Below are 57,179 nucleotides of genomic sequence, written 5' to 3' on the forward strand. Positions count from 1 at the left end.
AGTATTTAACCTTTCCTCACATATATATAAACTACTTATTTGTTTTATGTACTTTCTGTCTCCTCTCCCCACTTGCACTCCCCTCAACATACACCAGAAAGTAAACACCAAGACAGCGGAACATTTTGTCTCTTTTGTTCACTGAGGAGAATAAAGTAGGGCTCAATAATTATTTGTTGAAGGAGTAAATGAATGCATGATCAATTAATCTCTTCTACCTGAAAACCCTTATGACATGTAACACTAAAACTCACTTTTGATTCTTCTAAGTTAAAAACTAAAATGACCAAGTGGAGAAAGCAAATGAATGTCTAATAACATGAAATTAACCAGTTTTCCAGATTTACCAGGCAGATATTTATTCAAATGTATGAAATAATGTATGTGGAAAGCTATTTATCTCAGTTTTATTTGAAGTGGCAAAGCATGAATATAATGTTACTATCAGTAGGAACAGGCTAAATAAGTCCTAGAATATTACACAATAAAATATTATTAAGCCATAAAAAAAGAGGAAGCTCTCGTCTATTAATAAGAAATGATTGCAAAGACATATTGTTAAGTAAAAAACCAAGATGGAGACAGTGTCTATGGTACACTACTGCTCGATTAAATGGGAGACAAAAAATGTTTAAACGTATTTGATATATGTGCATAAAATATTTCAAAATAAACACAAAATAACTGGAACATTGGTTGATGGGGAGAATTGGGTACCCAAGGGACACTTTTTAAATTTTTAAAATTTTGAACCAAGTGAATGTCTTACCTATTTTAATTAACTAATTAATTATAATGAAATTAATTAACTTTTAAAAAATACATCTTCTAAACATTATGCAATGCTAATCTAACAGTCATTTAAAAATAAAATAAAACTGACACCCTGAAATAGTGTTTTAATTTTTCCTTTTTATTGTTTATTCTAGATCATGATTGTATAGTTAATCTCATTAACAATTAATGACCTTTTGAATTTGGGGTACCGTATGCATATATTAATTTCTTTTTCAAAACAGATTACTTTTATAATATGGAATCTATTAGAGTTAATACTGTCTGTCTAAGTCGTTCCCTACCACCAGTGAAATGACTATACTCAAAATCTAGACTGGCTTATTTTTGTTTTTTTAGTATATTTAGTTTATTGGGCCTTTCATGGAATCTACAAAAGGCCAAGAAGTTGTTTTATGTTGTTTTTATTTTTGTTTTTAATTTTTTATTGGCGTATAATATACATACCAAAAAATACATATGTTGTAGATGTATAGCTTGGTGAATACTCATAAACTGAACACACTCGTGTACAGCACTTAGATCAAGAAACTGAACATTACCAGTACCCCAGAAGCGTGCCATTCCTTCCTTGTCATTCTCCCCTCCCCCTAGAGTAACCAATATTGTGACTTCCGAGAGCATAGCTTAGTCTTGCCTGTTTTTGTACATTATATAAATGTAATCTTATAGTATTGTCTTTTGTGATCTGGCTTCTTTTACTCAACATTGTAAGACTCATCCATATTGTTACAGGTGAATCATTTCTATAGCATTCCATTGTGTAAATATGTCACAATTCATTTATCCATTCTATTGCTGATGGGTATTTGGATAGCTTCTAGTTTGGGCCATTTATGAATGGGCTGCTATGAACATTCTTGTGCATGCCTTTTAAGAAACATTTACATACGTTTTCACCTGGGAGTGGAATTGCTTGATACAGATATATACAGCTTTAAAAGATATGACCAAACTTTTTTTTCTAAACAGTGTACCAATTTACATTCTTACAGCAGTGATGAGAGTTCCAGTTGCTCCCTATCCTCCCCAACATTTCATATTTTTCATTTTAGCTATTCTGGTAGATGTATAATAGTATCACAAGAAGCTGGTTTCTGAAAGTACCAACTTCTTTCAGAAATTCTTTAAGCTGAGTAGGTTTAGATACCAAAAAAGTTGAGGAAGTGGAAGTTAGAGAGAATCTTATTTTTTATATATCCCCTCTTTTACTCCGTGGGATTCTTATTATATGCATATATTAACTTGAAAAATATATATGTTCCTATATTCTTGAGATTCAGAAGTTGGTAGGTGATTTTGCTATTTAGAATGTGTTATTACTGTTCCAAGTCATCTGAGGGCTGTGTACTGGCAATAAATCTTAAGTAGACCTCTGTATTGGGCCAAGTGAGTGGGAGAGGCCATGTTGGATGAGTTGATAAAGAGTTTGGAAAGGTTTTTAAAGAAAAATAGTTCACTGAAAAGAAAGTACAGAGTAGTTCTAAAGAGCATGAACTCTGGCGTCATTCTGCCTGGGCTAAAGTCTTCCTCCCAGCTCCATGATTGACATTATCTTGAAAAAGTTCTCATTTAATCTGCGTGGCCCAGTGCTGTCATCCGTAAAACAGGGATGGTAAAGTCCCTACTTCCTAAGCATACAGTGAAAATTACATAATGCCTATGAAGCACATAGTATAGCTAACTCTATATAGTAAGTGCTATAAAGTTAGAGTTTTCTGTTTGTTTGTTTGTTTGTTTGTTTGTTTGATGTTCAATGATCTCTGAACTTTTTATTGGCTTCCTGACCCTCCAAAGGGGTGGGTGTCCCACTTCTGCTGCCTTAACGCCTCAGAATTTTGGTATCATTGACCTCAGACACAACTTTGCCATCCACAATCTTGCGGGTGGTGGTCTTTTGTATGGATTGCATGGAGTTACTGTCCAGGGCATCACCAAGATCGAAGTCCTCCCCCTCTTCCAACAGGTGGCAGTAGGTAGCAATCTCAGCCTCCAGCTTGACCTTGATGTTCAGAAGGGCCTTGTCCTCCTGAGTCTGGCGCTGCCCCTCTACCCAGGTCTGGGCCAGCTCTGACTCCAGGTGCGGCAGGATCCCGTTGAGCTGTTCCATCTACATGGTATAGCGTGCCTTCACCTCTGTCAGGCTGTTTTCCAAGCTGGCCTTCAGATTTTTCACTGAATTCAGATAGATCTCCAAGGACTGGACTGCATGTCTCAGCTCTGAGTGTCATCTCAGTAGCTCCTATCTCAGCGGCTGCAAGGTGACTACTGTAGTGCTCTCCTCAATCTGTTGGGACCAGTACTGGTCTAGGTCTTCTCTATTCTTCCAAGCCATCTTGTCATACTAGGCCCAGATGTCCGCCATGATCTTGCTGAGGTCCTGAGATTTGGAAGCATCCAATTCCACGGTCAACCCAGAGCTGGCAATCTGGTTTTGTAGACCATTTACTTCCTCTTCATAGTTCTTCTTCATGCTGCAGTTGAGTGAGATTGGTGTCATTAATGACTTTTTTGAGCCCATTGATGTCACTCTCCACAGACTGGTGCATGGCCAGCTCTGTCTCGTACTTGACTCTGAAGCCATCAGCAGTAAGGTGGGCATTGTCAATCTGTAGAGTGATGCGGGCATTGTCCACAGAACTTGCAAAGATCGGAGCCCTCAGGTCCTCAATGGTCTTAAAGTAATGTCTCCAGTCTCTGACCTGGGTCCCTTCTTCTTCGGTTGTTCCCAGATTTTACTCTCCAGTCTCCGATTATCAGTCTCCAGGCTTCTCACCCTCTCCAGGTAGGCCAGGTGGTCATTCAGGCATTGCATAGTTTCCTTCTCAGTCTGGATGCCCCCTATGCCCGCTAGGCCCCTGGCCATCCCCACAGCCAGATCCCCAGACCTCCAGCCACCGCGGACGCTGGTGAAGTGGGATACAGAGATCCGGGAGCCCGAGCCCCCTGTACCTGCATACACGTTGGCCACGCTGCTGGCCAGCTGGACCCGGTGGTTGGGCGTCTGCACGGAGCCCAGGGTCCAGTAGCTGATGGAGAAGCTACAGCAGGTGCTGAAGCTCATGTTGCCCAGGGAGGAAGGTCTCTGGTTCGAGTCACGGTGTTTGTTTTTTTAAGAACAGAAGCAAAAGGACACATGATTGCAGAAGGCAGGCTAATTACCCTGTTAGAAAACATTAAAAGAAAGGTGGAAGATAAGAAAGAATATTTCAGAGATAGAAAGAGAAATTGGGATGAAATTGCCATGCTGGGAGGATAGTTTGAGAAACTGGAGGTGTCCGGAATTCACAGAAACATTGGCTAGCAGACTGTCCTGTGGAATTCAGGTGATTGTATACAGGCTGGCAAATCTGCCAGTTCTGAGAGAAGCATTTTTACCTGTAGTGGAAGGAAGTCCTAAACTGTCCAACAAAAACAAAAAACTCTCCTGTTTCTTCAGGAATCAGGAATGGGCAAAAGATGGAGGCACAAACAGGAGCCAGAAGCACCCTCCAAGCCAGCCTAAGGAAGTACTTGACCAAAAGGGGAAGGCATAGAAAGAACCCTGAGAAAAGACTATTTATTTTATAAAGGCTCTGGTGTATCCTAGGCCAACTTTATGTGAAGCCAACTGAAAAAAAAAATCTGAAATATCAACTAGCTTCAACTTGGATTTTATATGTGAAGAAAACAAGGCTCTTAAAAGGGGAGTTATTGTGTGAGGGTTTAAAATTCCTGGTGTGTTGGGATAAATGTTGAATGCGGCCATTGCAACAAACAGAGGGAATGAAGCACTACCCGAAAAGATAAAGTGAGAAAAGGCTGTGTACCCAGGGAAAAGGATTTTAGATGAAAAGCCCACCGCATCACCCCTGGGCAGTGGCAGCAAAAAAATAACTGGGGTTAGTGGCAAGAGGAAAATATAAGGAAAGTGAAACCTTCAACTTAGGGTCTATCTGGCAGAACTCAGACCAAAGGACACTTCACATGTATCAGATAACCCCAAGTTCACATTCTATTTACAGCAGAATTTGAAAACTCAAATGCCTTCAAGTTAAGGCAAATATGTGAACCAAGAGAGTGTAGGACAACAGGGTGTGGGGTAGACTGGCAAACAGGAAGGCTCCACCTAAAGTAATACATATTCAATTTTTTAAAAACACTGGCCTTGCCAAAGGAAGCATGGAGGTTAGCCCCATTTCCCTGTTATCCGTTTGCAAACACTTTTATATGGTATTAAAATATAAACCATTTTCAATGATTTAAAGGCTAAATGAAGCATTTTCAATGTCAAGAGATCTGTGAAAAGCCATTTTCATTTTTAAAGATGATCTCAATTTAATGGAAAATGAAAAGTCCTGATGTTTTCCCATCTACATATTGAAAAGGGGGACATTTTAACTTGTATATGAGATAGTGTACACCTTGTCCTTGGAAAAAAAAGAGGAGCTATCCTTTACTTCCAGCAACAAGCAAATGTTTGAAACATTGTATGAATGGTACTTAAATGTTTGTTGAATGAATAAATTGGGTTACAAGTAGAGCAAAGCACTAGTGAAAGACCTCTCTTTTGAGGTTATAAAACTGAGGGAGTTGATCTCCAGCTCTAACCCTTTTCTTTCTATTCAAGGTTTATCTCTACTCCCAAACATCTCTTAGTTAGGAGGCCAAAGACTTCGGTGTTCTGACCTTCCTCATCTCATTGCTCTAGCAGAGAACAAAAAACATGGGCAGCCTCCCAAGAACAGTTATGACAGAAGTCAGTCCCCAGGTGATATCTAAGCAGACTTAGCCCTTTGGGAATGGGGCGAAGAAACTTTGGAGCTCACACTGACAACTCTTCTAACATCTCGAGTTCATGGTTCTTGAGTACAAAGAGGGGGTGCCTACCTCACAATGTTGTGAGGAGTAAATAATAATGTATATGTAAAAGGCCTAATGTAGTGCCTGACATATAGTAATTGAACTGTGACCTCAGTGAATGAACTCAATGAACTATAGATATTATTATTTATTATGGGAAAAGTAGGTGAATTTTTTAATGGCCCTTATTGGGCTGGGGATGGGGAGGCAAGCTAAACTGAGAAGCTGAGGAAAAACAAAACTGTTTCAACAGCTGCCTATAAGTTGTTTTTGGAAAATGTGGAAGTGGATAAGTGTTTAAATAACTAAAATTCCCTACATTTAAATACAAATCCTTATCTATACATGTATAGTTAGATATGCATAGAGCTACTCTGGAAGAATGATTAACAGGTAATGGTGGTTATCTCTAGGGAGGACTTGTACTGGGAACAGTAGCTGGGGAAAATCTTTTTTTAATTCGTCATGTGTGTCTATATTATCTACTAAACACACATGATTTATTTTTAAATTACATGCTGCTAGTTTAAAATCTCTTGTAAGTTTTGCTGAGTTTGGACGAACTGTGAAATTGACAATGCCTACTTTCAGCTTTTACTGTCAGAGCCCTGCTATTGCCCCTAGCACCTGGTACCCACCATTGCAGCTGCTCCCTGCAGCCATAGCTAGGCTCACTCTGAACCTGTTTGTCTCACCAATACTCACAAGGTTACTGCTATAAGTAGTTAACACACTAATTGAACTATTACCTACTCAGGTACACCGATGCTTTGATGGTCAACAACCTAGGAACTGTAAAGAATGACATTACCATTATTCTTCATTCTTGCTGGGCAGGTGAAATATTAGATTATTTGAATTACATATATGCATCTATCATCCTTCTATTGTTTTTTTCATTTTAAACTTGACAGTTATCTGAGGCAAAAGGATTTTTCTACTTTCTCAGTTATAGTTCAAATACAAATCATTTTAAACATTAAATTTGTATTAATTCATCATTTGATACAGCAATTTTCTTCTTTGCATATGTTGAAATGGAGGCTATTATTTCACGTACAAAATTTCCCTATGTGCTTCCCTGTGTGCTGGGTAAAAGATTCTGAACTCTATTTCAGGCTTCTTAGTTGTTCTCTAGGCTATTTACTGTCATATTGTATATTTTTAAAAGTAATGTTTTTATTATTAAAAATCAATATGTTCTCATTATTATGGTGCTTTGGAAAATACAGCAAACCATAATAAAATAAAAGCAAGCCCTAATTCCACCATCAGCAGATAACTGCTGTTACCATTTCTATTTTCTTTCAGTTTTTGTAATGCCTATATGTTTTTATATACAGCTTTGCCAGCAAATTTGGAAGTCTCTAAAGTATGTTTTCATTATGCTGTAAAGTCTGCTCTGGTTAAATATTACCAAGATATTCTTATGAGAAACCACTGTATTATTAGAAACTGCAAGGCATGTTTGGTATAAAGGGAGAAGGTCATTTTGAACATGTCTAATTCAGGGTTAGTATCGGATGTTTCTGTAAATGCCATTATTTGTGTTATATTATATAACTGCTGGATGTATTTCACATAGATGACACTTTAGGCTGATTTCCAGGGCATTGCCTTCTCATCCAATAATCTTGTACCCTGGCCTTTGACAAATATTTGGGCATGAATGCCTTTACGGGCAACTTAAATAGGTAACGGTGCATGATCCCAGGCAAGAGAGGTAAATCAGGGCCAGGGACTATTGAGGGGCAAAGAGAAACTATGAATGAGCAGATAGGTTTGAAACCTGAGCGAGTGTCGACCTCATTAATTTTTGTTTTTATTTTACTTATCGATGTTTTCACCCATTTGGGAGGACAATTTCGATCGTCTTCTCTGTAGGATAAGTTCCCAACGAGCCGCAGCCTCAAAAAAAAGGCTGGTGGGCGTGTTCCCCGCCCAGGGCCTGCGGGGGACAGTGCGGAGGTTGAGCAAGGACTATAAAGGGCTTGGCCGCCGCCGAGGGGCAGCTCCGGGCTTCTCAGTGGGAAACGCTCGCCTCGGTGCTCCACCCCCGTATCCGTGCCGAGTACCCGTTTGGACACCGTGAAGATGGCACCCGTTGGGGGCAAAAAGGCCAAGAAGGTGAGTGTTCGGGGAACATGTGGGCGCTCTCCGTCCCGGCCAAGGCTCTGGGTCTGGACCTGCTGGCCCGGCACCCCAGCCTCGAGGAGTACAGAAAGGTTCTTGGAGCCTGGCCGTGACCAGAAGGTGCTCCCAGAAGTTCTCCTCCAGGACCCCAAGGCACCTCTGAGGCCCCCATTCCTGCCCATGTTCAGAACATGGGCAGGAATCTATGAGGTCTATGTGAACTCCCCAACTCGAGGGCACCCTCAGAGCTCCGAGACTCCCAACATCTTCTGGGTCCTGCACTGCAACACCAGAGCACTCCCCCATAGGTGTCTCCTAGGCTCACAGGAGCGTCTCCTCCCCGCAAGGCTGTGAGACAGAGGAGCGCCTTGTAGTATACCCTGCCCTTCTCCCCCCCGTCCCCCCGACTCCTGAGTGTCTGTATCCGCACCGCCCTGTGCATCGCTCTGTGCCCTGGTGCGGCCTCCGACGGTTTCCCACCCGCGCGTCCCAGCCCCCGCTCGGTCTCCCGGACCCTCTCTGCAGGGTTCTACTTGCGCAAAAGACCCGCGACAGCTTGGTTGGGCGATGGTATGTTTTCTCTTGCAGTTTGGTTTCAGCGATCACAACAAAATGCACTGTGCGGGCCTCGAAACTGGGCACAGAGGCCTCAAGATATTGAGAAAGGGCTGTTAATAAGATTTTTAAAACAGCAGCTCCAGCACCTGATAACAAGAAGCAACTTCCCTTGTTGGGATAAGTGTTCCAGTCCAGACTCTAAGGATATGGCCCCCAAATCAAAAAAGATCCCCACACAAAGAAAAAAGTTAATTCGGTTAAAATTTTAAAATGCTATGAAGCATTAATAGATGTATGTCAATGGCCTGAGGAAGCTGTTGAGATGGCAAACGATTATAGGTATCACTAGTTCAATGAGGTTGAGAATTTTTCACAATCCATAAATCTACTAAATAAATAGTCGAAGTAGACTGGAAAGTATAATTCCTATAGAAATTTTTTTTTAATTGGGTGGCCCCATTTACATTCCATGGATTCTAACCCTCTCCCCAAACTCAAACTCAGAAAATGAAATATTTTAAAGGATTATCTTTAAAGGAACATATAAGCAACAGAAGGACATAAAATAGAAAAAAAAAAAATGTTTCTTTGGTAACCTTGTTTCCATGCATATGTCAGTGTTAAAACACGGACAATAATATGTCTATACTTTTGAGTTTAAAATTAAAATATATGTTACAAAGCTAACACATGTTCATTGTTAACGACTTGGAAAAGCACTATGAATACCATCTGCTGTATTTTGGTGTATATGCTGCTAGTTGTCTAGGCAAATATGTACTTTTATACAAAAAATGGTCTGATATTACACATACTGTTCTGTAATACTTTTTCACAAAATAATATCTCGAGCATTTTTTTCATAGCACATTCCACTTTTTCAAAAAAGCTATTTAGCTTAGGAACAGAAAAGTCTGCATTCTGGGTAGTTAAAAAATGCACTAAAATTTAAGCGATTGTTTTTTCAGATGTAATAGCTCAACAAATTTACGAACAGTATAGTAATGGAATTATCACTAGCCACTCCACCAGTAAACACCAGATTCTTCTATGCTGTGTATTTAAATGTTTGTGGTACTAGAGTATAAAAACATACACATGTTGAATGAGAGTCGCTAACTGACTTGAACAACATGCCATGAGTTGTTTCTGTCAAATGAAAGTAGCAAGTCATATTTCATTTATTTGATTCTTGTTCATATTTTTTATATAACTCCACTGCCTAGCTATATGCATATATATCTTGTTAATTAGGTCATAATGATCAAAGTTGTGGTTTTAAGATGTGGCATTTAGACACATTGAAATCATGATAGATATTTGGATTTCAAAATTACATATGCTCAATTCTGTATTTTTGTAGTTGTTTGTTATCTCATGGACTTCTATGCTTGAAAAATTCTCTATCTGGAAGGGATATCAGGAACATATTTTACTGCTTTAAAGTAAAAATGTCAGTTGTGTCTTCCCTCCGAGTACTACCTGACCAAATGGCATAGGAAGGGGCAGTGCAGGGGAAGAGAATTAAAATAAGGGAGACTCTAAGAAGGTAGTAAGGATTTAGATGCAAAATCCTATGAATGGTTCTCTCAGATTTATGTAACCTTTGTTATATCAGCATTTGTTTTACCAACCATTATGGTAACAAATAGAACACAATAGCTAAGTAGTTCCAGGTTTTTCCTTTACGTGGTCTTTTAAAGACCACGCACTCCCCGCACTCCCACCCCTATTTAAAATCAAATCTAGACACCATTTAAGGATAAAACAGTCAGGAGGCCTTATACTTCCCACCTGGGAGACTTTGTATACATTACTCAGAGATTCTGGGCCTTAATTATACATTTGTAAAATCAGAGAGAGTAACCTAAATTGAATGTAGAGTACCTTTTATTTTTAAATCCTATTATTCTTTAAAATTCTTTTAAATGGTTAAACTAGAAAATTACTTTCTAATTCATAAACCCCTGTAAAAACATTAAATTCAAATTTATCTGTTGAACATTAACACCAGGGTAATTACTGTGTAGTACTATAAATAGAATCAGTACGGAGACTGGGCTGGAAATCATTTACGAATACCTTATTTAGTTGCATCTTCCCTATTCTTGTCATCTTGCACTTGTAGAATGCAAACATGCATGCTTACAACCTCCTGGACAGCACAGCATAGCTGCTGTTGTGGAGACTGAATTCTAACAACAAAGATACAAGTCTTTATGGGATTTGGCCATCTCTGTGGTAGTTATCTTCTTCTTTCGTCTTTACCAAGTGTCTTCTGACTTTTCAGTCTTCAAAATGACTTAATAGCATTATATGCCGCTACAACTTCTTTAACAATTTTAACCTCATTTTAGTTTATAGATAAAGAAGAAAGACTAGTCTTCACCATTTTAAGAATGTGTACTTAAGTATTTGTTTGAGGCTTTACAAGAAAAACTTTCATTTAATTCTTCTGCAGATATTTCTTCAAACATAACATCCTCCTACAATATTCTTCAAAGCTCTTTAATGTGTTCTAAAAGACCACACCTCCCCTCTACCCCTCCCCAACACACATGTGTATACACAAACTTTCAGTATATGAGCATGCTGGTTGTTTGCCTTATAGGACAGTAATGTGAATTTATAAATATACATGTACTTTCTGATAATTCTAAAGAACCCATACATCTCAAGAATATGATAGTAAAAGTATGGCAAATAGAATATTGTCTTAAAAACTCAAGTAGCTTTTTTCTTCCCCCTCATCTGAAATTTTAGGGCATCCTAGAACGTTTAAACTCTGGAGAGGTTGTGATTGGAGATGGAGGGTTTGTCTTTGCACTGGAGAAGAGGGGCTATGTGAAGGCAGGCCCCTGGACCCCGGAGGCTGCTGTGGAACACCCAGAAGCAGGTTGGTGCATTGCTCTGTTTGAAGTTCTCATAAAAGACCACTATGTTGACCCAAACCTAGAAGCATACCATCAAACAGATGCATTCATGCCACATTTTCCAAATATTTATTATTGCCTGCTGGGCACTGTGTTGGGTATGTAAGTATGGATTCACATGTCGATAAGCATAATGCCCCTCCTTATTGCTGTCACCTATGTTTACCTTTTAGTCTCTGCCCCTCACTCTAGATGAGTCTAGTACCTGGCTCACTGCCTTCCTCTCTGTCCCTCCCTCTCCTACTTCCCTAGGTGACTTCAGATTCCAGCACTCTTCCCATTAGTGCCTTGATCTCTTCCTCATCTCCAATTGAACTCTCCCTCTGCCCTCATCTGAGCAGCCCACTCCTAGGCCTTGCCATCACCAATAGCTGTCCACCTCTGAAATCTCAATTACCAGTACTTCAGTCTCTGACCACCACCCTCCTATCTTTTCTGTTCACTCTCTCTAATACTGCCATTCCTCAACCTCATCAAGAATTCTCAATCTTTCATCCCTTTTAGTGTTTATTATCCATTCTTCTACATGTGTCACCCTTCCCTCCTTACCCATTTAAGTTACAATTTACAGTATCAATCACTGTCTTGCAGATAGCCTCCATTGTATATGTGCCAACTGGTTAAATTCATTGTATACTCGCCGTACCCTGTTTAAATTTAATTATCTACATAGCCTGCACACATACCCACACACCTTATTCTCACTTTCTTTTTTGACTACAAATCTTTTATGGCCAGGAGGGGAAGTGGGATGCAACCTGAGGGAGATTATATGTATATATATAATATCTCCCAGTTATATATGTACAGAGCACAGTTAGATAGTACTGTTGTAAATTTAACTTGAGAAATGAAAGTCTGGAATTCCACAGCGAACTCTAAAAGGTCAAATAAAATTTTGCAGAATTTTGTCAGTGGGATAATATATTTGCAGCAAAATCATTTAGGGATAAAATGTGACCTGAATTAATGTGAGGGTATTTATAATTGTATACCATTTAGTGAAGGTAGTCATATATTTTGATGCAAAAAAATAAAGTATTAATGTATTTGATGGGGGGAGCATTGATTCAGGCCTTGATGAGTGTTGCATAATATACAATACCTATGTATTACATTAACTTTCTAAAATTCCTCAAAATTCTGGATTCCAAGACACATTTGGTCCCAAAATGGCTTAGAAAAATGATTGTGGCTCTATAGCATAACCTCCCCTTTCTCGTCATTTCCAGCTATAAAAAGTCAAGCCCAGTTCTAACAAAAATGTTTCAGGTGCAATCCAGCTTGCCAGGAAACCTTTCAGGGTCCATCTCAGTTCTAGTTACCACCTAGCCTAAGTTAGAAAACCACCTGCGGATACACAAATTCATTTACGTAAGATAGCATGAAAACTGACCACCGCTCTCATCCAGAGCATGAATATTGTAAACATTTTTCATCCCCCCAAAAACTAAACACACTCTATGAAACACTTTGAAGACAAACTAGCAAATAGCAGTGAGGGTGATGATAATTTGCCTTTAAGATTAATAAGAATAAAATTCAATTAAAATGACTACAGAATTCATGAATTTTTGTCTTTCTGTATTTTTTCTGAATTTTTATCTTTCTCAATTAACAGGTAAATGTATCACAAGTAAGGTCTTTTCTTATTATTTAGACATTAAATGGACACTTGTCTTCAAAAAACCCCAATGCTATAGGTCACACAGACTCATGGAATTTTGAAACTCCTTTTTCATTTTAGAGATGAAGAAATTGCCACCTTGATGGGGTAGGTAAATAGTTTGCCCCAAATCACATAATTGATTGTAGCTGACTCGGGAAGATTCCAGTTTCACTGACTCCTGCCTATGACCTTTCCCCTATATCATGTCGCATTAAAAAATACCTGCGAGGATATAAAAATTTGTAAGGATACCCACTCAGCAACTTAGTCAAGAGACTGGGTAACATTTAGGTTCTATGGTGCTAAAATAAAACTAGTATAATGAAGGGTTTAAAACCATACAGGAATGTAATTAATTAGTACAGGCTGTGTCCTTGTCATAGGGAGCAGTCACACCCTATTACTGGTTAGAGGATGAAGACTCAGGAGTCTTATGATGAGAGAAAACAAAAAGTAGAAATTGAAAGGATATCCAGAAATTATCAGATTAATTATTCTACTGATGTTTATGGCAAAAGTGGTGGTTCTTGCACCCACTGGAATCAGCATTGAATTCAGCAAGGAATTTGGGTTTGCTGGGTCTGGAAGGGTTTGGGGAATATGAATTTATAATAATTGCCCTCCGAGGTAAGTCCAAGTTGGGTCACATTTTGAGAAGCACCTCAGTTTTAAGAAGCATGGTAGGATAATCAAATCAATAAGAACAAGGAGGTGGGTCACCACCCTCTGAAAAAATCTGATAAAAGGATATAGACCCTCCACACTATAAAATGTATATGTACACAAACAATTTGCCTACCAGTCCAAGGTTTTTCCACAGAGTCTCTGGAAATCTACCTAAAGACAACCTGGGTGGACTTCCTGTTTATAAACTGTCATTCTAGTGTACAGAAACCTACTCTATAGGCCCTGCAACCCCTGCTCCAACTGTAGCAGCTCATCTGATTGATACATGAATACCCACATCAGGTGTTTTTCATTGGTTCTGTTGCTAATTAAAACAAGTTCAAAGCCCCCTAATTTAGGTATCCTTTTAAATTCCCACTGAGAATTAAAGTGTCCATGATTTTAAAAACAAAGATTTGGCTTAAAGCTTAGAAACCCATTTCCTGAAATTCAGAGGAGTTTTTTTGACTCACTTATTTGTCTATTTGAAAACAAAAACTGAGCGTTTTCCATGAAGATGGCATCGAAAGTGAAGAACAAAGCCCATACCCCTCCCAAAGCCGAAGCCAAACAAAAGCTTTGAAGGCAAAGAAAGCAGTGTTCAAAGGCGTCTACAGCCACACACACACACAAAAAATAAAATAAAAGAGAAGGACAAGGAGAAGGACAAGGACAAGGACAAGGAGAAGGAGAAGGAGAAAGAAGAAGAGAAGAAGATAACGCACGTCATCCACCTTTCAAGGGCCCAAGACACTGTGGCTCTGAAAGCAGCCCAAACACCCTCAGAGGAGCACACCTGGAGAAACAAGCCTGGCCATTATGCCATCATCAAGTCTCCCCTGACTACCAAGTCAGCCATGAAGAACATAGAAGACAACAATACGCTCATGTTCATTGTGGATGTCAAGGCCAACAAGCACTAGGTCAGACAGACTGTGAAGAAGCTCTATGACATTGACGTGGCCAAGGTCAAGGTCCTGATCAGATAATGGCTGGATAGAGATAAGAAGGCATGTGTTCAACAGGCTCCCGACTATGATGCTTTGGATGTTGCCAACAAAATCGGGATCATCTAAACTGAGTCTAGCTGGCTAATTCTGAATATAAATTTTTTTCACTGTAAAAACAAAAATGAAAACAAAAAAACCAAAACCATTGAGCTTTCTATGTTCTTTGCAGTCTACCAGGCACCTAGGATGCAAAGATGCCAGACTCATAGCCAGTCTTAGCCCCCGAGGGCTCAGAACTCCAGTGTCCTGGTAACTTCCTAGCCTCTAGTATAGTTGTTTCCAGACCTTTAGATTTCATAGGTCTCTGAAATTTCAAAGTAAATTTCAGGGGCTGATATTAGATTGCTGATTTCTTACTTTGCCCAGTTAATTCCCCTGACAAAACAAAAACCAGATAAGTCTCACTATTACTTTATAAAATGAGCATTATTTCACTGTCTTAGTATGGAGGTTCTCAACAAGGCTAAAAATAAGAATAAGTTGAGGAACCCTTAAAAAAAACACAATCTGTGCCCTGCTCCAAACCAATTAAATTAGAATATCTGTGAGATTGACCCTAGATTCTATAAGTTTTTAAAAGCTTGCAAGTTATCTAATGGGCAACCAGGATTTAGGACCACTATTTTAGAGCAAAGAATAGGTAATTCTTTAAGTTGAATACATTTGGTTATATATAAAAAAAAAACTCCTATCATATTTCTTCTAACCAGGGAAAGCTTTGCCATCTGGCATTCATCCATGGACATGTTTTGGAACCTTGCTCCAATTCTTATTCTACTCTGCTACCAGAGATGTGTGGGTATGTGCCTTTTGAAAACATCATCGGTTAATAAACTGATAGCAATTAATGCCTTTCTTCATTCAATCTCCCAGTTCGCCAGCTTCACCGAGAGTTCCTCAGAGCTGGATCAAATGTCATGCAGACCTTCACCTTTTATGGGAGTGAAGACAAGCTGGAGAACAGGGGAAACTATGTTGCAGAGAAAATATCCGTGAGTAAAACCATGCATGGCACTCTCAGAAGGGTATAGTGAATATACATGTCATCACCAAATTTCTCACAGAGAAAAATGTTGAGCCTCTTCAGAGTTTTGTTTTGTTTTCAAAATACAGAAATGAGATATATGTGAATAACACTCTTAGATTTTATCTGGAGACCTCAAAATTGACAGAAAGGTATTTCATGAAACATATCAGAGAAGAGATATTTAATGATTAATGAAACTGTGATTTAATGAAACTGTGATTCTCTCAGTTTCCTAACTAGTTGCTGAGTGGGTAACCTTACAAATTCTTAGATCCTCACAGGTTTTTAATGTGGCACGGTGTAGGGGAAAGGTTATAGGCAGAAAGAGTCAGTGAACCTGGAATCTTCCTCGCTTAGCTACAATCTACTGTGTGATGTTGGGCAAGCTTTTTACCTTTTTCATTAAGGTGGCAATTTCTTCATTTCTAAAACAAAAAAGGAGTTTCAAAATTCCATGAGTCTGCATGACTTACAACACTGGGGTTTTTGAAGTGTCCATTTTTAATATCTAAATAATGAAAAAAAAAACCTTACTTGTGATACATTTACCTGTTAATTAAGAAAATACAGAGAGACAAAAAGTCATAAATTCTGTAGTCATTTTAATTGAATTTTATTCTTATTAATCACAAAGGCAAATTATCATCAGTATCACTGCTATTTGATAGGTATTCTTCTAAGTGCAGCTTAGACATTGGAAGAGACCAGATCTTTTATGTAAAGATTTCTACCCTCTCATAGACCTTTGGTATAATGTAATATCCTAGATACCATCATTAGATTTATTTTTTCATTACAATTATTGGTGTTGTTATTACTGCAAATTGCTCGACTTGGTAAAGCACTGAAGTATTCCATCACTGTCACCTTCTGGAATCAAATCACTATTGTGACATATAACTGAGATGTGGACATTTGAATAATAATTTTGTTTCAATTTCACATGAAAATGCAGATGTATTATATACTCACCGTTTAGGGGCAGAAAGTCAATGAAGCTGCTTGTGATATCGCCCGGCAAGTGGCTGATGAGGGAGACGCTTTCGTGGCAGGAGGCGTGAGTCAGACACCTTCATACCTCAGCTGCAAGAGTGAAACTGAAGTTAAAAAAGTATTTCAGCAACAGTTAGAGGTCTTTATAAGGAAGAATGTGGACTTCTTGATTGCAGAGGTAAACAAAGATATAATCAAAGATGGAACACTAAGTACACTTAGTACATTTTTCTCTGCCTTTGGTTTTCATGAGGACCATGTGCTATTAGGTACCAATCATGACTAGTAATAGTAATATTTAGTTTTGAAATCTTTTTTCAATTTAGAGCTTCTACTAAATTTGATTCAGTTAATCTAATAGTGTTCTTCAAACCTTTTGATGGCAATCCACAATAAGATATCGCCATTCTATTCCATTTTTAAAATGCTAGTGGGTCTCAGTGTCAAATTCTTAATATTCAAAATATTTCAAGTTCAGAGTTTTAAGGTCAGTCGCCTGGTAATTATTAAATTATTAAGCAATAAAATAAGTTTTCAAATTGTTTGGGGGAAATGAGATTAAAAGTATCTTAACCTTATCTTATTTCAGTATTTTGAACACGTTGAAGAGGCTGTGTGGGCGGTTGAAGCCTTGAAGGCATCTGGAAAACCAGTGGCAGCGACCATGTGCATTGGCCCAGAAGGAGATTTGCATGGCGTGACCCCTGGCGAGTGTGCAGTGCGCCTGGTTAAAGCAGGTGATGATGGATTTTGATAGGTTTGCTATTAGTGAGTCTTTTAAAATGACATACAAATTCAGATCTGTTTATGAATCACTATATACTACCTTTATTAACAGGAAAACCATTTCTGAACTTTTTTAGAAATATTGATAATATTATTATTGAGTCCTAAAGAGAAAAATGTTTTGTTTTGTTTTGTTTAAAAAAAGATATACATACATACCAGCCTTTGAGCAACTAGACTTATGCCGAAGGTTTAACAATTAGGAATAAGAAGAATTTTGGTAAACCAAAAGCAGCATTAGGAAAAACTGTGTTCGAAAAAATCTTTAATTTATCTCAAGTCGAAGTCTTTAAACTTTAATAACTTTTAAGTCAGTTGCCCTCTTTGCCAAAGTTTTTCCATTCTCATAAATTATGGGTATGCTTTACATTTTGTAATTGGTATAATAAATCAAAAAATCTTTTGATATGAAATACTGACCACTTAATTTATCTTTTTATATAATTTCCATTCCTAATATTGAATTTCATTTAAATTAGGAAAAAGACAGATTGTTTTCCAATCTGCCTCAATTTAAACCCAAGAAATAGCTCAGTGTCAGTGAAAGAGTCCGACTCATTCCATGGAATAGAGAGATTTTGATTGGCTATTTTTTTGTTTCTGATTTTTATCTAAATCCTAATATTTCAGGAAAGTCACTTCCCACTTTTCATTAACAATAACAATTATTTATATTTAGGAATGAAATTGTATTATCTTAATTTTCGGTAATATAAAAATAGGGAGAGAAGCAAGTTAACTTGTCTCAAAAAGATCAGAGGAGGCCTTCACAATCCTCGTTGTTAATTGGCAAAGATTCTTGGCCTGCAATTCATCCTTCCCCCACCATTCTGTTCAGAGTAGGTGGCCACAGTGTTTAAAATCATAATACCTTTTTTACATCATTTGTAGCACTTAACCCTTATCTCATTTATCTCTTTAATGTCTGACTCTTTCACTAGATTGTAAGATCTAAGACAGCAGAGACTCTGTTTGGCTCAGCATTGAATACTCTGTGCCTAGCACATAATAGGTCCTTAATAAATTCCATCTAATAAATCTAGTCTATCTTCCAATGTTAAATCAAATTCTACCTCCATATACCCTTATATAATCATCTCTACACCAAATGATCACCTCTTCTCAGCAACTATAACACCTTCCATTTATACTCCTCATTTGGAATATCCTCAACTGACATTTTCCAATCTATGAGAATGTTAATAGGGTTCTGTAGTCAAATACATTTAGAAAATGCTATATTAAACCAAATTAAGCAGGTCTATTTACTGCAGAACTTCTCAGAGCCTTTTATCCGTCCCATAGACATAGTAAATAGCTACTATCTAACTTAATTGATCAGAGAACCTTATTTTCATATAGCAACCTTGGGAAGCTTTGTATTAAAATATAAAATCCTTGGTGTCAACGACTATGTCCTATATTTACATTTTTCTAGAACCCCTCACAAGGAACCTTATACCTAATAGACATCCAATAACTCACCAGTGTATAATTAATTCATGAGTGTAATAACATCAAGCAAGGAAAGAAAAACTCTGGCAGCAGAATATCCCCCCCCCCAAAAAAAAATAAATAAAGGAAAGGAAAAAAAATGGAGAAATCAAAATCCAAGTGAGATGTTAAGTAAGCTGTTGGATATACAAGTCTGGAATCCAATGGCGAGGTCAGGATTAGAGAGAGAAATTTAGGAGAGTTCTGGAGCTAGAGGTATTGGAAGCCCTGGGACTAAAAAGGAAGTGTGGGTGAAGAGCAGAAGATGGCTCAGTAGGATCCTGGAATGATGCAGAATTGAAAGGTTCAGACTTGAGGAGGGGTCGGTGCATAACATCCAAAAATAGAAGCCAGGGAAATAGGAGCAACACTCAGGGAGTGTGGGAAGTTCTCAGAAGCCAAGAGAAAGGGAGTGTTGATGAAGAAGGGAGTGGTCCTCTAGACTGAAAGCTGCTGAGACATCTAGTAAAAGGAGATCAGAGATGCGACTACTGGATTTGGTAAGATTGAGGTCATCAGTGTCCCTGACAAAAACTGATTCAGAGGAATGACTGGGAGGGAGGCCTGATTGGAACAAAAAATGAAGAGCAAACTGTAGACCCAGCCCAGTAAGGAGACGCCTGCCACAAAGTACCAAATACCACAGCTTGCGGCAGGCAGCAGCTCTGCTGCTCATGAAATCTGGATTAGTGATATTATTAAATTGGCCTGAGGAAAGGGAACATTGATTTATTCTTCAAATGAGTGGTACAGTAACCACGGGTACAATCGAGAAGCTGGGAGTGCTGAAAAATTATTATGCTTGCAATATAATGTTCAAGATGAAAAAATTGACTATTAAAATTTGAAGTTAAAAAAAAATTCTTATAATGATTAAAAAAAAAAAAAGATGGACAGCCAAGTGTGTATAAATGACACTTCAATTATACCAGACTCTTCAAAGCACTTCTCACAGAAAGCACTTGCTGCCTGTTTGTAATCATTCTTGCCTAAAGGTAAGATAAGTTTGCAGGGAGCAAGGCTCAAATGCTGTACTTCTAAATTCACCATTCTAAATAAAAGCTCCCTGTGATTTAGAGGAGAGCTGGGCCTCCCTGTATGTGGTGAATCCCCAAAGCTAAAATGTTCTTTCCACTTTCAGGAGCTTCCATCATTGGCGTGAACTGCCATTTTGACCCCACAATTAGTTTACAAACAGTGAAGCTCATGAAAGAAGGCCTGCAGGCTGCCCGGTTGAAAGCCCACCTGATGACTCAGCCCTTGGCCTACCACACTCCTGACTGCAACAAACAGGGATTTATCGATCTGCCAGAATTTCCCTTTGGTAAGACAGGCATTCTATACACCCTCTCAATGTTTCTATGTTTGAGAAATTCCAAATAAATCTATAGCCATAGAGCTTTATCCTAGTAAAAAAATGGCTGCATATCTTCTCATCTCTAGCCTCTCACTTCCCTCCCTAAGGCCACAAGTCCTTTGATATTAGACAGCAGAAGAAGGAAAAGATGGGACCAACAAGCAGAAAAGACCTCTGAACTTATATGTAAAAGCAAAGTTGAATCAATACCTACATAGACAACCAATTAGTCATACTTTTAGATTGGTGAGATCATGGTGAGATCAGAGAAGGTTTGGGTTTTGGTTCGAGCTCTGTTGCTGAGTTGCATAACCTTAGCAAAATTCCTTAATTCCTCTAGACCTTAATTTTTCTCATCAGAAAATAAGAAGGTTAGCCCAGGTTATCTCCAGGATCCTTTTCTCCTATTTTGATGGTTGCTCAGATATTCCAGGGTTTGAGGGTGGAGAGAAGATACCATCATTAGATTACTGAATGACAAATTTGAAGGAAGAAACTAAGCAGATGAAGTAAGGGAATACTTGCAATCTCGGCAGAGGGATGACGTCTTTCAGTGCGTTTTGGAAGTGAGGTTAAGTCTACTTTGAAAATCAAGCCCAGAGATGTCAGCAGGGCCAGAGCATGAGCAGCCTCCTATTCCGTTCCTAGGTCCTTATATCGTACATATCCTATATACTATAGGCACCCTCAGAGAAGTAAGATATTATAATATTCACTCTAAAAGAACAAAAGAGGAATAGCAAAGCATTTGTGTTACTTATTGCTGTATAACAAATTACCGTAAAACTTAGCATTTATTGGCTTATAGTTTCTGTGGGTCATGAATTCAGGAGCAGCTTAGCTGGGTGGTTTTTGCTCAGGGTTTAAGAGGTTACAGTCCAATCATTGGCCAGGGCTATAGGCATCTGAAGGCCTGATGGGGACTGGGAGATTTATCTCCAAGCTCTTTTAGTTGGCTATTGGGAGTTGGTGTCAGTTTCTTGTTGTCTGTTGACTGGAGGCCTCAGTTCCTCAGCTTATGGGCCTTTCCACTGTGGTGCTTGAATGTTCTCACACCATGGCAGCTGGCTTTCCCCAGGGTAAGTGTACAAAAGAGAACAAGGGAGAAACCATGATGCCTTTTACGATGTAGCCTCGGAAGCCAGAGACCATTTTCTGCCATATTCTATTGCTCTCACAGACCAACCTGATATAACATGGGAGGGGGATGGACTGCACAAGGTGAGAACATCAGAAGGCAGGGTTCATTGGGAGCCATTTTGAAGGCTGGCTACCACAGCATTTAAAACTGGATATAAAGACACAAAGTAGCTAATAGTTTTTAAAAGTTAAGAATTAAATATTGACAATGTATTTATCTCATTTATTGAAGACTATATATTTATTACAGCTGTTCATTTTGAACATTTTGTTTAAAAAAAGAATTTGGGCATAATGCTGTTTATTGTAGGACTGGAGCCCAGAGTTGCAACCAGATGGGATATTCAAAAATATGCCAGAGAAGCCTACAACCTGGGGGTCAGGTATATCGGTGGGTGCTGTGGATTTGAGCCCTACCACATCAGGGCGATTGCAGAGGAACTGGCCCCAGAAAGGGGAATTTTGCCGCCGGCTTCAGAAAAACATGGCCCCTGGGGAAGTGGTTTGGACATGCACACCAAACCATGGATTAGAGCAAGGTAAGAACCTTTAAACTATATTTACCAAACCAAGCTCACGCAGATTATATGTCCAAGGGAGGTCATTACAAAGAGTATAGCTAATTTGCTATGTGATGATGGAGTCAGTCATCTTAAATTCTCTCACAGAAATATTTATTAAACATCTTTATAAAGTGATTTCTAGGGAATGTTTAAGAATATAGAATGTAAATAATATAAGTTGCAATGAAATGTGATTTCATGCTCTAGGAAACCATCCATGTGGGGGACACTAACATTGAATCAATTGATTGTTAAGATTTAAGTATAACTTAAGTATAACAAATGGTAATCAAGTGCCTGTTCTGTGCCAAGCAAGATTCTTGGAGCTGGGAATACAACGGTGAGTAAGATAGAAAAGGTCTTTGCCCTCAGAGCTTACATTCTAGTGGGGCAGATGAACAATAAACAGATTCTACATCCGGCAGTATGAAGGGCACTAGGAATAGAGAAATGAAAAGCTGTAGCCCCTAGCTTAAAGAATCTCACGGTATGCTGGGGAAAATAGATAAGAAAGCCAAGGTATTATAGTGTGGTAACTGCTTTAATCATAGAAGCATAGATAAAAAACAATAAATAACAATGAAAAGAAGGACTATCTCAGCCTAATAGAAAGATGTTTTAGTAGTAAGGATTTGTTGGCTGGTCTTTGAAGGGCTAAGTAGGCTTCCACAAGATAGGGAAAGGGGTGGAGGGTTGAGTCCTCCAAGCAGAGGGAGTAGTTCTGCTCTGTTCAACCAACATTACTGAGCACAGCTCAGACACTGTTGTGGACACTGAGGTAAGGTAAGCAGTATGGACAAGGGACAACCCTGTCTCCAAGAAGTTAACAGTCTAGTTAGGCAGAGAAATAAACATGTGAGTTCAAACTGACATAAAGAGTTCAAGGACAAAGATATGCACAGATGTTGTATGGTCTGAGCTAATGGCTTATGGGGGCACAAGGCAGAGGGAGGTGAATGAAGGATTTCTGAGAAAGCGGATGCCCAAGCTAAATTTTGAAGTGTGAACTACATTGCCAGACAAGGAAATGGCCTACAAGAAACAGCTTACAGGAAAGCAGTAAGAGATGCAAAGAGAATGGTGTATTGAGAATATCAGAGACAGAATTTGATAGAAGACACATGTCAGAAAGAAGAGGCAGCCTTTCATTCATGCTCGTGATTTGGGTATGACCTCATCCCAATTGCAGTGAGGAGACTGGAGTGTTGCAAGTGGTCTAGGACAAGGGAAGATTTGCAAGTTAGCAAGTTTTAATAGCCTTGAGACGGGGAAACCTCTGAGGAAGCCTTTTTTAAAATGATACTAGACATGATGAAGCCTGAACTAGACAGAGACGATGGAGATAGTAAGGAGAAGGAGGCAGGATCCATAGAATGAGAAGTACAGAAGTAATACTGGATTTGGTTCAAATTGTGCTCAGCTGGTTTGTGAGGCAGAATGCCAAAAAGTGAGGATGGGGAGGTAGGATAAACTGGATAGAAAATGTCCCTATTCTAATTCTTAGCTTTTAATCCCTTTGCATATGCTAAAAAGAAGGAATTCGAGGTAATTTTAGACCTACTGATTCTGGGGCAGTGGCAGGAGGATTTAGTTTTAGTCCAGATTACTAAATGTGCAAAGATGACACCGTGGAGTTCAGTGACATGGAGACCGACACTCTGGGAGGAATCTAACATGTATTTTGTTCACTCAGGGCCAGGAAGGAATACTGGGAGAATCTTCGGGTAGCCTCAGGCAGGCCATACAACCCTTCAATCTCAAAGCCCGATGCCTGGGGAGTGACCAAAGGAACAACTGAGCTGATGCAGCAGAAAGAAGCCACAACTGAGCAGCAGCTGAAGGAGCTCTTTGAAAAACAGAAATTCAAATCTGTATAGTAGCCTCAGTGGAACCCAGTTTTGAAAATTCCTCTGTTTGAGTCACAGTTCTTAGAAATAAGGAAAAAATGGTTAAAAAGCCATGCTCATATTAACGCCAGCCTACACATAAAATTGGTATGAGCTGAACAAAAAATATTACAAATAGCATCTGACAATTTTAAAAGTATATTTTAGAAGTTTCCTTAGAAGCAAAATAAGTAAAGAAGTAAATCTTAAGCAGGTTTATTAAGCACCCACCGTGTATAAGGTATTAATGAAATCACTATGGCTAAAGAAAAGTGATTCGGACATTAATCCTACTTCAAGAAGTTTGCAGACTAGTAAAGAGGATTAGATGTGAGCTGTCATAAATGGCTCAGCAACCAGATAGGGACAGATAAAGTGCTATAGAGAAGTGCCTTCCAAGCTCCTTTGAACACAACCCTTAGCAAGAAACACAATTTATATAATGACCAGTAAAACACATATCATTCAACCATTGAAACAAAATGTGTGATCCATTCTGGCATCTTCTATTCCATTCCTTTCCATCCTATTTCATTAATAAAACATAACATACTGGTTGAGATCCTTCAAACTAATTATATGACCCATTATATTGGCCCACTGTAGTTTGAAAAACACTGCTATGGGACATGTTAGCTCTGGGAACTTTCCTATTTCTGTAAGTTTGTTTTTAGAAGATCAGTCACATGGGACCTAATCAATAAGTATTCAAAGCCCAGAGTCCTGCTCTCAGAATTCCAGAGTTGCTCTCTTTGCTGACCCATTTTGACCACTAAGAATCATATCGAGTAATAGGGAGGGGGCAAGAAAGGGTTGTTATCTAGGTCCTCTCCATCCTACTCAGAACTACATGCCTCCAGTCCGTAAGGCTGAGGAGCAATGAACTTATGTTACTTTGATAGCTTAAAACATAATAAAGAAAGAGAGATTCTCCAAACTTTACCCAGGTTTCTTAGGTTGAGAGCTGTGATATTTTTTACTTAATCATATCTACTCTCCTATGAGAGCTCAAGCCTGATGATGCAAGATCATTAGAATAAACATGGCTACTCTTCATGTATTAGGAAAGAGTTCATGCTGCTTTCTAAACATTCTTGGATTGATTTAGCTGTTTTGAAATTGTAATTTCTTCAGCTATTAAAAAAAGAAAAGCAATGAGAGTATCTTAGTTGTTTTTGATTCTTATTTTTGTTCTATAATTTGCTAAGTCCTATATGAAATCTCTATACCTCAGTTTATCTTTTAAAAAATACTACCTTCTCAAAAAAATGTATTGAAGATGTGCTTGAATGAAACTGTATGTCAACACTGCCTCCTAGTGGCATACTTCATATTTTGAAACTTTTTTGGAAATTTAGCCCCTCCACCAAGTGCATTCGTTTTATTTCCAGAAATCTTATTCATTAAAAAGGAAGGATCTTTTAATACCTAAGGGTTTCTTTATGTTAAATAGACATTTCTCACTGATAAATATTTTTATGGAATCAGCCAGAGGGACCTTAGAGATCAAGAGTCCAAACCCTCCTTTTTAAGGATAAGATTCCTAAGGCAGGGTGACAAATCAGGAAGGACTTCCAGCTAGTCCGAGGCTGCCAAGAAGGATGGTTTTAGCTTGAATTCTTGGTAAAAGGAAAGCAAGACCTAGATAGATGGTTCACAGAACTGAGTTCATCCTCCAGCCAGGGAATAAAGATCCTTGCATTACTCAGAGTCAATGCAAACTCCCTAAACAAACCTCTGGCAATTTATGCCCTGACACTTCTTTACACTATAGCAAAGCACCTTCTGGTAAGCAAACCATGCCAATGCTGACTCATAATGAGACAGAACCAGACAAGAAAGGATCAAAAGCTTCAGTTCCCAACTGCTCCAGACGGGGGCAGCAAGTCACCAGCAGGAATGCCTGAGTAGCTCCATTTTGCTTTGAACTTAGGCTATTTGATCAGAATAAACCCTAATGTTAAATGGCAGAAATACCTGTAGCCCTTGTTTGTTTGTTTGTTTGTTTGTTTGTTTGTTTGTATGGGTCAGTTTTTTCCTAAAGATACATAGATCTTTGAATCATATCTAAGACAACTCACCCAGCAAGGAAAACCTTTTATGTCTCCAACCAGATCTCAATTTTTCCTAGCTAGCTTCATTTGTCCCAGCTTTGAGCACCCTGGTTAGCTGTGAGCATTATACACTATTTTCCGAAATAGCCTCTCTGTTAGTCAGTGACATCCCCTTGTCCAGTCTAGGCACTTCCACGTATTATCTACCAAGTAGACAACCTTGATTCTTACTTAATAAAGGATGAAGAAGTCAATTTGAAGAAAGAAAAATACAGGGGTCCTATGAACTGTTTCAGGAGTGGTATGTCTGGCAGTGTGTGAAAGAACAGAATTACGAGATAACAAAAGCCCATATTTCTAAACATCTTCAGGAACAAATAAATATTTAGTGTTTGAACGGAAAACGACTGAAAGGCAGCCAAATTCAAAGACACTTCACAGATGGTGGTAGGAAAGGCAGGGTCATTTGATGAAATGTGATGGGAGTGTGGTGAGGGAAAGGAAGAGCCAGAAAATGCTTCCAGTTTTCAAGCAGCTGGAGACATTCTGTTGGTCTTGGATAGATAAAAAATTAAGGGGCTGGAAAGTGAGAGAGACAGTTGTCATCATTTGTGCTGCTGTGAGCTATAGAAATAATGCCAAACAATTTGAGTATAGCAAAATAAAACAGGTGAATTTATATGCCACTAAATTAGATGCATAATAATTTTAACACATGGTTTGACTGACATATTTTTGAAAGTTCCCTAAGTAAATTTCTACATAAAGTGAGTTTTCAAGGGAAAGGTTTAGCTTACTTTTAACAAAAATTTATTTCCCCAAATGCCTAAAACATTTTTGTAGTCATCACTTATATGCAAATTGTTAATGTATCATTTATAAATTATTCCTGTTTGTTCCTTCAAGCAGGTTCAGTGAGACTTCTGCTTGGCCCCATTTTGTGGTTATTTGTTCTAGTTTACTATATGGCCTTGAAAGGAAAAAGCTGACTATCTTTGAAAACAGTTCAAACTTTTCCCCCAATGCAGTCTGGCCATTCTTCCAATTATTTTGACTTAATGAGATTTTACTGTTCTTTGAAAAGGTTAATGTCTCACCATATGAATTGGCTTAGTGGAATTCAGCCATCTCCCCAAAACACTAGTGCAATGTAGTAGAAAAAGCAATGAATAAATTTAGAATCAGGAATTTGGGGTACAAGCCCTAGCTTTCCCCTACTTCATTGTGCAACACTGAATAAATTATCTTGCTTCTCTGACCTTCAATTTTTTCATCTGTAAGATGACAAATCTCGTAACACCTTTCTAAAAAAACTCCAGTTTATGTTTCTAATTTGATGGTATAATAAGCAATAGCCTCATCATTGTCAACAAATATTTACTGAGTGCCACTTGGTGATATGTTTCCAGAAAACTTAATTGTTAATTAATTATTCCCCTGGCTAAACAGACGGCAGACTAAAGCAAATAACACTGTTCAGAGGGTAAGGGAAATGGTATTAGCCTTCACTAGGCCTGGCACTGGGAAATGAAAATGTCATTCTCCCCCCAGGTGCTGCTTCCACGGGAGATTCGGGTGTATAGTTTATCATATAAACTGTTCCTATTTTCAGGTTTGCACAAGCTATGGAAGTTCTAGAAGCCATCAAATGGGTAATTCCTTTTTAGAATTCTTCATCTACTTAGGAAGGGAGAGAACTGTCTACTCACATTTAATAATAAGGTGGTAGAGTTTGGAAGCTAGAAGCCTCAGAAATTTTTTTTTTTCCATAAAGCCATTCTCAGGAGCTTGATGACTCCCAGGTTTATATCTCCAGCCTAACCATTACCCAGAAACATGCACTTGACATCCACCTGACCTTTAGACCCAAGCTAGCCCTTACCCTGGGCCCTGGGCCTCAGGCCCTGTGCCAGCTTCCTGTGGTTATCCAGGAAGAGTGTCCCCAAACTGGACCTGGTCCTGCATAGGTTCTGGTTACCAGACGCTCCTGCTCAAATTTTCTAAGTCTCTCTCTAGTGGCTAGGACTGGTCAAGGCCAGCTATGCCATCTGGGAGGGGTGCCTCCCACTTTCTTCCCTTCTGGGTGCTCGATGACCCTCTACATCCCCTTCGTATGGATCCCACTTCCACCTTACTCCTAGAGTCAACCAAGTGCTCCAAGGAGCCTGGGACTCTTATAGGCCCCTGTTCCAGGAGGGATGCCTGGTGACAGGGCTCCCAGTGGCAGGTACAGTGTTTCTGTCTCAGAATTGGGTAAGATTGGGCTGCCTGATATAGTGCTGACACTCTGCTTTTGCAGGATTCATGTCACACATAGGACAAGTTCAGGGCCCTGAGCCACTGAAGGTCCACCGCCAGCTCTTGCCTTGAGTGGCCAATGGGGGCCCTGCATTGGTTCTCGCCCATAGGGGTTCCGACTTCAGTTCTGCCCACAGTCCACAGCACTTGAGGACAGCAGGGGTGGCAATGGGTGTTCTTTATCCTGTGTGTCCTTCTCCAGACACCATCACTCCTACCACCACCACCACCACCACTGTCACCCAGTGGTCACCCGCCTCCACAGGCTCCACCACACATATCAGGCCTCCTCTAGGAGGAGACCATGCCTGACCAGGCCATCCCTAATCCTCCGAGGGCTTTCCAGTCATTGCTCCACCATATCAACAGGCTATTCCCATCAATGTCCTCTGTTCCTTAGGGATATGGTGCTATCTTGGTCTCCCCAGTTGGTATTAAATCATGCCAGATGAGAGATGGACATTCTGTGAGTGAATGGAACCTCTCTGTCAGCCCTGCCTCCTAATGGAGGTGTGTGGAAGGCAGGAGCAGTCCACATTGAAAGAGATCACATTCTAGGAGAGCACTCACTGTTCATGCCCTACAGACATGGTTGGAAGATGTACTCCTCTACATTTAACTATAAAATTCCCAACAGTAAATTTATCAGAAACTTGTCATAAAATGAATTATCAGGTACATGATCCATATATTCTGGGTATGAGAGGCACTCGTGGTCATCATCCATGAAGCACAGTTGTCACCCCTGAGAGTTGTGGAAGCCAGTATTCACAAGCTGCACCATAAGTGTAGTGTCAGGAGTACTGATGTCACTAGCATTGAACAAGTGGTATTAGGGAGCTGCAGAAACAAGATCTATATTGTTTCAGTACAAACAGTTTCCACAGAACCATGACATTGAGAGTGGTAATAGCAATGCTCTCTTTCTCTCTCAGTGGAAGATACAAAAGCAGCACATTTGACAATAAAGAACAAGAAGAGATGGTTCCTTTTCCTCAATAAGTAGAGATTGTAATCTTCATATGCACCAATTAGACAAGGAACAAATATAGAAGTATCTTTTTTCAACCCACCAATCTAAATCACATGGCAGATCCTTACACCTCATATGGGCCTATGATTTTTAAATACATTTTTAAACAAATACATTTTATAAGTCAAATTGCTAATATAGACAAATGTCCCATAAAAATATTCCCCAGAGCCCTCCACACCCTAGGAGCAGCCCAGCTTGACTCTGAAGACAGGTCCTGATCTTCCCTTGTCCACCTAAACTTGCACCTCCCATGATATCGTCCATCTTAGAATACAGCGGCTCCAACCTTGTTCAAGCCAAAATTTTGGTGTCATCCTTCACTCCTCCCTTTCTCTCACACCCACTTTCACTCCATCAACAAAGTCTGTCAAATCTACCTTCAAAATACATCCAAAATCTGACCACTTTCACTTCCTCCCTACCATTATCTCCCTGGACCAAGCCACCATTGTCTCTCTTCTAGATTATAACATAAGTTTCTCTACCAGTCTCCATGCTTCCTCCCCATTCTTCCTCAGATCTATTCTTCATAAGGTATCCTGGATGATTCTTTTAAGAAGTAAATCATATCACTCCTTGATTCAAAACCTTCCAATTGCTTCCTGTCATAGACACTGAGTTGTGCCACCCAGATGCCCCTTCAAGGAAAGATAGGCTGCCTGGCTGTAGGTAATATGGCCACAGTATCCAGCTCCCTCAAAGTCAAAGCTGCAGAGGACCTCTTTGTTAAGGGTCACATCTTTCCTAATCCACCTGCACCTGTTGCTTGAGCAAAGCAAGGGTATAAAAGTGTGGCATTTTCACCTGATGAAGGACAACTTTGACAGGCAGTATTCTCTCCAGAATTCACCACTGGGCTGGCAAAGGCATTTTTGGATCTTCATCAGAATTCAGCTCAACCTCTGCCCAATCCTAGCTCCTGCCTCTTCTCACAGATATCAGACCTGCATTGCAGTCTGAAGGCTCTGCCTGCCTACTCCTGCTTCCTCTTCTCTCTGACTTCTACGAGCATTTACTCCCACCCCCAAATCTTGTGCTTCTGTGTCTCTTGGCATCTGATTCCCAGAGGACCCTAGAATGACTCATTTTCCCTTACCACCCTATGTAAAATAGCAATGTACCCTCCTCAACACTCTATTCTTATTATTCTGCTTGTTTTTCTACACAGCAATTGTCACCACTTGCCATACATTCTTTGTTATATTTTTTGTTTGTTTTTTCATCATCTCCCCACAAACTAGAACATAAATTCCTCAAGAGCAGAGATTTGGCTTTGTTCACTTTCCTATCCAAGTGCCTAAATGATGCCCTGGATTTAGTAGAACTCAACAAATACTTGATGAATGAAAAAAAATGAATGCATGTTTGGGAGACACCTGCTAGAAAGAAGGAAACTTGAATAACTACAAAAATGTGTCATTGTCTACTTCTCTCAGACATGTAAAGAAAATTATAGAGATTGAAATTTTTTGTGATTTGCTTGTTACTTTCAAATTTGAGTCTAGAACTCAAGTGTACAGATTCCCAACTTCTTTTTTTCTAGATGCACACATGTATGCCTCAAATATTTATTGAGCATCTTCTATGAGCCAGACACTGCTAAGGGCTGAGAGATAGATGAAAATGGCACTGCTCTGCCTTTGTTCAGTCCCTGGACTAGTGAGGAAGAAAGGCAAGTCCTCACTAAAGGAGTTAAGTGCTATAATAGATATTACAGATGGTACTGTGAAGGCTCAGAGAAAAGTCACGTTAGAGAGGGCTAAGATGCCCTAAGAAAGCCTTGAGAAATATCTCCATCTTGTTTACCTCTTTCTGTTCTTCAAAGAGCCCCTAAGCTCATTCCTGCCTTGGGGCCTTTGCATTAGCTGTTCCCTCTACCTGAAGTATGATACCTTCTAGATTTTTATATGATGGTACCTTCCCGTCACTTATATCTCAGATCAAATGTCACCCCTTCAGGGAGGCCCTCCTGAATAGCTAAAGTGTTCCACCCGCCCAATCCACCCACCATTCCCTATACCTTGACTAGATGCTGTCAAATAGCCTCGCTTTTATCCTTTATAGCATTTCACATGACTTTTTTTTTTTTTTTAATTTATGTATTGTATCCTGTCTGTTTCCTCCACCCTGTGCTGTAAGTCCTCTGAGGGCACAGACCTTGATTGTTTTGCTCTCTGCTTGAGTTCTAGTGCCTGGTACACCTAAGGGGCTCATTGCATTGAATGATTATGTGGGAAAGTGTATAAAAAGATTATGTTTCTATGAAGAACAACTAGTAAGAAAGGATGGAGGTAAGAGCGGAGCATGCCAGACCAGGGGAAATGCTTTTGCAAAGAAATGAATTGGGCTGCTCTTTTTTTTTTTTATCTCCCTAGGGATTCCAACATCAGTAGTCTTCAGGTCTGGGTGATGGGATATGGGGACATGGAGTTTCATTATACCATATACCATTCTCTTTACTTTTATATTCTGGAATTTTTCATAATAAAAAAAGTTAAGGGAAGTAAAGGCTTGGGGCCAAGTAGGTAATATAAATGTATGAAGCATCTCTATTTAAAGCCTAATGGTGGGACCTAGGGTAAATTGGAGACAGCAAGCTCTGCACAAAAACATTCAAATTCAGTTCTTCTCCCCAAACTCTAGTGTCATCTAAACAGAATGAGCCTGAGTTCAGCCAGTTTGTGACCCCTGCGCATCATAAATCATGGATCCTAAACAATCTATTCACTTGGTTCTGAGAAACTTTGCTCAGAAATCCTCAAGTATCTAGAGACCAAACCTCAATAATATTGAAGAATCAGGCTCTTTTCCAAGACTTCACTTCTGCTACAGCTCTGTCTTATGGCAGACTGTTCATTTCTCTACTGCAAGATAAGAGAAAATATGTACTGGTCTCTGTGCCCACTTCCTGGCACAGAGCTCTTGAAACCTTTGTAAATTCTTAAGTGATAAGAGCACTAGGAGCATCCATTGTTCCATTGAGGCTACTCTAAGTGGGCTCCTAGATGGCTCTCTGATGGGGGCTGTTCATCAGAAAGACCAAAGCATGATTAGAAGCTTGGAATGTCAGTCCCCTTTGTTGTTTTCCAGAGAGAGGAAAGGGATCAGAAATGGAGTTAATAATCAATGTGCCTACATAAGGAAGCTTCCATAGAATCTCATTAGCATGGGATTCAAAGAGCTTCCAGGTTGGCAAAGACAGACACATTGGGGGAGGTGGGTGGCGATGTACCTCAACTCCGTGGGGATGGAAGCTCCCGTGCTCAGGACCCTGCCAGACCTTGCTCTATGTTACTCTTCATCCAGCTGTTCATCTACATCCTTTAATAAACTGGTAAACATAAGTAAGTGTTTTCCTGAGTTCTGTGAATCACTCTAGCAAATTAATTGAACCCGAGGAGAGGGTCATGAGAACCTCTGACTTATAGCCGATCAGTCAGAAGCACAGGTGATAACCTGGTATTGCAATTGGAGTCTGAAAGAGGAGAGTGGCATTCTTGTAGGACCGAACCCTTAACCTGACAGGTAGATAGTGTCAGGATTGAGTTAAATTGTAGGACACCCAGCTGGTATTGCAGAATTGCTTAGTATGGTGAAAACCCACATATTTAGTAACCAGAAGTGAAATCTTTTGTGTGAGTAGTAAAGGAAACATACAGGAAAAACTCGCAGTAGAAAACTGAATTTTTCTATACTCTTACCTTCTCCAAAACTTCCTGCAGAGGAAGCGGGTAGTTATAGCTTCTCTAAACTCCCCACTGTACCTTCTGACCATCACTTCCACCCCATTGAAAAACCTCTCCTCCTTTGAGGCTCATGTCATCCTACCACCCACCCTCTTTCCATCCCTGTTCTTTCAATTTTCTACCCAACGTCCCTTCAGCACAGTCAGCAAGGGCTTGACCACCTCTTTATAGGCTTTCTCTCTCTGCAACCTTGGCCTCCGGTCAGTATCCCAGAAAATTACAACCATCCACGAAGGTGACTCAGCCAGTGGCCTCATTTTACCAACCATTTTGTCCCCTTCAAAGTTCACTTCGGCAAGTCCACTCCTGCTGAAACTCATTATTACCTTCAATCCCGACATCCTGCCCTCGGAGCAGCCTCCCATCTGAATCCAGGTCTTAGTCCTGGATCTCCAATACTTCGACCTCTCATTCCCTTTTCAATCTATCAGTGCCTATCTAACTTCATTTTTTCCCCTTACATACAGCTGTGTTTTGCAACTTTAGCTAAATATTAGAACCACCTAAGGAACTTTGAGGCTCAAGATGACTAAACTGCCTTAATCAATGACATCAGATCCTCTGGGGGAGGAACTCAAGCATCAATATTTCAAAAGGCTCCCCAAGTGATTCCAACAAATAGCCAAGGCGGAGAACTACTCAGTGCTCCTTAAACTGGAGGAGGTTCATGGTTCATTACTTTAATCATTTTCCTACCAGGACCTTGATTTCCTCATTCTCTACTCTGCTACATGGTTCCTGAAAAGCCCAGACTTGGAGCAACCCCACTGCCCACTCTGAGCCCCACTAGAGGAATATCACAAAACTGTCAGCTTTCTCTGGAGGGTTAGTCTTACATAAGGCACTACCATGGTGGAATTTGAAGGATACCAGAAAGAGTCATGCCTTTGAGACACGCTTCTTCAGACAATAATCTTACCAAATGCATGTCACTGAGAAAAGTCATAAATATACGAATAAGAATTAACTTATTTAATGACGTAATAGCTGGAACTCTGGTTGCAAGTAACAGATATCTCCTTGAGTAAGATGTATAGCAGCAGGATGGTGTGAGTTCCTGATTGAGAATTAGCCCTGCCCCTCATATTAGCAGAATAATGCAGGGATCACAGCAGGTTTAGTGCTGTATTGAGAAAAGTTATTAAATTCTCAGAGCTGAAATAAAGAGGGACCAGATATTAACTGGAGACACCTGTATTCTCAGGGGCTGAAAAGATTAGACTGGTTCACCAGGTTCATAAAGAAAAGGTCTAAGAGGAAGACTTCTCCTTTTGGAGAGGAAGACTAGGTTTGATAAAAAACTGAGGGAGGGGAACTCAATGGAACCACTCCAAGTTGGTGGGTGTCTGGAAGAAAGAGAAGTCTTACATCTCAGTTGCTGGTTGCATGACTGGGGAGCACTGGTCTTGCCAATCTACCTCAAGCTACTACTGGAGGAATAAGTATTGAGGCCAAAGGTGTGATGGTCCAATCAGAATAGAGGAGCCAGTGAGCACCCCTCACATTCTCAGAGGTAAAAAGCATGAGCCTGTTCACCTCTTCCTAGACCCCAGAGTTGGAACCACAGAAGCTATATAAGATTGGAGGCTGCAGGCTTGTCAGAGATCCCAGCAGCATGAAGCAAAGAGGCTTTGGCCACTGAGGAATGTGATGGAAGGCTTCAGGCCTGGAGTCACCAGGTCTCTCAAAGGTTATTTGTGCTCCAATCCCTTAATGTCTTTCAGAGACAATGAGCTCCATTAGGAGTGCAGACTAACATATTGCCTCAGGAAACATCTTTTCTCTCTCTACCCATGCTAGAGGGGTACACTGCAGAAGAAGGTAGGCTTTTATGAGAGAACAGTGCACCCTCCTCCATCACTGACATGCGCACACACACAAAATCACACACAAGTCACTGGGGCCACAAGCCTCGTGTAGTGAGAGGAGCTTGGGGAGTTTGGGATCAAACTTGAAGTTTTAAAATGAATCAGGATGCGTGGAGAAAGAATCTGATTAACAATTTGGATTAGATGTCCTCTCTTGGTCCAATCGACCATGGCTGGGGGTGAGTCATCTAATATAATAATGGCTACCAGGTGGTCACCCTGTGAATAAGGCAGTCATTTAAAAGACATAGTGAACATGGCATGGGATGCTTTTCTTCCTGACTGGAAATTGGAAGACATGAAAATACTGAGCTTCTGAACAGCTAAGGGTTGCTGCAGGTATGGAGGAAGAAATGAGGAAGCACAGAGAAAGAGAAGCCAAAAGACACACTCTCTATTTAAATAGAGCCAGCCACAAACCCAACCTTTGGCCAGCTTATTTCTTCTTGATTAAAGTTTTGTTCCTATGACTTTCACATTTTTCACTGAAAGTTTCATTATTTACTTTATTTATATGGCCCCGTAGAAGTCATCTTTGACTAATATATTGCAAGGACAACATATTACTGCATTACAAACTAGAAGATGAAAAACAAACCCACAGGGACAATAAGATATCTGGAGGAACATTAAGAAGTTTAGAAAAACTAAAAACGATTGCTAAAACACACATATAAAGAAACATTAAAAAAAAAAAAGAACTACAGATATCTTAAGGATATAAGACAAGAAACCGGAATTCTATCTATCACATCTTATGCCTGGAAAATGAGGGTGATACATAGCATCGTCATGAAACATATGTATTATTATAGGAAAGTGTCTCCAGGTGACTGCCCAGAGGTATTCACCTGTCGGAAGCATATGACTGTCAAGATGAATCAGAGCTCTATAAATTAACCGGTGCATCATAGGCAGAAATATGTTTTAGGGAGAAAGACTGTAGCCATGGATTTGTGGGCAGAAGTAGGCGTGCAAAGAATGAAAAACAGAGCTAGGAAAGAAACAAACAAAAAAAATATCCTAATTCTTCTCTTTAACTGCTTATACAATTCAGCAGCTAGGCTTAAGTTTTCAAACAGGACAAGAGATGAGATGTACCAATATCACCTAAAGCACTAACATAAATTTTTTTTGGCATATGAAAGGAAGTATAATTAGAAATAATGACATTTATTTTAAAATGTATTTCCTCAAACACACTCAAGACTGGATTTATAGAACCAGATAGAGAAATTAATTAACAAGCCTGCTCTCCAGTTTCTAGGCTTTATTTATGTTTCCGTATTTTAAAAATCCAATATCCTGTTTAATGATTAAGAGCAAGAAATAGGATCCAGGTCAATGTAAAGTGTATGTTAAAGGTTTAAGCAATACATGTACACAGAATGTGGGACTCTTGCTTCCAAACACTCCCACCACCACGCTCACTGTAGATGTTGTCCCTGGAGGAGACAATCAGAGCAGTGACAGTGGAGAGAGTTGAGAAAACAGAAAGGGATCCTAGGAAAAGCCTTAAAGGCTCGGAAGTTGGACTATTCACCTCAAAAAGGGAAAGAATTGCTTCTTTAGTACTTTTATACGAGCTCCCAAATTGGCACAAGAAAAATATTAGCAATACAGTCATGTGCCACGTAACAATGGGGATATATTCTAAGAAATGTGTCCTTAGATGGTTTTGTCAGTTTTTCAAACATCATGGGGTATAGTTCCATAAACCTAGATGGTATAACCTCTTGCACACCTGGGCTCTATGGTACGGTCTATTGCTTCTGGGCTACAAGCCTGTACAGCATGTTACTGTACAAAACAACACGAGATTAAATCAAGTACATGAGAAAATGATGCAACCCAGAGATGCAGTAAACAGGAGATGTTTGAGGCTACTGCCAGCATTAATAAAACATGCTGTTTTACATTAAACTTGTTTTTATATGTAGAAAGAGTACACTCTAAAATAAAGATAAAAGGTATAGCATAGTAAATATATAAACCAGTAACATAGTCATTTATTATCATTATCAAGTAGTATATTCTGTACATAATTGTATGTGTTATACTTTTATACAACTGGCAGCCCAGTAGGTTTGTTAATATCAGCATCACCACATGAATAAAGCATTGCACTTTGATATTCCAATAGCTACGATGTCACTAGGAGATAGGAATTTTTCATATCCATTATACCTTATGGGAGCACATATATGCGGCCCGTCATTGGCCAACAGTCATTATGTGGCACATAATTATAATATATTTGTCACGATCCTTTAAACTCTCATCTCAACAAAACATTATGTCATTGGTTTCCTATTTCCACCTGGGAATTCTTGAAGATGTGAAATATTTGTCCCATTAGATCCATATATTTCTAGGAAGTTTTTGGATTTCCTGGAAATATTTTGTGTAATTTAAAAAGAGCCAACAATAATTCTCACTCTGCAGACTCTGCTTTAAAAAGTAATGAGAAATGTTGGAATACACAGAAAGCTTTTTGAAAGTGAGATCTATGACTTTGTTGAATAATAAAAGGGAGAAAGAAACATTATTAAATATATTTAGCATTAGAATGGATTAAATGTTGTAAGTAAAACTATACTTTTGAGAATAATCTGCCCACATGTAATTCTTTTGTTTACAGATGGAGTGGCATATTAAAATATTTGTTATTTGTTCATTCATTTGTTGATTCAGTAGCATTTATTGAGAGTCTACATCTATGGGCAGACACCATGCCAGGTGCTGAGGTGGAAGAAAGAATAAAAATAGTGATAATAATAACTACGATTTTCTGAGTGTTTATTACATAACTATTTCTTTGAGCTCCACAATAACACTATGAGCTACATATTATTATTTATAGTTTCCAGAAGAGGAAACTGAGGCTTGCCTGAAGTCACTTAAATTAAAAGGATGGAGCAAGAGCTAAGCCAGAGGTGGCCCCAGCATCTGCTGCTCTTATTCATCAGGTATATGCCTTCCTGAATTAAGCTAATTAATTTAGAATTAAGTTCAAAATAGCAGTCAACATATTCTTGACACATAGTAGACTCTTAATAAATATTTGCTAAATAAATTGAAACTGGATCACCAAATTTGTATTTTGATTTCAGTTTTTAGAAAAGAGTATGTACCTCCTTATTCTGTTTGGTGGATGTGACTGTAAATAATCATAATGTAACCAACAGCTTGTGAATATTGTTTTGGTCATCCTTGATACTCTTACTATAGTTGTCAGGTGTGAACCTTCTAGATAAACAGAGTTTGAGAATAAATTGCCGATTTTAGAAGCTTACATGGTAAAATTCCAGAACCTAACACTTGTTTTCCTTTACAGATTATTCATATTTTGGTCTTGACTGAAGTTGCTGGAGCTTTATGAGCTAATTTAAATTGAGCATTTAAAAAAAAGAAAGAAAGAAAGAAAAACACTAATTGCCATAAGAATGGTGTGTGGTACAGGGACACCTGGGTCCTATCCCAGGTCTGCTATGGGCTAGTGGTATGACCATTGAAAAGTATACCTCTGAATCTGATTCTGAAATAGGTCTTCCAACTGTGATGTAACTCCAAGATTCCCCAGAGGTCGTTTAAAGGAAATCAATTTGAGATCCTCAACTTACATTTGAAAGGACTGTTTCCTACAATTAATCTGCCTAAAAACACACATATGGTCCAGATGTTTGTGGGTTCTCTTTCCTACCTTTCTTTAATAATTACTTGCTCCCCCTCCCACCATCAACATTATTTAAAAAGCACACCTTTCACTCACCCAGAATCTTTCTACACTGCATTGTAAAACCTGAGATGTAAAAACCTCTGGGGCATCAAACACACGGAGACTCCTAAATACTGGTGTTGAGAAAGCGAATGATTTTGATGATCAATTAATCTTTTTGCAAATCAGGTAGTTCTTAGTTCTTTGCTATCAATATAATTGAAGTAGAACATGTTAGCTGATACTGCATTAATAATATATCATTACATAATTTCTGATGTGAAACTTGGAAGGAGTTAAGAGAATTTAGTAATAGTGCTATAACAAAATATTCTTCTTATCTGCTTATTTGTGTGATTAAGGTTTCTCAGAACTTGTATCTATAAAACAATAAATAGACACAGAATTGATGAATAACTGTTTTACTCTAGCCATAAATAATATTCAAACATTGATACATAAACTAATTGAAAAATAGTTTTACTCATCTAATTAAGAAATGTATTTCTAATAAAATTTTACTATTTATAATTACATACCAAAATTTTCATATATTTATATTTTTAAAATCTCTATGTTAATAATTATAACTCAATCTGGAAGACATTTTTAATACTTTGAGACTGATCACAAAAAACTTATAATTTTTAAATTTAAATAAATACTTTTTTTTGTAGAAAAGTTTGATATGTCTATCCACAGAAGGCTTTCAGGCATATAAAGATATAGCATTGAGAAGGGGACAAGGAGTGGAATGAGAATACAGATTTAAGGAAGAAAAATAAACACTACTGTTAAAGAGCTCATTAATGTATTTTTTAAAGAGATGAAGGCAGAAACCAAATTGATTTGAGATTTTGCTTCTAATTAATACATTTGGCTTTTTAAAGTATCAATTTATATTAAGTTAGGAATTACATCCTTTGAAATTATTTAAAGCAATGATTTTTTAAAAAATTAATAACTTGAAAATGTGTGAGGGTGTCAATTCTTTTGTTTTGTTTTTAAATTATCTCGGAAGTTAATGCAGCAAGAAAGTTTTAAAGCTGTTGTATCAAAGATCTGGGGTTCATACAAACTCTAAAGAATCTGTGGCTTTACTGTTTCAAAATTTGTAGTCAAAGAAATGAACACATTGTGATGTCAATGGTGGTAAAAACCACTGTTTCAGAAAATTATCCTATTAGCACTATTAGTCCTCATAACACCTTATGTGCAATCAGGTTTAATTAAAGTGGCTCTCATGAAAAATCAACATTCATAAATTTGAAGAACAAATTGTAGCGGTTGATATTAAATCCAATTTAATATTCATTCAGTCATTCATTCAACAAATTATTGAGTCCCTCTCCTAGGCAGGACTGTGGAAGGCTCAGGGAGCACAACCTGAACAGAACAGTCAAGGGCCCTGTTCCTTGCCAACTTACACCGCAGTGAGGTGGGGCAGTCTGCGAACAGGCAAGTGCAGAACTAAGATAATTTCAGATTGTGTTAAGTGCTGAGTAGAATGAAAACCAAGTGAAGTGATAACAAGTAATTGGGGAGTGGAGATGGAGGGGCATTGACCCTGAAGCTAACGAAGCTAAATTTCAGAGCTCTTCACCTGCAGGCCCCTTCTGAGCCCCCTGGTGGGATGGTAATGGCTAGTGTGAAGTCACATGTGCACACACATACCCCACACACACCAAAACAAAAGCAAAATACTTAAAATGCCTTAAAGACTTAGAGCCCATACATGAAAAAACCTAACAGAGATCTCTCAAATTTTGACAATCCTAAAAATATACATAATATTATCAATGAGTACTGAAACCAAAGAAACTTTTCTAAACTAAAAACATATTTCATTCAATGATACTATACTAAAGACCGAATTATCTTTATATTCGCTTTATAGAAAATAATACCATGCCATCATTGTTGTGTGAAAAGGGAATCAAAGAACATATAACCAAAATTATAGGGTAAAAAAATATTATGTCAGGCAGTTAATTAATAAAAACATGTTGGAGTATGTGTCGGCTTCTTTATTTTGTCCTTTGTTGTGATTCATTTTCTTATTCTAAATAGCTTCGCCTTTGTATAAATTTTTATATTCATAATTTTATATTCTTTTTCTCAGATTATATAAGCTTCAGGCCTCACAAAATCTGTCAGGTGCCTAGGCGGAGCTACTTTAGACAGAGGGTCTGGAAAGCCCTTTCTGAGTTGCTGCCATTGGAGCAGAGACCTGAATGAGGACAGCATTCCAGGAAGAAATAACAAGTGGCAAGACTTTGAAGGGATAGATAATATTTGCTTAAGAAGGCCAGTGTAAATGGAGCAGAAAGGTAGGCAGCAGCCAGCTGATTCAGGGCCTTGGATGCTGGGAGAGGAAGCTTGATCTCATTCTAAATACAACCAAATAACCCTCTGATTCATATTTAAATATAGCAACATCAATGTAAAAATATATGAAATATTTAAAATAGCCTACAGTTCTAACATGTAATATTGAAACATTTTCCCACTCATAAAAGATAGAACCATTACCTTCTGTATTAAAAGCTATTGCCCCTCAGTGGTAAAAGAAGAAATAATCAGAATAACATGATTTCTAGGTTAAAGTAAAACAAAATCCATCTCCAGTGATAAATTCTTTTTCACTAAACAATAAACCAAAATATCCAATTTTTATAAAGTATAAATATAATTTTCAATTAATCTAAGACTAGTAAGCCTACAAATTAATTATTAATGAAAAACACACACAGGGATAGCTCTTGACAATGGGCTTCAGCATCTTGATTTTTACTTCCTTCTTTCCTTCCCTTCTCTCTCCCTTAAGGACTACCTTTCCTACTTCCTCCCTCCTTCCCACCTTCATTCCTTCCATCTTTCTTTTCTTCCTTCCACCAGTGATTATGAGTGCCTACTTTGTGCTAGGCATGTGTATAGAGATAATGAAGACAGACATCAGTTTGCAACTTAGTTAGAAAAATGGACATCAAGTAAAAAATTTATAAATAATAACTGCACTGTTTGCTGCTTAAAGAGAAGTTTGGGATGCCATAGAAGCATCTCTCAGAGGACTACACTAGTCTAAGGAGGTAGCAAATGTCACTTTGATAAAGTGATCTCAAAGTTTATGCCTCAAGGACTACTAGGAATTAGACAGGTGAGGGAGGAGGGGAGGAGTGTTCCAGGCAAAGGAATGGCATTCTCAAAGGCCATGGGATGGAAGGAGAACTAAAAGAAGACCAAGCAAAGAGGGAGAGAGGTTGAAGATAAGGCAGGGAAGGTGAGCAGGGGTCTTGTTATGAAGCCCCTTGCAGGCCATGAGAAAGATTTTAGACTTAATCCTAAAAGTGATGAGAAAATGAAAAAGGATTAAATAAATGAGTCAAAAAAGACTTTTGTGTTGCAGATGACAGAAACCATTGCTCCCTGTTACCCATCCACCAAGTTCCCTAACCAGAGGCAGCTAATATTACTACGGTTTTCTAAGTCCTTTCAGAGATATCTCTGCATGTACATGCAAATATATCTATCTTATCACTTACATAATATGTGGTAGCATACTGTATATATACTGTCTTGAATGTTGGTTTTTTTTTTAACTTAACAATATATCTTAGCAATCATCCCATATCAGTATATACAGACCTACCTCATTCTTTTTTCCCTTTGGATTAGATGGTCTACTGTATTCATGTACCATGATTTATTTAACGAGTCCCCTGTTGGTGGACATTTAGGTCATTTCCAGGCTTTTGCTACTGCAAACAATGCTACAGTGAATGTTCTTACATGTATCATTGTCACCTGTGAGAAAATATCTGCCAGACAAATTCTTAAAAGTGGAATTCCTAGGTCAAAGAGTAGGTTCCTTTGGAATTTTGATAAGTATTGCCAAAATGCCTTTCTAGAAGTACTATTAGTTTATACAACTAACAAAGTGTTAATACTGTCTATATAACATATGCAATGATATGACTGATGAAAAAGTGGTATCCTAGTAGTTTTAATTATAGTTCTTTTATTAAAAGTGAGCTTGGACATCTTTTGATCTTATTAAGAGCTAGTACTTATTATGAATTAAAAATTACCTAATTAGATTGAGAATCAAAGGCCTAGAGCTAAAAACGATGTTTCCTTCATCCAAGAAAAAGTTTTTGAAAAATAATTCTGCACTAGGCACACTCATATCATAAGCACTGATGAATTTAAGATGAGTAAAACTTGGTCCTGTCCCAAATGAGCTTAAGTCTAATGAGGGAGATGGATGTGGAAATATGCAATTAAATATAATATGTTATTTTTAAAAAATGAAGAAACACAGAAGTATGGGAGCACAGAGAAGAGCAACTAATGCTTAAATGCCACTCACATATATTTTCTTAGAATACTCAATTTTTAAAAGGCAAGGAGTTTGAGAAAGCAAGTAATTAATCCTTTTTAATTCTTTAAGGTCTACTGGGGTTTCACTTAAAACTTGGCTTTGTGCGTTAGCAGAACTATTCGTAATTCTTTTAATAGAACTAGGATTTTTAAAAAGTGAACTCAAAATATGTCTGACATTATGGCTAAGATCACATTAATGGAAGGGCAGTGTGGATGACACAAAGGGAGAAGGTACCTCAGCACATTATGACTTCATTTTAAATTCGGAGGCCACAGTCAATTTTACATAGAGGCTCCCAGTTCAACTCAGTGTCTTCACCCACCATGCACCCCAGGACCAATCAAGATGTGTTTTAATGAATCATTTTTGTCTTCAAGGAATTCTTGGATAAAACCCAATATTCTGTTATTAGTTTTAACCTTAGAAAAAGCACTTTGGCACTTAAATACTTTTAAATGTTTTAAACTGTTTCCCCCTTATGGTCTTTACTTGATAGTAAATTAGTTTTTTAGTGATACTCAGTATAAAATAAGGCTGGAGACAAAATAACCTCTCAGCTTCCAAGTGACACAGCAGAATAACCAAGGATAAAGGTGTTGGCAGAAAGAGTGGATCATACATTTTCACCCTGTCTTTGTTTCTCTAAGTTACAGATAGCAGGAGCTAAAGAGTTAAAAGCACCAGAGCAAGAGGGCACCTATCAGGACCCAACATTCCAGTGCTCAGGGGACATCCAGTCCTTCATGGTGTTGGGCTGGGAACTAGTGTTCACATGGGAAAGAGAAGGTGCAGGTGGGCACTGAACATGACTCTGCCCACTTTGGACCAGCACCTAAGTCTAGCTGTGGTGTCAGGGCCTCCCTGAGCATGTACTTCTATCTATGAGCTTTGTAGATTCATCCCTAGAAAGTGTAGTATAAGGCCATCCACCCGGGATTAACAAAACCTCTTTTAGAAGCCAATCATATACTCCTAAGGACATTTTCCTCTTTTTCTTTGAAGTTTCTTAACCTTATTTCCATCAAGACACCTTCTTCCCAAATCATCTTATTGATGCTATGGTTAGAACGTTTAAGGTCTACTCTTTAGCTACTTTCAAGAGAAATGTTCATGCTTGTTTTCAAAACAAAAGAACACAAAGAAATGACTTTCCAATTGCAGGTAAAGAATTTTGGTTTGGCCAAAGGAAGAACGTATTGAAAAGGAAAAACTTATGAGTCTTTCTGCTTCAATAGAATAGAATACCTGGAATTTTGGAAAATTGGGGCAAGCATCCTATGTTGGATGATTTAAATTAGGTCGGGCTTATGATTGAACTGAAAAGTAACTTAAGAATCCCTCTAGCTTATGAGCCTCTGATGAAATGAATTCATTTCTATGGTGCAATCCTGAGAGTTCTTAGGTACAGGCACAAGGAAGGGGCTTTTTAATATTGCACTGATAATATTAAAGGTCTCATTGTCTTTCTTTTGGAGGTTTAGATAAGTAACCTGAAGCTTTTATTAACAAAATATTTTGCATGAACCCAAAAATAACTCAGCAGAGTACACTCAAATTTTTGTGATGGTTGTACACACTGAAGATAATTATGCCTACATGCAAAATTTACTGGTGGAAAGACTTCGCTGTTGTGTAACAAATAGAGCAAAATATTGATTTGGATTCTATGTGATGTTGTTGAGTGCAACATATGGATTTATTAAGACTTAGAAAATAATTCATTATTATTACAATCAAGAATTCAAAGCATCCAACATCAAAAATAGAATTCTGGAGGAATTTAACTACAGGCAGATCCTTCACAGTGAAGTAAAACTCTATCTACTGAAAAAGAGTATTAAAATACAATCAGTAAGCTGGGAGGAAGAAAGCGCCTCACCATATATAACAAACAAATGGTTCTTCTTCATAGACAAATAGCTTATGTGTAGATTTTTTTTATTGTTGTTGCTGCTAATACATTTTTTTAAGTACTATAAGCAACAATTCTTATTCATTGCTGGTGGGAATGCAAATGGTATAGCCACTTTGGAAGACAGTTTGGCAATTTCTTACAAAACTAAATATACTCTTAACCATAAGATTTAGCAATCAAGCTCCTTGGTATTTAATCAAATTAGTTAAAAAATTATGTCTACACAAAAATCTGCACATGAATGCTTACAGCAGGTTTATTCATAATTCCTCAAACTGGGAAATAACCAAGATGTTCTTCAACAGATGAATAAATGAACAAACCATGGTATAGCCATATGATTGAATATTATTCAGCCATAAAAAGAAATGAGCTCTCAAGCCACAGAAAGACATACGGGAACCTTAAATACATACTGCTAAGTCAAAGAAGGCAATCTGAAAAGACTGTAAGCAGTATGATTCCAGCTATGTGACATCATGAAAAAGACAAAACTACAGAGACAATAAAAAAATTGGTGATTGCCAGAGATTATGAGGGAGAGAGAATGACTAGATGAACACAGAGGATTTTTTTAGGGCAGTGAAACTATTCTATATGATATTATAATGATGGATATATGTTGTACATTTGTCAAGACCTATAGAATGTACAACGTGAAGAGTGAAGCCACTATATAGACTTTAGTTAATAATAATATATCAGTATTGGTTCATCAATTATAACAAATGTACCATGCTAATGCAAGATAGTAATAATGGGGAAACTGAGGGGAGAATGGATAGAGATAGTATGTGCGAAATCTCAGTACTTTTTGCTCAATTTTTCTGTAATCGTAAAACTGCACTAAAAACATGTCAAGTTTTTAAAGTAATATAAAAATAGAAAAGTAGGTAAAGTTAAAAATTAAATTATTCAAATAAAATACATATGGCTGATAAACATAAAAAATCTTGAATGTTATTTGTAATTCAAATGATTTGAATACGAATGGCAATGAAAAACTATTTCTCCTATTAACTTCCAAAAGGAATTTTTAAATATTTTAAGTACAATGAGACCTGTACTTTTGTATATTGTTGATAGAAATGAAAAATCATGACAGCCTTTCTGGAAATTAATTTGGCAAGAATCTCAAACACTTTTATTTCTCTTGATTCAGCAGTTTTATTCTAGGAATCTGTATTTTAAAAGTATGTGTGTGTGTGTGTGTGTGTGTGTGTGTGTGTGCTGTGTGTGTGTGTGATTTTGTAATAATAAGAAAACTGGAACAACAAAGAAATGATTGAATTGTTGCACACTCATATGATGACATGTAACCAATAAAAATTATATTTAAAAAAGTTTAATAATGTAAAAATGTCCAACCCATAATTTTTAAATGGGAATATTCTTATCGATATTTCTGATATGTTGTTTAAAAGTTAAAATAATGCCAATAGGTGAATTATATCTCAATAATGTTTTATAACTTTTTTTCATCTAATAATATATGATGAGATTCCGTCTATGAAAATTGAGAGAGAGATATAAAGAGAAGAGAAGGAGGGAGGATTACCAACATCAACCTTTTATCTTTTTTACAGTTTCTTAGTAGTATTCATTATGTGGAAGTACTTTGTACTTCATAAATCAGTCAATATTTTTATTTACAGTATTCAATTGGATGGATGTAACAATATCATAGTACCATAAAAAACAAAACAACACTATTTTCACAGAGCTGTTGGTTGATTTTGCACATCAATTTGTCCATCTGTATGCATACAAGATTTTCCAGAAATACATCCACCAAAATGTTAATAAGAATAGTGGGATTAGGGGTCATTTAAATTGTCTTTCTTATACTCAGTTGTATTTTCCCAAATATTCTACAAACATATTATATTAATTTTATATTAAAAGAAAAATGTTAATGAGTTTTCTCTCCCTAGATGACAAAAAGTTCCAGGCATTAAATATCAGCTTTAGCATCAAGATCATTAAGGAAGTTTTTGTTGAGGTAGCTCCAGCTGGCAGTCAGGCTTCTCTTTCTCTTGGGCTTTAACCAAGCTTGGCACCCTCTCAGATTGTTCTTCCACTAGAGATGTCTCCTCTCCACCCCGGTTCTGCTCCTCCAAATCCCCAACCTCCTTCACAGCCCAACTCAATTCCTACCTACTTCAGGCAGCTTGTTGGGATTAGTCTCGCTTCTATAGCACATACATGTGTCCTATTTCCTGGTTTCTTGTCTCTTTGTTCCAACCAGACCATAAGTACCCTGAGTATAAAACACTTGATCTTACTTATCTGTATTCTTCACAGTGCCGACTACTACAGTGGACATATAGCAAACACCTAATAAATTCTTGTTTGTTCTTAAATAAGATAATAAAGGTGAAAACATCCAGCGCAATACAGACCACATGGTACATAATCAATAAATGTTTGTTGTATCTAGAAGGATAATTTCGCAACTTAAAATTAACAAGTCAAGGAAGGAATATTCAACCACTCACTGGCAGATAGGCAAAAGCAAGAATGCTAAGGAAGAGTCATAGCCATCCTATTTGTGATGGCTATTAAAGGTTACATCATGAAGGAAAGTGAAAACACAAAGAATCAAACAAACACTTTCAAGTCACTAAAAACTGGTAAAGATGTCTGAGATTAAATCAGTTTTCACATTTAAAAAAATCTTCAAACTATTTTAGATTAAAAGAACATCTTTGATCATTTTAATCAGGTTTTTTTTTTTTTTTTGGCAACACAATATTTAATTTGCTATGTAGACCTCTGCATTTTACCTGTTCTTCTTTCCATACGCTCTATCTGCCTCCCAAGTAGATAGCTAAGAGTTGATTTTTCCTGAAGATTTGAAAAAATATCATTTCTTTTTGGTTAACAAGCCCAGCAGGTACCACTTATTTGGCATAATTTTAAGGACATTTCTGCTCAATTCATAAGTTTGTCCACCTGCTCTAAAATCTGAAAGATCTTGAGTAGAAATCAAAGTGATTTATTCTGTACTTAGACAAGACTTAAAAAGCAAATCCCAGTGGAAAGCAAAACATTTATTCAAATCTACTCTAAAATATTCTCTTCCCAGGTGCTCTCATCTCAGTTTAATTTCTTCATTATTATTTATACAGAAATGACTCACAAATTTATATCTCCATCCCAAACCTCTGTCTTCTCAGACTTCAAACTTGATTATACAACTGGCAGTTTACCTTATGTCTTGGGATTCTCAAAAGTGACAATTTTAATGAATTCCATGCTCTCACCATTGCCCACATCCGTCAATACTCCTAACCTGATTTCCTTACACAGTCCATTATTTCAGTGAACTAGTCATCCAATTGAACAAGCCTAAAAGCCAGAAGTCATCCATGACACCTCCCTCCCCCTCATGTCCATGGCCAAACCATCCTATGATTCTGTCAAAATTATGTTTCTCTGCATCTTATGCACGTTTTTAAGCAAAGCTTTGTCTATTTTAGTAACCTCCTAACGAGTTTTCTTGTATCCTTCTAACCCCAGTCCAATCTATTCACCATATTACAACAAAAGCAAAAATTTTAATACATATTACATTCCTTGACCCTCCACTATTACAGAGCCTTTGCATATACTGTTTTCTTGAGTCACTCTTCCCTCCTTGATAACTTCAACTCCTTCACATTTCTGCTCAAATAACATTTTATAGGGAAGCTTTCCTTGGCTTTTATGACCAGGTCAAATCCTTCCATCTCCTAGCACTTTGTACGTCTCCCTCACAGTGCTCCTCAAGTTGTTATCTCACATTAATTTGTGATATTATATTATTTCCCTCTGATTTAAGCCATAAAGGCATGGATTTGTCTAATTTTTTCTCCCTATTGTATCCAAACACCTAGCATAGTGTCTGGTACATAGTAGTTGCTCGAGAAATATTTACTGGGTAAATAAATGTCTAAACTAAAATATCAGTAACCAACATCAAATTCTTCCCCAAGAATAAGTTTTTATGACAGATGCAAGCCAGAAAGAGAATAAAGCATTTCCTTGAATGAAAGAACATATGAAAAAAAAAATGTCTGGCAAACAGTGGGTACACAATTTTGTAAAAAGTCACCTGCTTTAAAACTTTTATAGGGCCAATATCTGCATTCTGTTCCTCTGTGTATTTATGGAGAGCAGCACTCAAGCAATGCAATTTGCTTTCAGGATGCTAATAATAAAATGTTTTTGCCTGTCTGTTTCTGCTCCCTGAACATTCTTTGCTTTGTGTAAATTTACTGTGACTACACAAGACATAACAGGCTAAATGAAAGAAAGAGTTGCAAGGATTTCTACTTTGCAAGTTGGGCAGGATGCCCAGAAGAGACAAAATTTAGGTCTTCCCATTAATGGATACCCATCTGTCTAGTCTTAAAGCTCAGATGAAAAATATCTACTAGAAAAAGAATCATAAATATGGGCCAGAAATTCAAGATTTCAAGTTTGGCTTCTTCAGTGTGTGAGACACTTAAAGGGATCGAAGGTGAAGTGTTTAATCTCCATGAGTTCAATTAAGGACACATTTCAATAAGGAAAAGCTGTAGGGCTTATAATTGTTTTCTAAAACAGTGTGAAGAGAATTGTTTGGTACTCATTTGCACATGACACATTCACAAGTCATTTCTTTAAATATGAAGTCCTAAATCACCCATCTAAAATTACATTTCCTACCAACATCACTTGGTAACTACACATAGGAATGAGAACTGGCCTGGAGGCAGCACCCACAGATCTCTTGAGATGATGACATGCTCTTCCATTTACAAGAATCCCTCTAAAGACACTTGGGCTCTTGCCCCATTTCTTTGGCACTAATTCGATCTGTGGCTCTCACACAGCCTCAGCTCTTCACATGTAAAAGGAGGAGGTTGGATTTTTTAATTATTTAAAGTCCCTTCTAGGTTTCTGTTCTTTGATTTGTGCCTGAATCACTGCCAGGGCTTGGATTAAGTTGCTGACTTAGTCTGATGAGTCTCAGGGGCGTTTGGCACAGAGGTTCCTGCTCTTTGTAAGGCTTGGTTCCTAGGAGGAATTTATACTGCCTTAGCAAAGTGAACGGAGGAGGAAACTGTCCTTTCCACAGGGGCATAAGCAGCCTCCAAACTAGGCTGACTGGAGGGGAGGGGTGAAAAAAAGGTGTAGGCAGGGCAAGGCCACCATGATGGTTGCAAGGCAGTTTTGCCCCCAGATGGCACTGGCCAGATTTCCCTTCACGACTGCTCTGATCTCAGCAGGCAGGCCACTAAGCTCACAGGCCACTAACCTCACAGGCTTCACCTTCCGCAGCTGTGACTCATAGGACTCAACCAAAGAATATGAGGTCTTCCATACTATACTTGTCATATTTATAGAGCAGCCCTCTCTGAATTTATCAAAAAAAAAAAAGTATTCTCTCAAGTAACCATCTATCTGGGTTATTTTACAACAGAAGGTGTCAGAAGCAAAGGGAAATATCTATACAAGAAAGATTTTTTCAAATAGGAGGCAGATTCAAGCTGCCTCAATGACTTTGTGCTTCCCTCTTCAATGGAGAAGAGTTACACCCCTCCCCCTCCCCACACTGGGTGCCTCGTCCCTGTTCAGGGCTTTACTGTGGGCAAAAGGCCAATGTCTCAGTCTATAGGAAAGTTTTGTTTGTTCAACTCACCTACCAGAAGAAGATGCTAAATTCAATATCTTTGCCTTGATTTATAAATGATAAATATACTGCCTTGCTCAGGATGCTATTTTCAAAATGTAACACAAAATAGAATATGTCAAAATAATTTTCAAATTTTATACTTATAACTATACAGTCTCTAAAACGTACCAAGATGTCATCAAAGTATAATTTGCTTAAGAGTAATACTGTAAATTGAGATTTGTACTTGGCCATAACATATATTTGTCACTTCTTGGACAAACTTTTTGTCACCTCCTTTCTGAATTATGTTTGTCAACTCTCTTCTGTTTTATTTGAATCAAAATTTGACTATCATCTTAAACAGATATGATGAAATTTTCCGTTGGAAAAGTCTATAATATGAACTAATATTTTTTATCTGTGTGTGTATGTTATGAGCTCATTCTTTTACTATCCAGTCCTGCAACCTAACCTTTGGTATTTTTAGCCTAAGCCAATCTTTCAATATTTACTTTATGTATGTAAATAACACATGTCCCTTTTAGAAATGTGACTTACATTCCAAAAAAGCAGTAACTCTTATTGCCCACTGCTGTCATTCCAATCTTAAGGGTCCTAATTCAAGTTCCTGGGTGACTAGAGACACCACCCTCATTCTATTAGATTCATTATGAATAACACAAGGATGACACTTGTAATTACTGCCAGACAGCTTGCCACCCTCTTTGAAGTTTCCAAAAGCAAGATGTCTCAAACGTGTGTTCAAAATTGTTTATTAGTTGGTCGGATTACAAAACAAACGTTAGCTTACTCAAAATAAAATGGCACTTTTTCATTTTTTAAATTTGAGTTACAATGTTTCTAAGTTAAACACAGAGTATATAAATTCTCATATGCAGCAAACTTTTGTTTTAGGAGAGTTATTGGAAATAATTCAATGTTGAAAATAGTAAAACCTCACTTAATAGATTATTTTCTTTATAAGACAAATTGTGTATTTCAATGATATTGATTCAAAAATGATCATTTCAAATTGCTTAAGATTTCTGAGACTGTAATGTCTAAAGTCCTATCTGCTCTCTAGTTTACTCATTCCCTCCTACATTATTGATTAAATCTCATAATATTGTTTTGAACACCTTTGTCAACCTTCCTTCTAACTCCACATCCTATTTTTATATAGTGAATTTATTGACAATTTGATACACAAAACTCAATGCCTATTTTCATCTATCTTCATAGTAACTACACATTCAGCAAAATGTGAAACATTAGATGAAAGACAAAAATGTGTAGCTAAAAAGAAATTGTTTACTAAGTACTGACTTTCTGAGTTAGTCCAGTATATTTGTTATGGATTCCATCATCAACATGGAATTAACTATACCCTTTTAATCACCCTTTTTTGGAGAAATGACATAAAATTGATATACCCTTTTTTGGAGAAATGACAGAAAATTGATATACAAAATTGTACATTATCCTGAAGGATTGCTTAAGATGTGTTGGTAAAGACAAAATAATTGCCTAGTAGGAAATTTAAAGAGAAGCCAAATCATGAGGTCAGTTGTGGCTTCCCCATGACTCGAGCAAAACTATTACAGTACTTCCACCAACAGCAATTGCCCTTCCCAGCAGGAAACTCATTAGAACTTCCCTGAGTCACTAGCAAACTTGTTGTTATAGATGTGACATCAATTCATATCCACAAGCACAGTCCCACAATTTTTCAGTGTAAACATTTAAGCTCCCTAAGATGATTTTGTAGGCCTGCAGATTTTCTTGAGAGCTAAAGATGACAGACTCCAAATGATATTTAGCCAAGTGACAGTAACTCTATAGATACCTGCCTAAGAGAGCTGACCACAACACAGTAATTTATATTTTCATGTCAGTTTCTCCAGCACCCATCATTATAATGCTCAAGCATTGTAATACATCAAACATTACAACACAAGAGACTGTCAAAGGCTTACGCAAACTACAAAGCCACGATCTCCTTGGTGAATGATTCAGATAATTACAATGAAAATAACATCAACAAGATTTATAAACTGAAACTAATATTAAAGAAAACAAATGAAGCTTTACTGTGTGAGAAAAGAACATAAGATTCTGGCCCAGAATCATAGAATCCTATAGTTGGAAAGAGCATCATCTAATTCAGAGGTCATCTAATTTCTGATGCAGAAATTTCTTCTACAATGTTCTTGACAAGGAATCATTCATAATCTCTCGTTCATGTCCAGTGCCAAAGAGTGCGCTATTGCTATTGAGTGAAAATTTGCCTTGCTGAAACGACCATTTATTGACAGTTTTTAGAGCTTTTAAATCAACTCTGCCACTCTCTGAACTATCTCAGTTCGTTTTTAGAAATACATTATAATAATAATAGTAAGCATGTATTGAGTGCTTACTTTGGGCTAGGCATCAGACTAGGTATTTTATATGACCAATCTTATTTATTTAGTAATTATAAGTGTAAATCCTGGAGCCAGACTACCTGAGTTAGAATTCTGGCTCTGTCATTTAATAGCTATATGACATTAGAAAACTCATTTAACCTCTCTGTGCTTTAGTTCCTCAACTATAAAATAGGAATAATAACACCTACATGATAAAGTTGTTACAAAAATTAAATGCTAGCATATGTAAAGTGTTTAGAAAAGTGCCTAGCACATGATAAAGACTGTACAAATGTTGTGCTACTCATTGTTATTATTATTTCTATTATTAGAATTATAATTCCATTTTATAGATGAGAAGACTGAGGTTTAGTAAAGAATTTTGGCAACATAAGTTTGGGATTTTTAATTATCATTGTTAAATCACATCTGGGATAGATTTATTATCTGATGTATTTGCTATTTCTTGCGTATTTGCTATTGCATTTAGCTTTGCATATTAGTCTATTTAAATTGATACAATTCTGAGAACTTTTTTCAGTGTTTGATTTCTTCTAAGAATTTGAAACCAAGAGTATGTCTTCTCCAAAAGAAGCATCCTAATAATATATTCTCCCATGAAATAAAATCAAAGAGTGTTAAACCAGAGATGCTAAAAGTGTGTTTGGAACACTATATTACAAAATGTATCAAGAATCACAAAGTTGTTCAAAATCTTTGATTTAATAATCCTACTCCTAGAAAGTTATTCTAGGGAAATAAATGAACAAAACAAGTAAGCTACATACCCCAAAAATCTTTTTTACACATTACCAGCTTTCATTCCCCAAAATATATTACAGGTATAGTTAGGTAAATTATGAAAAATAAACATGAAGGAAAATTACATAGTTAATTGAATAATAATCATGACATATAAAACATGGAAAGAAGTTTATAAAAAATTTTAAAAAGCACCAAAAATTGAGTTATAATAGAATTATCACTATTAATATATGTATGCTTAAAGACAAAACTGGGAGAAAATACCTCAAAATAGAAATAATTCTGTTAAAATGGTACGATCACTGACTCACTTCAAAAAAAATTTTTTTTAATATTTATACAATAGGATACTATATAGTAGTGAGACTGAGCTAAAACCGTATGTATTGATATGAATAAATCTTTAGCAAAAAAGTTTCAGTAAGATAGATATGACATAATTTCATTTATACAAAGTTTTTAAAACTTATAAATGCCATATCTTATATAGTTACAATCATACATACACATCTGGTAAAAGTATAAATATTTAGATGGGAGTGACAAACACCAAATTTAGGTTAGTGGTTACCTCTGGGGCTAGGGAAGGAAATTTGACCAGAGAAAGATTCACAGAAAGATTCACAGCTTATTTCTTAAGCTGGATGGACAGTAAACTGATTATTTAACAATATTATCTTCTACCAGTTGTTCTCCATCGACATGAGGAGTTTATTAAAAATATAGCTACCTGGGCCCCACCGCTTGAGATTTGATACAGTTGGTTTAGAATAAGACCTGGCATCAGTAATTTGAAAAGCTCTCAGTTGATTCTGACAAGCACCCAGAGTTGGAACTAATGTATTTTTGGTATAGCTAAAATATATAAAAATTAGTAAAACTGATATTTAATATTGCTGTATTGTTTTAGCAATAAAAATAAGAGGATATATATGTATATATGTATATATATGTATATATATGTATATATATGTATACACTCTGCTCGAATCATAAAATTAGAGAACTCTGAAGCTCTCTAAGCCCAGGTATCCATGGGCTCTCTGCTCCACAATACAAAGAACCCAGCATGTACATTATGCAAGAGTGAAAACCAAGCCCAAACGGATCAGGGAAACAGTGCTATTTAAATTGTCATGCCAGCAACAGCACAATTGAAAATGACACCCCACAGTATTGTTTTCCCCGTGGAGTGAATTTCACAAGAGCTCCCTTGTAGAGGGCAATTTCTACGCCTGCAACTTCCTCCTCCTCTGGGCCTCTCTCTGACTATAATAAAGGAAAGAAGAGAAAGAAGCCAATCTGTTGTCTCTGCAAGGCAGGCTTGTCAGATTTCCATGATGCCAGGCCAGTGGCTACAGTGGCAGAATCACGCTATGGGCCAACAAGGAAGATAACCAATTGCCTTTTGAGGCAAATGAGTATGGTCTTAAAGTCATGAGCAGAAGCCAAAGGAAGACACAGTGGCCACGTCCTGACCTCAGGTTAGCTGGATGAGGAAGAGGAGACCACATGTGTTGGTGACAGGTCTACTCCACCCACTCAACAGCTGTTTACCCTGCTCAGCCTCTTCCTCTTCTCTGTTCCTTTCTTTCAGACTCTGCATGGATTCCTGTCCTTATTTTTTTCCAGGTTTTCTTTAGAAACCCGAATGGAGAGTGTGAAGAAGAGGATCTTAGATAGAGATGAAGCAGTAACTTTTGTGGCAATAAAGAACAATTAAATAAATAAAATGTGAAAATAGTAGAGAAAGAGCCAAATTAATAGAATAACCTTTATGGACTGAATTATGGTACCTTAGCACCTTAAAATTAGGTGCTCTTAAAGAGAAAGGAAAGGCTTCCTTCTTGTGAATACGAAAACAAAAAAAGTAACTCGCTTTGCACTATTTATTGCACAATCTGTCATCGATGGAACCTAAGTTCTCACAAGACAATTGACACTTGAGGTCCTGTTAGGCCAGGGTCCCAGCAACCAGACTGTGGGACTATTTTTACTAAAGAACTTGAAAATTCCACTGGGTCACAAGCATTAAGCTTGTGGGATTAAAAAGAAAGAGGAGACATATGGAATGAAAACAGTGTTGCTGAAATTTATTTTATTAGCGAACCCAAGATTTTTCAATGCAGATAGTTCAATAAAATATCCTGGATAAGAGGCTAAGGAGTGCCATGTTGAAAAGGGTGACTTCCTTTTCTTAGAAAAGGGAATCTGTGTCAGCAAGTGGTTCTTATGGTCCATTTGTAGGAATAAGTTCATCTGTAAAAGCTCAGAAAAAAGGCCTCTCAATTTCCTCTAGAATGGAGGAACAGTGATTAATTTTGAGATGTTACAGATGAGCGAGCATATAAACAAACGTGCGCAGAAGCAGGAAGGTTAAGGAATGCTACCAATGCTATTATGCCTGGCATACAATTTTTTTAAAAAATTTATTTCTCCAGAACTAATCATCCTAGCATCAGAAACAAAAGATGAAGGATTAAGCTCTATTCCAAGAACAGTTTTGATAATATTAATTACATTGGTAAACAAACTCAGAAACAATAAAAATAAATCAAGCCATATTTCAGCTCCAATGAAAAGGCAATGTTTGCCAAAAAGGTCACAATAACAAAGCGAAAATTATTTTCCAACTTCTAAAAGAGGTCTAGCCATGAAGGCTAGAAAATAAAACTAAAACTCACAAGAAAGGCAAGAGAACAAAGCAATTTCCCAATTTAATAATTCATTTCAAAAGAAAATAAATGCTTTAATGACTAACATGTCCTAGTGATTCTCTGCAATATGTGATGAAGTTATCTAACAAGAATTTACCTCGCATGTAATTAGTCATTTGTGCAGTCATCAAGCAAGGCATGCCAAGACTTTCGTATAACCTGATGTCTTCAGAAACAAAGACCAGTCAGACAAGTTCCAGATAAAAAGAAAAATAAAAGGAAAAAAAGCAGAGACTAGATTACATGGAGGAGATAGAGCTTGTCAACAAAGAGAAGACATATAATTCTTGGTCTCATTTGAATTAAAAATTCAGTCTAACTGAAAACTCAAATTAACTTAAAATTCAACACATCAATCAAATAAATTAAAAAGTCAGCACAAATTCTACATTATCATTTATAGGTATCTAAATACACTACTCCATCAGATCATTCTGGATTATAAACATGACAATAATAGCTAATACATATGAGTTTCTTTCACATCATTAATCTCATGCCACTCTGAGGAAAATTAAAAAAGGGAGAGTCTCGTCAGTAAAAGTATATACTCTAGAACATCGTTTTTAAATCTATGAGCCTCAAGTCAAAGGCCACATTCAAGTTTGTTTGCCTTCCTGCAATGCCACTGAATCATCTTTTGTATAATTATTATAATATAGACTTCTCCAGCCTACAGGTATAGACAGGTAAAGATGATACATTAATACTTAATTTACATCAGATTAGTCTTCCTCAGGTTTCATCACCCCTGGTATAGCTTGAAGGTTGTATCCC

The 57,179-nt window shown here is 37.7% G+C and overlaps 1 protein-coding gene and 2 pseudogenes across 1 annotated transcript; 2 read left to right on the plus strand and 1 right to left on the minus strand.

The window, feature by feature from the left end:
* Positions 1-2,584: 2,584 nt before the first annotated feature.
* LOC120612468 (keratin, type I cytoskeletal 18-like) lies at positions 2,585-3,874 on the minus strand (annotated as a pseudogene).
* Positions 3,875-7,357: 3,483 nt separating this feature from the next.
* Positions 7,358-24,412, plus strand: BHMT (betaine--homocysteine S-methyltransferase). Its single transcript, XM_039874897.1, has 8 exons — positions 7,358-7,764; positions 11,092-11,224; positions 15,480-15,598; positions 16,613-16,804; positions 17,216-17,363; positions 20,048-20,230; positions 21,714-21,942; positions 23,660-24,412. Exons 1-8 carry the CDS (start codon positions 7,732-7,734, stop codon positions 23,841-23,843), a joined length of 1,221 nt encoding a protein of 406 aa, XP_039730831.1. The 5' UTR covers positions 7,358-7,731; the 3' UTR covers positions 23,844-24,412.
* On the plus strand, positions 14,108-15,466 carry LOC120612472 (60S ribosomal protein L23a-like; annotated as a pseudogene).
* Positions 24,413-57,179: the final 32,767 nt, after the last annotated feature.

Source organism: Pteropus medius, unplaced genomic scaffold (genome assembly GCF_902729225.1).
Source record: "Pteropus medius unplaced genomic scaffold, Ma_sr-lr_union100, whole genome shotgun sequence".
In the NCBI taxonomy this organism is placed as follows: Eukaryota; Metazoa; Chordata; class Mammalia; order Chiroptera; family Pteropodidae; genus Pteropus; species Pteropus medius.

Coding starts and splice junctions, on each gene's coding strand:
- BHMT (XM_039874897.1), top strand. CDS start 7,732: ATGGCACCCGTTGGGGGCAAAAAGGCCAAGAAG. Junction 16,805..17,215: donor TGGACTTCTTGATTGCAGAG/GTAAACAAAGAT, acceptor ATCTTATTTCAG/TATTTTGAACACGTTGAAGA. Junction 20,231..21,713: donor TCTGCCAGAATTTCCCTTTG/GTAAGACAGGCA, acceptor TGTTTATTGTAG/GACTGGAGCCCAGAGTTGCA.